The sequence below is a fragment of the Zingiber officinale genome, chromosome 11A (genome assembly GCF_018446385.1).
Source record: "Zingiber officinale cultivar Zhangliang chromosome 11A, Zo_v1.1, whole genome shotgun sequence".
In the NCBI taxonomy this organism is placed as follows: domain Eukaryota; kingdom Viridiplantae; phylum Streptophyta; class Magnoliopsida; order Zingiberales; family Zingiberaceae; genus Zingiber; species Zingiber officinale.
Genome location: NC_056006.1, coordinates 21,213,514 through 21,285,602, shown reverse-complemented (window position 1 = coordinate 21,285,602; position 72,089 = coordinate 21,213,514). Strand labels below are relative to the sequence as shown.

General features: G+C 39.9%; 2 protein-coding genes and 1 long non-coding RNA gene across 3 annotated transcripts; 1 reads left to right on the top strand and 2 right to left on the bottom strand.

Annotated features, from left to right (window-relative positions):
- Positions 1-41,669: 41,669 nt before the first annotated feature.
- LOC122032398 lies at positions 41,670-43,294 on the top strand. Its single transcript, XM_042591689.1, has one exon. The coding sequence runs from the start codon at positions 41,929-41,931 to the stop codon at positions 43,105-43,107; it is 1,179 nt and encodes a 392-aa protein (XP_042447623.1). The 5' UTR covers positions 41,670-41,928; the 3' UTR covers positions 43,108-43,294.
- Positions 43,295-44,217: 923 nt separating this feature from the next.
- Positions 44,218-48,115, bottom strand: LOC122032456 (growth hormone-regulated TBC protein 1-like). The gene is made up of 9 exons (XM_042591741.1): positions 47,788-48,115; positions 47,535-47,698; positions 46,898-47,453; positions 46,170-46,286; positions 45,907-46,085; positions 45,740-45,833; positions 45,327-45,404; positions 45,049-45,150; positions 44,218-44,590 (listed from the first exon to the last, which is right to left on the bottom strand). Exons 3-9 carry the CDS (start codon positions 47,414-47,416, stop codon positions 44,462-44,464), a joined length of 1,218 nt encoding a protein of 405 aa, XP_042447675.1. The 5' UTR covers positions 47,417-47,453; positions 47,535-47,698; positions 47,788-48,115; the 3' UTR covers positions 44,218-44,461.
- Positions 48,116-57,723: 9,608 nt separating this feature from the next.
- Positions 57,724-58,578, bottom strand: LOC122032437. Its single transcript, XR_006126081.1, has 4 exons — positions 58,541-58,578; positions 58,429-58,473; positions 58,167-58,340; positions 57,724-57,784 (listed from the first exon to the last, which is right to left on the bottom strand). It is a non-coding gene; the product is annotated as an uncharacterized LOC122032437 (long non-coding RNA).
- Positions 58,579-72,089: the final 13,511 nt, after the last annotated feature.

Genomic DNA, 72,089 nt, shown 5'->3' with positions numbered 1-72,089 from the left:
AAGAAGAACCAGATTCGGACGACGACGATGACGAGCTCACGACCGAACTCGTCAACCTAGTGAGGAAACTCTACAGAAAAAAGAGGGGCTTCAACAAGAAGGACGTCAAAAAGGTAATCCAGTCCAAGGACGCCCAACCAAAGGTGAAGTTCGAGGTGACGTGCTATGGGTGTAACCAAAAGGGGCACATCAAAGCCAACTGTCCAAACCAAAAAGATGCAAAAAAAGGCAAGAAGGAAGAAGGCCCTAAAGGCAACTTGGGACGAGTCGTCTTCAGAGGAGTCCGACGACGAAGAACTCGAGCAGACGAGTTTTCTCGCAATGACGACCCGGGACCAGATCAACGAATTCGGAAGCGAGGATAAATCGGAGGCTGAGTCCGAGAGAAGCCACGGATCCGCATCCGTTTCCGAAGGGTCAAACCCCTCTGTAAGTACAAATCGTTTATATAATTTAATAAATTACTTAATGCGCAAATTAGTTAAGTCTAATGTTCAGATCAAGTCGCTTCTAAAGGAGGTAACATTCCTTAAAGAAGTGACTAATACCGAATCCTTGCCTGACCCTATTCAGGCTGGAACCTCAACTCAAGTTCAAAAACTTGAGGAAGAGAATTCCAGCCTGAAAAATCAAGTCAAGGATTTGAAGACTACATTGGAACAGTTTACATTGGATTCCAAGAATTTTGACTTGATTCTTGGAAAATAGAAAGCCGTATACAATCGATCCGGACTAGGATATAAAGCTAAAAGGAAATATCGATCTTATTTATCGCTTATTAACAGACCGAATAGTAAGATAGTCCAAGCATGGGTACCTAAGTCCAACCTGATCAATCAAGTTGGACTTGGTCAATATTGGGTCCCCAAGGATCAAGTACATTACCTTGATAGATTATATCGAGGCTATGATCTAGGGGGAGCCAATAGAAAAACTATCTTAATAAATGAATAGAATTGTTTGATAATTGTTTATTAACTTTCCTGTTAATATGCATGGTTAGATTAAGATAAATTAAGGACCTAGGCATAATTTACACTTGTTCAGTTAAACCTAGGGATTTCAAAAAGAAAATTAAATATGACATTTCTTTGAGCGGTTCTGTCTAAGAAGTGGTGGATGATCTCATACCCAAGAAGGCCTAGTGGCTCGTCACGACCTGGGAACCAATCCTTGAAATACATATTTAATTGACTAATTGGAAAACCTAAGTTTAACTCAAATGTAAATTAAGTCTTAGAAATAATTTAAATCAAAGATAACCATCTCACAAAACTACTTAAGGTTTCCTGATTGATAACTTAGAATCAGGTGAGATGGATTTGGGTTGAACTTAGTTCAAATTAATAAATTAACTTAATTAATCAATTAACTTAAGTAATTAATTTCACATTTGAATCTAGGTTGAACTTACTTAATTAACTTCTTATTTAAAAAAAATCTTTTAAAAACTTATTTTAAAAAAATAATTTTTTTTGCTAATTTAATCCCACTAAAGGCGTCGAACGAAGGTGCCTCTGCTATGACATATACACGAGCAACCCCCACCACTAGCTGACGATCCTCCAGCTGACAATTCTTCTATCTGATTCTATCTTTTCTTACATTATATATTGGACCTGGACATCTTACTAGTACTGTGTTTGCTTAGACATTTGATTAGTAGTACTTACTCTTTCAAAATCCCTTTTGCTTAACCTTTTGTACTAAGTTGTTACTATGATTTTCAAGATTTTTTCAAAAACCTAGGAAAAATAACATTTTAAAAAATCCCAATTTCTTAGATTTTCAAATTTTGGACTTAGCCTCAGCTCTAACCCTAGAAATCATGTTCCCCTAGATTTCAGCCAGAGCATCTCAAAAGCACACTAGGTCTAACTTGCTTGTGTTTGAAAATACTTAGAACGGAGTGAGATGCATAGGGTATAGTGTAGACTTCAGTATGCTTATTTCTGTGTATCATACTAAGTCTGGACAATAAATACCAAAATAATAGTAATCAAGTTAAGTTATCCAGACTTAGTCAAATATAACTAGATCACTAACTTAACTTGACTAGCCAAGTGAAAGTTGTTGCCCTCTAGGTAATCAGCTAGTAACTAATGGTTAGACATGTGTACAAGGAATTTAAGTATTTACCTTTCAGTTACTCATGCTTGGACTTTAGGAATATTTTTTTTTCAAAGTGATACTGACCTGAGTTAAAATTTTATAAGTTTTTTTGGTATTTAAAAGCTTCTTAAAAAAATTAGCTAAGTTACTTTTCCAAAATACTTCACTTAGCTAAAAATACTTTTCCAAACTTAGTTTTTAAAGAAAAGTTATGTTTTTATAATTTCACTTAGCTATAAGTGTTGGTGCGGGAAGCATCCAACGATCGAACCAAAGTTGTGATAATGGCAAAGGGATTCAAAGTTAAGATTCCTTGTTATCTAATGTGCTTAAATGAGATTGCAGAAAAGTCCTAACTGCGGTTGGGCAGGTGAAAAACCCTAGGGGATGGTAACCCTAGGTCCTAGGGGGTGGTAACCCTAGGTGGTGAAAATCCTAAGGGGGGATAACCTTAGGTCCTAGGGGTGGTAACCCTAGGTGGAGAAAAACCCTAGGGGGCGGTAACCCTAGGTCCTAGGGGTGGTAACCCTAGGCAGAAAGTCCAGTCGGTCTGGAGGACGGGGCTGACATTAGGTAATCTCTCCTGAGGGGAGTAGGTGAGGACGCGTTCCCCGTAGAGGGAACAGTAGGTGTCGGGTCGACCTAGGATTTCCGATCGAAAATCTGAAGTCAGACCCGGACAGTCCAGAGACTGTCAATTACTGTTTCTATTATATTTTATGTGTGCTAACATTGTCTTGCAGGGTATGCTGTTGTTTTGGGACTAACGCATCTTGCAGGTACAAAAAACCAACCTTAATCCTCAGATGAACAGTGTTCGAGGCGCCTCCATGGAGCTTGGAGGCGCCTCGGGTGCAAAGCAGGAGCCGGCTGCGATTGAGGGCTGGAGGCGCCTCGGACGTAGCTGGAGGCGCCTTGGACTAGGGATTGGAGGCTCCTTGGACGACCATGGAGGCGCCTTCAAGCTGATAAGGTGCAACGATTTCAGCAGTGATCCACGCGTGCGACTCGGGTAGCCTAGAGGCGCCTAGGACGTGCTTGGAGGCGCCTCCAGCACTGTATAAAAGAGGAGTTCAAGCAGCACCTTCCATAATCAATTGCCAAGCGATCCATCTACAATGTGCTGCTAACAAGACATTCCGGTTGAGCTACGACAAGTCCCCGACAACCCGACACTCCAATTTCTGTAATTTTTGTTGTCGGTATTGTTTCAAATTTCTGTTGTACTTATTTCATACTTGTACCTTTTTACGCGATTATAGTGATTACCCAAAGTAAACGCTCAACGAGCGTGGGCCTTGGAGTAGGAGTCGCCCAAGGCTCCGAACCAAGTAAAAACACTTAGGTCTTTGTGTGTGTTGTTATTTTCCACTGCTTTAACTCGATAGTTTTATGAATCCGATACGAGTGAAAGCCACGAGCACTATTCACCCCTCCTCTAGCGCTTCTCGATCCAACAATTGGTATCAGAGCGGGGTCGCTTCGATTTGGTGCAACCACCAATCAAGCAATTTTTTCGTGGTATTTTCAATTTTTCGGAGTCAATCGGAATTAGTATAATTACTATATTCCGATCTATTTCTCGTTTGAATCAGTTTTGCTCGAGGCTGGTGCAACACCACTCGAGTTCGTTTTTTTATTTTTTTCCAGCACTACTAATCCAAGACCAAGTCTTGGAATAGATTTTATTGTTTTTGTCGTGCAAGATATCAATGGCCCAACAAGAGGGTTATAGCACTGTCCGTCCCCCGCTCTTCACCGGAGAGAACTTCGGTTATTGGAAAGGTAGAATGGAGAACTTCCTGAAGATCCAATTCGAGACATAGATGATCGTCAAGACTGGTTTGGAACTACCAACTGATAAAGACGACAAACCTACACCCTGCGAGGACTGGGAACCAGCATTAATCAAAAAGGTGGAGGCAAATACCAGAGCAACTTGTACCCTCTAGTGCGGACTAACAAAGGAGGAGCTAAACCGCGTCGGTCCATTCTCGAGTGCCAAGGAGCTATGGGAGAAGTTGATCGAGCTTCACGAAGGGACCTCCGATACCAAAGTAAGCAAGCGAGATTTGTTATTCAATAAATTATATAACTTAAAAATGCAGGAAGGTGAGATGGCTAGCCAGCTCCACGCCCGAATTCAAGAACTACTAAATGGACTCCATGCGATCGGATAGAAGGTAGATAACCAGGACATCATAAGGTACTCCTTAAACGCCTTTCCGAGGAACACCTTGTGGGCATCCATGGTAGATGCCTATAAGGTTTCTAAGGACCTCTCTACTATTAAATTAGATGAGTTGTTTTCTGAGTTTGAGCTTCATGAACAGACTAACTCACGTCCGGCCGAGAAAGGATTAGCTTTGATTGCAGGTACAGGAAGAGCACGCGAGTCAAAATCAAAGCGTAGAATCGAACAAGAATCAGAAGAGGAACAAGATTTGGAAGACGACGACGAGCTCACAAGCGAATTCGTCAACCTAATAAAAAAGTTCTATAAAAAGAAGGGCTTCAACAAAAAGGATGTCAAAAAGGTCATCCAGACCAAAGAAGCCCAATCAAGCTCAAAGGTTAAATTCGAGGTGACTTGCTACGGCTGCAATCAGAAGGGGCACGTCAAGGCGAACTGCCCAAACCAAAAGGATCCAAAGAAACCAAGAAGGAAGAAGGCTTTGAAGACAACTTGGGACGAATCTTCTTCCGAGGAATCCGACGACGAAGAAGTCGAGCAGGCAAGCTTCCTCGCATTGACAGCCCGGGGCTACACCAGAAGCGAGGATGAATTGGAAGACGAGTCCGAGAGAAGCCACGGATCCACATCCATTTCCGAAGGGTCAAACCCCTCTGTAAGTAAATGTCGTTTGTATAGTTTAATCAATTATTTAATGCATAAAGTAGCTAAGTCGAAAGTTCGAATCAAGTCACTTCTAAAGGAGGTAACGCTCCTTAAAGAAGTGACTAACTCCATAACCTTGCCTGACCCAGTTCAGACTAGAAATTCAACTCAATTCCAAAAGCTTGAGGAAGAAAATTCTAATATGAAAACTCAGGTCAAGGATTTGGAGAAGACCCTAGAACGGTTTTCTTTGGGGTCAAAGAACTTTGACCTAATTCTTGGGACTCAAAGAGCCGTTTATAATAGAACTGGACTAGGATTTAAATCTAAAAAGAAATATAGATCTTATCTATCCTTAGTTAACAGACCAAATAGTAAACTAATCCAAGCATGGGTACCCAAGTCCAACTTGGTCAATCAAGTTGGACTTGGTAAATATTGGGTCCCCAAGGATCAAGTACATTACCTTGAAAAACCTTATCGAGGCTATAATCCAGGGGGAGCAAAAAGAAAAACTATTTTAATAAATAAATAAAAAATAATCTTAACAAATAAATAATCATTAATGGAGGCTCCAGAATAGGTGGCACCTCCAAAAAGGAATCTACCCGAAAGGGTAACCGAACTCAACCAACCCGGCGGGGTAATTAGGACTAGAATAAAAAGGGCTAAGTTTAACTTGACCCACGGTACAGGTGAAGTATTGGATGATAGTATGTTAGGGAAGCTTAGTCTATCCATGTCTAGGAAGATATGGCTTCGACCTGGTGCATTTGGCTAAGTGGAACTGACCGAAGCTACCCTTTATGGATCCTAACTAGTTAGACCAAGGTTTTGTACTAAGTTCAGTGGATAGGACTATTTGGAAAACCTCGAAGGCATGGTTAATTTAATGATGTCCAAGTGACTCTCCATAGCCCAGAAGTTTATCCAAAAAATGCCTATTTGTTGAGCCCAAAGCTAAACCTGAATCTAACATAAAGTTAAACCAAACCCTATAATAAAACTAATTCATCTCACAAAATTATAGGGTCCCCTGATTGAAAAATCTAGATTGAGTGAGATGACTAAGGACAAAATTAAAATTAAAATTAAATCAAGTTCAAATTAAAATTAATTAACGTAAATTAAATTAAAATTTAAATAATTTTTCAAATTTAATTAACTTAATATTTTTCAAAATTTAATTAACTTTTCAAATTTTAATTAACTTAATATTTTTCAAAATTTAATTAACTTTTAACTTAATTTTTTTCAAATTTAATTAACTTAATATTTTTCAAAATTTAATTAACTTTTAAATTAATATTTTTAAAAATATTAATAATTTTTATAATTTAATTAACTTAATATTTTACAAAATTTAATTAACTTTTCAAATTTTAATTAACTTAATATTTTTCAAAATTTAATTAACTTTTAACTTAATATTTTTCAAAATTTAATTAACGTTTAAAATTTTAATTAACTTAATATTTTTAAAAATTTAATTAACCTAAAAATTTTCAAAATTTAATTAACCTTTAAATTTTTAATTAACTTTTTCAAATTTTAATTAACTTTTTAAATTTTAATTAACTTAATATTTTTCAAAATTTTAATTAACATAATATTTTTTTAAATTTAATTAAATTTTCAAATTTTAATTAAATTAATATTTTTCAAAATTTAATTAAAATTTTCAATTTTTAATTAACTTTTTAAATTTTAATAACTTAATATTTTTTAAATTTTAATTAACTTAATATTTTTCAAAATTTAATTAACTTTACAAATTTTAATTAACTTAATATTTTTCAAAATTTAATTAACTTTTTCAAATTTTAATTAACATAATATTTTTCGAAATTTTAATTAACTTAATATTTTTCAAAATTTAATTAACCTACAAATTTTTAATTAACTTAATATTTTTCAAAATTTAATTAACTTTTAACTTAATATTTTTCAAAATTTAATTAACTTAATATTTTTAAAAATTTAATTAACTTTTAACTTAATATTTTTCAAAATTTAAATAATTTTTCAAATTTAATTAACTTAACATTTTTCAAAATTTAATTAACTTTTCAAATTTTAATTAACTTAATAAACTTAATATTTTTCAAAATTTAATTAACTTTTCAAATTTTAATTAAATTAATATTTTTCAAAATTTAATTAACTTTTTCAAATTTTAATTAACTTAATATTTTTCAAAATTTTAATTAACTTAATATTTTTCAAAATTTAATTAACCTACAAATTTTAATTAACTTAATATTTTTCAAAATTTAATTAACCTAAAATTTTTCAAAATTTAATTAACTTTTCAAATTTTAATTAACTTAATATTTTTCAAAATTTAATTAAACTTAATTTTTTAATTAACTTAATACCTAATTATCCTACCAATAATTAAATGAGCCAATAACTTCACTATCTTTTCATCAAAGAGATTCTAATTCAATCACTTTATGTGTAGGAACATAAAGAATTGGATCAATGGATGTTGGATAGTGGATGATCTAGACATATGACTGGAGATAAACTGAAGTTCACAAAGCTCAAATTAAAGAATCTAGGATCTCTTGCATTCGGCAACGACGACAAACTTAAGGTAATCGGAAGAGGTAACATCGAACTCAATTCCGACTTTATCATTCGAAAAGTATTATTAGTTGAAAATTTTAACTTTAATTTACTCTGTATAAGTTAATTTTGTGACAGTGGTTATTCAGTCAACTCTACCAAATCTGAATGTATAGTTAAAAGTACTAATAATCCTGAAATCATACTTAAGGGCACTAGGAAAGATAATGTTTACACCATTAACCTACCAAAATCCTCAATAAAGTGTTTTCTAACACAACGAGAGGAAACTGAGTTATGGCACAGAAGACTGGGTCACATTCACACTAGACTCATTTTGAAAATGAGTTAAAATGGTCTAGTTAGAGGTTTGCCCAAATTAAAAATTATTAAAAACTCAACCTGTAATGCTTGTCAACAAGGTAAACAAACCAAGTCAAACCATAAGTTAACCAACCTAAATAGAACTACCTCAATACTTGAGCTACTTCACCTAGACTTGTTTGATTCGCATGGAGCCAAGTCACTAAGTAATTATCAATATTGTTTAGTAATAATCGATGATTACTCAAGATTTATTTGGGTAAAATTTATAAAAACTAAAGATGAAACCTATGAAGTATTTAAAATCTTCTGCAAACTAATAGAAAATGAAAAAAAACACTAAAATAAAAAGAATTAGAAGTGACCACAGGGGGGGATTTGAAAATCACAACTTTACTGAATTTTGTGAAATTAATGGGTATAAACATGAATACTCTTGCCCTAGCACCCCCCAACAAAATGGCCTAGTAGAGCATAAAAACCGAACCCTACAAGAAGCCGCTAGGACTATGTTAAACGAATACAAGCTATCCAACCAATTCTGGGCTGAAGCAATAAATATAGCATGTTATATACAAAATAGAATTTTAATTAACAAATCTCATAACAAAACACCCTATGAAATATATTATAATAAAATCCATAATTTAAATTATTTTAAAGTTTTTGGATGTAAAGTATATATTTTAAACACTAAAGACTATTTAGGAAAATTTTCATCAAAAACAACCACAGAAATATTTTAGGGTATTCAACAACTAGTAGGGCATATAGAGTGTATAATAAATATACCCTAAAAGTTGAAGAAACAATAAATGTAATATTTGATGAAGATAATAAAGTAAACACTATAACAAATGAAAATAATATAGAAAATATTAACCCACTAAATACAGAAGATGATGAAATTCAACCTGAACCCAATGAATCTGAAGAACCAATCACTAACCCAAATTTAAGACCAACAAGAACAAACATAAATCACCCATCTGACCAAATCTTGGGTGATCCACTCTAGGAGTTAGAACTAGGTCATCCTATAGAAAAAGTAGCCAAATAGCCTTGATATATGAAATTGAACCCAAAACTGTAGACGAAGCTCTACCCGATCCAGATTAGACACTAGCAATGTAGGAAGAATTAGCCCAATTTGAAAGAAACCAGGTCTGGTACTTAGTACCGAAACCCACTGATAAAACTATAATTGATACTAAATGGGTTTTCAGAAACAAATTAAATGATCAAGGTGAAATAGTTAGAAACAAAGCAAGATTAGTAGCTAAAGGGTTTAATCAAGTAGAAGGGTTAGACTATGATGAGACCTACGCTCCTGTAGCTAGACTTGAATCTATTAGGATGCTGCTAGCCTATGCAACACACAAAGGATTCAAGCTCTATCAAATGGATGTAAAATCCGTCTTCCTAAACGAATTTATTAAAGAAGAAGTGTATGTTAGCCAACCCCCTGGATTTGAAAACTTAGAGCATCCAAACCATGTCCTTAGACTAAAAAAGGCCCTATATGGACTAAAAAAAGCACCTAGGGCCTAGTATGAACAGTTGTCTAATTATCTCTTGGAAAAAGGATTCCACCAAGGACAAGTAGATCCAACCCTTTTTGTGAAAACCTTAGAAAAAGACATTTTCATAGCTCAAATTTATATAAATGATATAATATTTGGATCAACAAACTCAAAATTTTTAAAAGAATTTACAAACTTAATGGAAAGTGAGTTTGAAATGAGTTTAGTAGGGGAACTAAACTTTTTCTTAGGTCTACAAATTAAGCAAACAAAGGATGGAATTTACATATATCAAACCAAATATGCCAAGGAATTAATTAAAAAATTTGGCATGGAAAATTTAAAAATTATAAATACACCAATGGCAACTAATATCAACATTGATGCTGACCTAGAAGGAAAACCAGTAGATCCAAAACACTATAGAAGCGTAATAGGCAGCTTACTCTACCTAACTGCAAGTCGACGCGACATACTATTTGTAGTAGGTATGTGCGCAAGATACTAATCCTGTGCAAAAGAGTCACATCTAACATGTGCTAAAAGAATATTTAGATACATTAAGGGCACCTTAAATGTAAGACTCTGATACCCTAGAATCTGTACCTTTGACCTTTTTAGCTATTCTGATTCAGACTATGTCGGGTGCAAACTAGATAGAAAAAGCACAAGTGGTAGTTGTCAAATTCTAGGTCAGTGCCTAGTAAGTTGGTCAAGCAGAAAGTAACACTGTGTTGCTCTATCTACTACAGAAGCTGAATACATAGCTCTAGGAGAATGCGCTTCTCAACTTCTGTGGATGATGCATACACTAAAAGACTATCAACTAGAATATAAAAATACAAAAATTTTATTGATAATATGAGTTCAATTAATCTAACCAAAAATCTAATTCACCACTCTAGAACTAAACACATAAAGGTAAAACACCATTTTGTAAGGGATCATGTAGCTAGAGGTGAAATTGTACTTAACCATGTTGAGTCCAAATCTAACGTAGCTGACATTTTCACAAAACCCTTATCTGAACTCGAGTTCAGTACACTTAGAAGACAAGTAGGAATGTGTTGGGTAGAATAGATCTTGATTTTCAAATAAATTTCCTACATCTAATTTTAAAATTTTTTCCAAAAATTGCCTAATCTTAAAATTATCGTTTAAAATTCTAAGAAAAATAATGTTTTCAAAAATCCCAATCTTTTTAGTCTTTCAAAATTTGGACTTAGCCTAGAATCTTCCCCTTAGATATCATGCTCCCCTAGCTTCAGCCAGAGCATCTCACAAACACACTAGGCATAACTTGTTTGTGTTTGAAAGAAACTTAGATCGGCGTGAGATGCATAGGGTACAACCTAGACTTTAGAATGCTTATTTCTGTACATCATAGTGAGTTTGGGCGTTAAAAACTAACTCTACATTAATCAAGTTAAATGATCCAACCCTAGTCAAATCTAATTGGATTACTAACTTAACTTGACTAACCAAGTGAAAATTGGTGCCCTCTAGGTATTCAGCTAGTAGCTAAAGGTTAGACAGTTGGTTAAGGATATTAAAATTCCAACCTGACTCAGCTTGCACTTTAGGGCTCTGATACCTTGCTAAAGAAAATTGATTCACAATCCATTTAACTCAACGCATGCTTGGACATTAGGTTTTACGCTTATTGCTCCTCCGTTGCCTTTAAGGATTTTCAAATTATTAAAAATTTCTTTTTGACTTCTATAGTCGTCTTCAAAATTAACTTTTTGAATTTTATTTCAAAAATTAAGGTCTCAAGTTAACCTAACTTTTCAGAAGTTTTAAAACCAATTTGAAATTAATGATTCTTAAATGGCTTTAAAAATTTTTATGTTTTCAACAAAGCCTTTCAAAATTTCTCTTTTGCAAACTTAGCCTACTATTTTCGAAACTTGCCTTTCGAAAATCATTTTAAAATTTAACCTACCTTTGCACATACTTTGGATAAGTTCTTCAAAACTAAGGTAATTTTAAAGTAAAACCTACTAGAGGTATTGCTTCGTTGAAAACGTAATTTATTGGTTTTAAAAACTTAGGCCTTTCAACTTGTCTCCTTCTTTCTCCAAAAGTTTTTTTTGATATATGGCAAAGGGGGAGAGTAGGACAAATTCAAATTAAGTATACTAATTTGAATTAAGTGATAAGAAAAATACAGCTCTCATTAAGGGGGAGCCTTATACATGAGGTTTTTAGCTTAAATCATGCTTGCACTGGTTATAGTTTGCTTATCTTTATTTTGTGCATCTTGTTTTACTTAACTTTGAATCTTTATTGCCATAATCAAAAAGGAGGAGATTGTTGGTGCGGGAAGCATCAGATGATCGAACCAAAATTTTGATAATGGAAAAGAGATTCAAAGTTAAGATTCCTTGTTATCTAATGTACTTAAATGAGATTGAGGAAAGTCCTAACTGCGGTTAGGCAGGTGAAAACCCCTAGGGGTGGTAACCCTAGGTGGTGAAAATCCTAGGGGGGGGGGGGGGAGTAACCTTAGACCCTAGGGGTGGTAACCCTAGGTGGAGAAAAATCCTAAGGGGCGGTAACCCTAGGTCTTAGGGGGTGTACCCCTAGGCAGAAAGTCCAGTCGGTCTGGAGGACCGTGCTGACATCAGGTAATCTCTCCTGAGGGGAGTAGGTGAGAACACGTTTCACGTAGAGGGAACAGTAGGCGTCGGGTCGACCTAGGATTTCCGATCGGAAATCTGAAGTCAGACCCGGACAGTCCGGAGACTGTCAATTACTGTTTCTATTATATTTTATGTGTGCTAACATTTTCTTGCAGGGTATGATGTTGTTTTGGGACTAACACATCTTGCAGGTACAAAAAACCAACCTTAAGCCTCGGATGAACAGTGTCTGAGGCACCTCCATGGAGCTTGGAGGCGCCTCGGGTGCAAAGCAGGAACCGACTGCGATCGAGGGCTGGAGGCGCCTCGGACGTAGTTGGAGGCGCCTTGGACCAGGGATTGGAGGCACCTTCAAGCTGATAAGGTGCGACAAGTTCAGCAGTGATCCACGCATGCGACTCGGGCAGCCTGGAGGCGCCTCGGACGTGCTTGGAGGCGCCTCCAGCACTATATAAAAGAGGAGTTCGAGCAGCTCCTTCCATAATCAATTGCCAAGCGATCCATCTACAACGTGCTGCTAACAAGACATTCCGGTTGAGCTACGACAAGTCCCCGACAACCCGACACTCCGATTTCTGTAATTTTTATTGTCAGTATTATTTCAAATTTTTGTTGTACTTATTTCATACTTGTACCTTTTTTCGCGATTATAGTGATTACCCAAAGTAAACACTCAACGAGTGTGAGCCTTGGAGTAGGAGTCATCCAAGGCTCTGAACCAAGTAAAAATACTTGGGTCTTTGTGTGTGTTGTTATTTTCCGCTGCTTTAACTCGATAGTTTTACGAATCTGATACAAGTGAAAGCCACGAGCACTATTCATCCCCCCTCTAGCGCTTCTCGATCCAACAATAAGTTTTATAATGCAATTAATTCCAACAAGCTAAGTGTTTATTAAAGCATGTTTAATCCTCTATTTAAAAACCTTTATGGTTCTTAAATTTTTCTTTTTTTCTCTCTTTAAAAGCAAAGCGTTTATTTAACACCCTATTTTTTTTTACCAATTATTTTCCTTCTTTTTCTCCCTTAGTTATTTTGATACATGGCAAAGGGGGAGAGTATAAGAAAATTCAAAGAAGAGTATAAGAAAATTCAAAGAAAGCTTTAAAAAATTTTTAAAAAATTTCTAAAAGGGGGAGCTGTAATTAAGGGGGAGCTTATCGTTGGATGTGCTAAAATTGTGCTATCTTTATGCTTGTGCCTATGATTGGTGATGCTTTGTATCTTTTCATTATTATCCTTTTGCATAACTTTAAATTTCAGTTGTCATAATAAAAAAAGAGGAGATTGTTGGTGCGAAAAGCATCCGACGATCAAACCTTAGTTTTGATAATGGCAAAAGGGATTCAAAGTTAAGGTTAATTGTTATCTAACGATCTTATATGAGGTTTTCAAGAAAGTCCTAACTGCGGTTAGGCAAGTGTAAAATCCTAAGGGGCGGTACCCTTAGGTCCTAGGGGGTGGTAACCTCAGGTGGAGAAAAACCCTAAGGGGCAGCAACCTTAGGTCCTAGGGGGTGGTAACCCTAGGTGGAGGAAAATCCTAAGGGGGTAACCTTAGATTCTAGGGGGTGGTAACCCTAGGTGGAGAAAAACCCTAGGGAGTGGTAACCCTAGGTCCTAAGGGGTGATAACCCTAGGCAGAAAGTCTAGTCAGTCTGGAGGACCGGACTGGTAAACAGGTATGCTCTCCTGAGTAGAGTATGTGAGGACGCGTTCCCCGGAAGAGGGAACAATAGGTGTTGGTTTGACCTAGGGGTTCCGGTTGGAAATATGAAGTCAGAACTGGATAGCCCGGAGGTTGTCAAAACATTTCATCTATTATGATTATTATGTGCTAACGTTGTGTTGTAAGGTATTTTGGGACTAACATATCTTGCAGGTACTAAAACATAAAGTTTTTCCTCGGGTGCAAGGCAAGGCAAGTCATGGAGCTGGAGGCGCCTCAGACGGATCTGGAGGCTCCTCAGATAGGCTTGGAGGCGCCTTAAAGGGGGATGGAGGCGCCCTCAACCAGATAAGCTGCGACCAGTTCAGTGCTGATCTGTGCGGCTGACTCGACAAGATTGGAGGCGCCTCGGATAGGCATGGAGGCACCCTCAATGTCCGATAAAAGGACATCTCGACCAGCAGCTGAAAATATCGATTCACGAGCAACCTTTCTGCATCCAGCTACTAACGAGAAGTTCCGACAAAGCTACAGCAAGTTTCCAACGACTCGACACTCCGATTTTGTTAATTTTATGTCGTCGGTATAATTTCTTTTACATTTCTTGTAATCCATCTTGTAAATATTTTACATGATTATAGTGATTGCCCAGAGTAAACGCTCAACGAGCGTGGGCCTTGGAGTAGGAGTCGCCCAAGGCTCCGAACCAAGTAAAATCTTGGTGTGCTTTTTTGTCTTTATATTTTTCTGCTGCCTAATTCTCGAGTGTTTTACGAATCTGAAACACGTGAAAGCCACTAGCGCTATTCACCCCCCTCTAGCGCGATCTCAATCCAACAACCATTCCACCGGGCTCTGTTCCAAATGCCCTGGGAGATCACACAGGCAAATCAAGAGCGGGGGTCCTCTTCAGACGAAGCGCCCATTCGGGACGCACGAAAGGCAAGGCGCCTTGAGGCGACGCGTCTCCTGAACAGATCAACCGCCAGTTCTTCGAAACTATATTGCACGACCCATTGCCAAGGCACTATGCTCCATTGGCGATCGGAGAGTACAACGGATCAACATACCTAAATAACCATTTGGGAAAATTCGACAACGCAGCTACACTTCACCAATACACGGATGGGGTAAAGTGTCAGGTCTTCCTCACCACACTCTTCGGATTGGCACAACATTGGTTCAGGAGACTGCTGGATGGATCAATACAAAGCTTCAAGGATTTTCGAATGACCTTCCTACACCATTTCGCAAGCAGCCGACACTACCAGAAGACGAGCGTCGGTTTGTTTTCCTTGAAGCAAGGGCCAAGAGAAACTCTCCGAGTATACATCTAGTGCTTCAACCAGGTAGCTATGGATATCCCCTCGGTCTCATCCGAGACTATGATGAATGCCTTTACACAGGGGCTCGTCGAGGGGGATTTCTTTCGGTTGCTTATCAGAAAGCCGCCCCGCGACTACGACCACATGCTCAAAAAGGCTAATGAGTACAGAAATGTGGAGGAGGCCCAGGCAGCAAGAAGGAAGGAGGCACTAGCCGAACCCTCGGCGCCGACCGAACGTCGACCGCCAAGCAACCACCAGCCGCCGAGGGGGCCAAGAGTCGAAGGTCGACCACATCAGGAAGCAAGGGTGCATGTCATGCAGCATGTGGCTTCCGGCTGGCCAAAGACAGCGAAAGGTAAGGTATGGACGTCTATGTTTTGCTCCTTCCACCAGTCAACGTGACTGTCGTGGCCTACCGTCAATCACCAGGCCGACCCCAAAGAGCTACCGTCGTTGATCTCCCTCTCCCGACCGATGGCACGGGCATCATTCGATCGGGCGATGGGAGGATGCAAGAAGATCACCCGAGCGACGACACCATCACCAGCAGAGGGAAAGTGTTGATCATCCCCTAGCCTCTCGCGAGAAAAATAGGCCATCCACTTGGGTGGAGGGAACAGAAGCAATGCCGCTTGAGGAGAAATAAACATCATCGTCGGCGGACCGACCAGCTGTCACGCCCCGGGGGAGTCCCTATCCGAAGAAATTTCGGCAGCACCTCCCCTGTACGGGTGACAATCTGAAGCATTTCTACAGACATAATATACATCAGCCACAAGCGGCTGGAATATACACACAACCACACAGTTTATAATACAGCCTACTCGGCTGATACAATAAAAACACAATCACGGAGTTATATGTTAAGAAGCTCACTCGGCTGTATCATAACCAAAACACAACGAAAAATGACAGAAACTAAATACAAACCAAACACAAAACTGCTAGCCAGCTAGGCTTACACAACCAACAACCAATACAAAATACCACATAACAACATCAACACTCCAGAACAAAACCGGAGCATAAACTAAACACACTGACACATAAAACAAACAAAACATAAATGAAACCGATAGATCTTCTGAGGTGACGTGGGGACCGGCAGACAGGATACTCCAAGCGACATCATAACCAACCTGGTACCTGAAAAAGATAGTGTCAACAGGGGTGAGTTCAACAACTCAGCGAATACAAATGGGCATGCCTAGTAAGATATATCTAACAGCAATAAACATGGAATACAGCTTCCGAATCATATATAGGGAAAATACAAAACTGAAAGGTAACTGAGGAAGCTGTACTCACCAGGAACTCCTATCTAGAACAAAAGTTCGTCAAACTGAGAGTGTCATAAATCCTGTATGCATGTCAAACATATGCATCCAACCAAATGCAGCAAATAAATGCAACAAGCACAAGCAATAAATGCATCAATGCGTATGATGCCAATGACATGTCCTGGTCACCCCTACTCTCCAGTCAGCCGTCTCACACATGATGGTGAGACCGAGTGGGTAGGGCTATGACAACCGTGCACTCTGACGTCACTGCTCCTGATGAGTTATCGAGTCGACGAGATGTTGTCGGAGTACACCTATCCTCCTACCCCAAATCATAAATGGGGGAGCTCAATGCTCTCATCTCCCGGTACATGATGACGGGGAGGGATCCCTGTCCTGCTACAACGCTGCGTCACACTAATCCATGAGTGGACCAACGGAGCCCTTGACAGAGCACCTGCTGCAACACACCCTGCCTAAATATATGACTAACCCATGAGTGGTCGTGTGTGCAGATACATGTAACTGGTGATGTGCTCAACAATAATGGAGCCGACAATCGCATAGCATGCAATCATGCGAATGATACATGACACTAAGCATGGCAATATCCTGTACCAATCCATATATATAAAATGTGTACCCTAGAATAAATTGACCTAATCAATGGTCTAGGTACACCGGTCAGATAAGGAATCAAAAAGCCTAGATCCTAAACAAATCCACCTCCATAAAATATGTACCATCAATATACATGGATAAAAAAAAAATGGTTTAGGTACACAGATCTGATATGATATAAAAATATAAGTACACATGCCAGATAATAAAAATCCAGAATCTAGTCCTAAACTCAGTAAAGCATGGTATGTCACTTACTCTAGGAACTAAGGTGTTGGATCGAGAAGCGCTAGAGGGGGGGTGAATAGCGCTCGCGACTATTTCGTATGATTCGTAAAACACTCGAGTAATTAAAACGCAGCGGAATAAAAAGGCAAACACACAAACACAGAGGAATTTACTTCGTTCGGAGCCTAAGGCGACTCCTACTCGAAGACCCGCGATCCTTGATCGCTTCCGGTGAGCAACAACTATAAGTTCGTTAAAAGTACAATAAAAGACTTACAATTGTAAGCACCAAAGTAAACTATACCGACAATAACAGAATCGAAACTGATGCTCCAGGTCGTCGGTATGTCGCAACAGCACCTCGGAATGATCTTGTTAGTAGCACGTTGAAGAGAGGAAGACTGGAAGTTGTTTTTTTGAGATGCTGGTCGAAACCCCCTTATAAAGGGTGTTCAAGGCGCCTTGAAGGCTGTTCAAGGCGCCTCCATGCTGCCTAGTCTTCCGCGTGGATCAGATCTGAACTAGTCGAACTTCATGCCTTGGAGGCGCCTTATACCCTTCTCAAGGCGCCTTCCAAGGTGCCTTATACTCCCTCCAAGGCGCCTTCGATGAACTTTCGCAGCCAGCTCAGCTTTTGCACCCGAGGCGCCTCCAAGCTCCATGGAGGCGCCTCGGACACTGTTCATCCGAGGCTTTAGGTTGCTCCTTTGCACCTGCAAGATACGTTAGTCCTAAACAATATCCTGCAACACAAAGTTAGCACAATAAACATGATAAATGAAGTATAGACAGTCTCCGGACTGTCCGACTCTGACTTCGGGTTTCCGACCGGAAACCCTAGGTCGACCCGACGCCTACTGTTTCCTCTATGGGGAACGCGTCCTCACCTACTCCACTCAGGAGATTTTACCTGTTGCCAGTCGATCCTCCAGATCGACTGGACTTTTGCTCAGTACTCGATGCTTCCGGACTTTCACTGACATCCGCTTCGGCTAGTCCAGCTTTTCACCGTTCGTGACACTGTGACTTTCCACCTAGGGTTACTGCCCCCTAGGACTTTTGCCTGAAGACATCGACCTACCAAGACTTTCCGCATAGGGTTACCACCCCCTATGACCTAGGGTTACCACTCCCTAGGGTTTTACCTTTTGCCTAACCGCAACTAGGACTTTCCTGAAATTCTCAAGTAGACTTGTTAAACTACAGAGAATCTTAACTTTGAATCCCTTTGCCATTATCAAAACTTAGGTTCGATCGTCGGATGCTTCCTGCACCAACAATCTCCCCCTTTTTGATTATGGCAACAAAAATTCAAAGTTAAGAAAATAATGCCATTAAAAGATAAGCATGAAAATACAAGCATAATGATAGTTAAGTGCAGAGCTAAATTAAGTGCAGAGCTCCCCCTTAATATAAAGACTCCCCCTTAATATAAAGCTCACTTTTTTAAATTTGAATTTCTTTCAATTTTCTTTAATTCTTTGAATTTTCTTCTACTCTCCCCCTTTGCCATATATCAAAAATCAGTTGAAAGCAAGTTTTAAGATTTTAAGAAAACAATCTTTTTGAGAGAAGGAAGAAGAAGGCTTGTGAAACTTAGTTAATCAGAATATTTTTAACTTAGAAAAGTATTTTAGCATTTAGAGTTAAAATTTATAAGGGGGCTAAGTTTGAGAAAGTTTGAAGGTTGCTATATGAGTCACTTTAGCTAAGCCTTTTGCAAACAATGAATTTTGAGAATGTAGCTTAAGTGAAAAGGGACTTAGCTTAATTTTGAATAAAATAATACTTATTTTTGAAAAAGAACTTGTTAGTTTTTTGGTTGAAGCGAGAGAGTAGCTAAAATTTTAATTTAGATTATTTATTCAGTTGGTCTTTAAGTCCAAGCATGAGTCAAGTTAAATAGTAATCAAATTATTTAATTGGTGTTGATCAGGTATCAGAGCCCTAAAGTACAGGTAATCTTAATATTTCCATTTCCTTTAGTTTGAGAGATACTTTTAGCTAAGATAAGGTTATTTTTGTCTTTAATAAGTAACTCAGCAAATTTTTGTGATATCACAACACTTTAAATTCTTAGTTTTTAAAGAGGGAGTTTAGAAAAAATTTGATCAAGACTCAGTTTAACTAAGATTTTTACTTTTTAAAATACTTTTATCAAAGACTTAGCTAAACTTATGAAGATAGCAATTTTGTTAAGTAATTAACCTTAAAAAAACTTAGTTTTTTTTTTTAAAAAAAAATTATTTTGATGAAATTTTGAAAATGTTTTGGAAAATACTTAGCATATTCAGCGAAACTTAGCATTTGAAAACAATTGCTTTGAGAGACTCTTAGCTAAATTCCCTTTTTGTCTTTAAAAAACTTTAAAAAGCACTTAGCTAAATTTGAAAATACTTAGCTATATATTCAGCTTAAAAATGATTTTCTTGAGAAAACTTCTTACCAAATAGCTAAGTTTAGAGTATAATCTAACTAAGCTTAGTTAAAGAAGACTTGATTAAGTACTTAGCTTAAAGAGGTTTTACGTAAAGGCTTAGCTTTGAAAACATTCTAGAAGAGTTGTAATTTAAAAGCCAGGTCATAAATAATTTTAATTTTAAAGTTAAGTTAAAAATAACCTGAATTTTTGAAGATAAGTAAAAATAGTTTTTAATTTTGAGGTCAAGTTAAAAATTTTAAAGAAAAACTAATTTTAAAACCGACTCAAAATCACTCCCCCTTAATTAATGCCTTAATAAGTTTTTGAGTTCAGAAGTTCAAGCATGAGAGGTTAAAAAATTATTTTCCTAATTTTCCATCTCAATCAATCTAGATTAACAAGCATGTTTAACATTTGAGTGAACGTGAGATGGAGTTGTCTTTACAGTTGATATAAAACATAAGTTTTGAAAAGATTTTGAAAATAAGTTTTGAAAAGATTTTTTAAAATAAGTTTTGAAAAGATTTTAAAATGATTTTGAAAGATTTTTCAAATAATTTTGAAATAAAATTTTAAAATATTTTTAAAATGATTTTGAAATATTTTTAAAATAATTTTAAAATTGATTTTGAAAAGATTTTTAAAATGATTTTGAAAGATTTTTCAAAATTTTAAAATGAAATGTTAAAAGATTTTTAAAATGATTTTGAAATTAATTTTGAAAAGATTTTTAAATAATTTTGAAAAGATTTTTGAAAAGAATTTTAAATAATTTTGAAAATATTTTTAAATAATTTTGAAAAGATTTTAAAAAGATTTTTGAAAAGAATTTTAAATAATTTTGAAAAGATTTTTAAATAATTTTGAAAAGATTTTAAAATGATTTTGAAATTAAGTTTTGAAAAGATTTTAAAATGATTTTGAAATTAAGTTTAAAATGATTTTGAAATGATTTTTCAAAGATTTTGGAATTATGTTTTAAAATAATTTTTAAAAGATTTTGAAATGATTTTTGAAATTAAGTTTTGAAAAGATTTTAAAATGATTTTGAAATTAAGTTTTGAAAAGATTTTTAAATGATTTTTGAAAAGATTTTAAAATGATTTTGAAATTAAGTTTTGAAAAAGATTTTAAAATGATTTTTGAAAAGATTTTAAAATGATTTTGAAATTAAGTTTTGAAAAGATTTTAAAATGATTTTTTAAAAGATTTTAAAATGATTTTGAAATTAAGTTTTGAAAAGATTTTAAAATGATTTTAAAAATATTTTTCAAATAATTTTGAAATAAAATTTTAAAAGATTTTTAAAATGATTTTGAAATATTTTTCAAATAATTTTGAAATTGATTTTGAAAAGATTTTTAAAATGATTTTGAAATATTTTTCAAATAATTTTGAAATGAAATTTTAAAAGATTTTTAAAATGATTTTGAAATATTTTTCAAATAATTTTGAAATTGATTTTGAAAATACTTTTAAAATGATTTTGAAATATTTTTCAAATAATTTTGAAATGAAATTTTAAAAGTTTTTTTTTTAAATAATTTTGAAATGAATTTTGAAAGAATTTTAAATAATTTTGAAATTGAATTTTGAAAAGATTTTTAAAATAATTTTGAAATTAATTTTGATTGATTTAATTATCAGTTTGAGTTTAATTACTTAGTCATCTCACCCGATCTAAATTTTCAATCAGGGAATCCTATAATTTTAGTGAGATGAATTGAGGTTCAATTTAAGGGTTTGGTTTAACTTTGTGTTAGATTCAGGTTTAGCTTTGGGTTCAACAAGTAAGCATTCTTTGGATAAACTTCTGGGCTATGGTGAGTCACAAGGAACTCATTAAAGTAACCATGCCTTCGAGGTTTTCCAAATAGTCCTACCCATTGAACTTAATACTAAACCTTGGTCTAACTAGTTAGGATCCATTTAAGGGTAGCTTCGGTCAGTTCCACTTGGCCAAATGCACCAGGTCGAAGCCATATCTTCCTAGACATGCGATGCCCAAGCTTCCCTAACGTACTATCATCCAAAAACTTCACCAGTACTGTGGTTCAAGTTAAACTTATCCCGTTTTAATCTAACCTTAATTACCCTGCTGGGTAATCTATTCTTGTTTTACCCATTTCGGGTAAATTAGGTTCAGTTACCCTATCAGGTAGTTCAGTTGGAGGTGCCAGCTAGTTTGGATCCTCCATCTATTTTTCAATTTTTTAATTTAATTTCGAATTTAAAATATGTAATTTTTAATTTAATTTCGAATTTTAAATTTAATTTTGAATTTCAAATTTTGAATTTTGAATTTAATTTCAAATTTTAAATTTAGTTTTAAAATTTTTAAGATTGTTTTTCTTTTTGCTCCCCCTGGATCATAGCCTCGATATGGTCTATCGAGATAGTGTATTTGATCCTTCGGGACCCAATATTGACCAAGTCCAACTTGATTGACCAAGTTGGACTTAGGTACCCATGCTTGGACTACCTTTATATTATTTCTATTAACTAATGATAAATACGATTTGTATTTCGTTTTGGTCTTAAATCCAAGTCCGGCTTTGTTGTAAACGGCTCGCTGTTTTCCAAGAATCAGATCCAGATTCTTGGAACCCAAGGTGAACCGTTTCAATGTGTTCTTGAGTTCTTTAATTTAAGCTTTTAGATTGGAATTTTCTTCCTCAAGTTGTTGGACTTGAGTTGAACTTCCAATTTGAACTGACTCAGTTAAAGAACTCGAGTCAGTCGCTTCCTTAAGGGTTGTTACCTCCTTTTGGAGTGACTTAACCCGGACGTTGGATTTAGCCAACTTCTTAAGCAAGTATGGAATTAAATTTTGTGAGTCATCTAAGTTAAGACTAGACATTAAAGCTCTTACTGTGGGTTTTGGTCCTTCGGAAACGGATGCGGATCCGTGGCTTCGCTTGGACTCGGTGTCTGATTCGCTCTCGGTCTCTGAATCGGACTCGAACTCGGACTCGGTGTCGATAATGTTCGCTAGTACTGGTAGACCGAGAAGGCTTGGTTGCTCTTCAACGGATCCGGATTCATCTGATGACTCAGACCAGGTTGCTTTCAACATATGTTTCTCGGTCTTACTTGTACCTGAAACCATCGTAATACCTTCCTCGGCCGAAGTAGTATCATTCTGTTCATCCAAATCATTTAAATCATGCTTACTTGTGTTTGACATACCTTCGTGAAGTTCTATCAGATTCTCCCACAGCTCCTTAGCGCTTGAGAATGGGCCGGCACGATTCAGCTCCTTATTCGTTAAGCCGCACTGAAGTGTATACGTTGCTTTTGCGTTTGCGTCTACCTTTTTGATAAGGTTCACGTCCCAGTTCTCGTACGGTAGTGGCTTGCCGACACCGTCAGTTGGCAGGTGAAGCCTGGTTTTGACGATCATCCAGACTTCAAAGTGAGTCTGGAGATACGCTTCCATCCGACCCTTCCAGTCTCCAAAATCATCTCCGGAGAAGAGCGGTGGGCGAGCAGTGTTGTAGCCTTGATGGGCCATTTTAAAAACACAATCTTGCAAAATAAACACAATAAAGCTTGTTCCAAGACTTAGTCTTGGATTAGTAGTGCGGGAGAGAAATAAAAATAGTAATTCAGGAATTTTGAGAAAAAATAATAAAATATTATTAAAATAATATTTAAAAAATATTACTACAAATTTTTGAAAATGCAATATTTCGATAATTCCAACCAATGGTGAAAAGATGAAAATTAATTTTTCAAAAACAGTTTTGGAGGGAAAAAACGAAAGGCGTAAATGGTGGTTTTCAAAAACAGTTTTAACCTATATAAACGACAAAGCCACGAAAAATGCTTGAATGGTGGTTGCACCAATTCAAAGCGACCCCGCTCTGATACCAATTGTTGGATCGAGAAGCGCTAGAGGGGGGGTGAATAGCGCTCGCGGCTATTTCGTATGATTCGTAAAACACTCGAGTAATTAAAACGTAGCGGAATAAAAAGGCAAACACACAAACACAGAGGAATTTACTTCGTTCGGAGCCTAAGGCGACTCCTACTCGAAGGCCCGCGATCCTTGATCGCTTTCGGTGGGCAACAACTATAAGTTCGTTAAAAGTACAATAAAAGATTTACAATTGTAAGCACCAAAGTAAACTATACCGACAATAACAGAATCGAAACTGATGCTCAAGGTCGTCGGTATGTCGCAACAGCACCTCGGAATGATCTTGTTAGTAGCACGTTGAAGAGAGGAAGCCTGGAAGTTGTTTTTTTGAGATGCTGGTCGAAACCCCCTTATAAAGGGTGTTCAAGGCGCCTCCATGCTGCCTAGTCTTCCGCGTGGATCAGATCTGAACTGGTCGAACTTCATCCCTTGGAGGTGCCTTATACCCTTCTCAAGGCGCCTTCCAAGGCACCTTATACTCCCTCCAAGGCGCCTTCGATGAACTTTCACAGCCAGCTCAGCTTTTGCACCCGAGGCTCCTCCAAGCTCCATGGAGGCGCCTCGGACACTGTTCATCCGAGGCTTTAGGTTGCTCCTTTGCACCTGCAAGATACGTTAGTCCTAAACAATATCCTGCAACACAAAGTTAGCACAATAAACATGATAAATGAAGTATAGACAGTCTCCGGACTGTCCGAGTCTGACTTCGGGTTTCCGACCGGAAACCCTAGGTCGACCCGACGCCTACTGTTCCCTCTACGGGGAACGCGTCCTCACCTACTCCACTCAGGAGATTGTACCTGTTACCAGTCGATCCTCCAGATCGACTGGACTTTTGCTCAGCACTCGATGCTTCCGGACTTTCTGCTGGACATCCGCTTCCCCGGCTAGTCCAGTCTTTCACCTGGTTCGCGACACCAGGACTTTCCACCTAGGGTTACCGCCCCCTAGGACTTTTGCCTGAAGACATCGACCTACCAAGACTTTCCGCATAGGGTTACCACCCCTATGACCTAGGGTTACCACTCCCTAGGGTTTTACCTTTTGCCTAACCGCAGCTAGGACTTTCCTGAAATTCTCAAATAGACTTGTTAGACTACAGAGAATCTTAACTTTGAATCCCTTTGCCATTATCAAAACTTAGGTTCGATCGTCGGATGCTTCCTGCACCAACATAAGGTACTCATGGCAATAATCACGAGGTATAAACATGGATACATAACCAGCAACAAACATAACATGCTATGGGTATCAAATAGTGACATACCAAAGGCTAACATGATCATTGCTTGTAGCTATAAAATACTATGCATATCCAATTGACAATATCATAAAAGATAAGTCAAGAGGTACCCGCCTCCAAATCGAAAAGGTCCAATCCGATAATCGAGATACTCGTCTCGCATCAAACTCCTGTATTATCAAACAAAAGGTCTAGTTTATCTAATTCTATTATACAATAATTAGCCAAACTAAATTCTAATCCAATTAAGAAGTTCTAAATTAGATCCAACTAATCAACCCAACACAATTAACGAACCCTAATTAAATAAAATCAGTGGGTCCACTAGGGTTAGTTCCTTAACCCTAATCATCCTAGCATAAGGATTAACCTAACAAACGGAATATCACTCACCTGAGTTGAATGCCTCAGTCGAATCTCACAGCCACTAGTTTGTACTGATATCAAAGAGTTACTGGCTGGAATTTCTGTCGTTAAGGAATGTTAGCTGCTAGAAACAAAACAAACAAACCAAATCAACCATTTTCCTTCCAAACCATGTTCCAAAACATAACCATTACCTCTACGGTGGCAGTCCTTGTGTCTAACTGAGACACCCCTCACCAACTCGTAACCTAGAATAGCAGCAAGGAAAAGATCAAGTTCAAGAGTGGAGATTACTGCCAAATAATAACCTAATTCCAACCAAGTTACCTTCTTCCTCTCTACTGGTCAGAGGCGATCAAGAATCAGGCAACAGTACCAGTGCACGGGTGCTGGCAGTGAATCGGCAATGGCACGACAGCAACGCTAGGCACAAGGTCGGCGGCAGTGCTCGGGTGTCACCGAAAAGAAGGCGTTGATGGAAGATCTAGGACACGGGGCGGCTCGGGAAGGAGGTGAAGGTGAGGTCGGCATCGCGGGCAGAAGGCTGGCGCTAGGGCACAGGCGACGGCGGCCGACACTGGGGTTTGAAAGTGCGGCGTCGGCTGGGGAAAGAAAAGGATCGGCTCACGGCAAGGGGCGACGGCAGAGAAGGGCTTCGGCAGTGGCGAGAAGTGGCTGTCGAGGGAGGAAAGAAGAAGAAGTTGAGAAGAGGAGGAGAAGGCGTCGGTTAGGGCGGTTAGGGCAGGGATCGGGCGAAGCCTCGGGCACACGGCGTCGAAGGAGAAACGGGGGAGAAAAATGAGGAAATAGAAAATAAAGAAAAGAAAAGAAAAGAAAATAAAGAAAATCAACATTTCCTCGCTAAAACGGGGTAGCCTAAACAGGCTTTTCCCGGCCCCATTTTTATCCCCGTTAACTCGTCCGTACGAGCTCCGAAAAATTTCCGAAAAATTTCCAAAAATTTCGAAAAATTCCCCTATTATTATTCTCTATTTTCCGGTATTTTGCACCAGCGGTGACTCTAACCGAGCCAGGAAGTAATACGCTCGGCGGCTGGAGATTCACGACATAGGATGTATCCGAGAGAAAGCGAACGGGCCCGAAATCAGCTTCAGACCCCGGGACCTCGAGGGTGTAGAAGCCCCCTATGATGACGCTCTCATCATCTGAGCAGTAATCGTAAATTATACCATTCATCAAATTTTTGTTGGCACAGGGAGCTCGGTTAACATAATCTTCAAAAAGACTTTCTATTAGCTCCAGATCGACCAAGGCGAGCTGCTGCCAATGGCGACCCCGTTGTACGGATTCACAAGCAATGAGATTTTGCCGATCGGCCAAACCAAGTTGGCCATATCGCTCGGCGAGGAGTCGCTCAGGAGGACCAGGACCACAAACTTTATTGTGGTAGACGCTTCCTCGGCTTACAACATCATCCTGGGTCGATCGACCCTCAATGAATTCTAGGCAGTAATTTCAACCTACTGCCAGAAGATTAAATTCTCGGTAGATGACCGAGTCAGGGAAGTTAAGGGCACCAGCTAGCCGCTCGGTGTTGCTATGTCGAAATGGTCAAGACCGAAGCCAAGTTCGCTCGGAAGAACCCACGGCTAGAGGTTAGCGCTATTACTGAACAACCTCCTACCCTAGTCTATGAAGAAAAAGAGAAGGTTCAAATCCATCCTTACCGAGCGGAGGCAACAACTTTCATAGAGTCTGATCTGAAAGCCAAGAAGAAGGCAGAGCTGATCGCCTATCTACAGCAAAACAACGATGTATTTGCATGGTCAACGCATGAGCTTCCCGGGATTTCCCTAAGCGTCGCGCAACACAAACTTCATGTCCGACCGGATGCTCGACCAGTAAAGTAGAGAAAGAGAGACTTCAGCGCCGAACAAAACTTGATCATCTGGGCAGAGATAGAGAAACTGCTGGAGGCCGGCCACATACAGGAATTTCAATTCCCAAGCTGGCTCACAAATGTCGTGTTGGTCTCAAAGCCAGGCAACAAGTGGCGAGTCTGCATTGACTTCCGGGACCTCAACAAAGCATGCCCAAAGAACTTCTACCCGCTGCCTCAGATTGATCAGATGGTAGACTCCACTGTTGGTTACGAGCTGATATGCATGCTAGGTGTGTATCAAGGGTACCACCAAGTGTCGCTCGCCCAGGAAGATCAAGAAAAGATCAGCTTCATTACGACCGACAGGACGTACTGTTACAATGCCATGTCGTTTGGACTGAAGAACGCCGGAGCTACTTATTAGAAACTGATGAATAAAGTGTTCTGACGGCAAACCGATCGTAACATGAAGGTATACGTCGACGACATATTAATCAAATCCCTCTGAGTAGCTGACCTATGTACGGATATCAAGGAAACCTGCTAGACACTTAGGACATACAGAATCAAGCTAAATCCAAATAAGTGTCTATTCGGCGCAAAGAGCGGGTGATTCCTGGACTACATCATCACCGAGTGGAGCATCGACGCAAACCCCAGCAAAGTAAAAGCACTACAAGACATGTCACCGCCAAGAAATTTGAAGGAAGCCCAACGCCTCACCGGTCGGATAACAACATTGTCTCAGTTCATCTCCAAAGCCTCTGCCATTCTTCAAGATACTGTGTCGAGCCACCAAATTCCAGTGGGAGACCAGGCGTTCGAAGAACTTAAGGAGTACCTCAACTCATTGCCTGTACTAGCTAAGCCAGTTGTTGACGAGCCCCTCCGAATTTACCTATCTTCAACCGAGCATACAGTCGGCTCAGCTCTAGTGAGGCAGAACGGCGAGGAACAACCGATGTATTTCCTAAGTCATATATTGAAAGATGCTAAATCCCCTACACCGGTCTCGAGAAGTTGGCTTACGTGTTGGTACTCGCCGCTCAGAGGCTTCGCCCATACTTCCTCGCTCACTCCATCATTGTAATGACCAATAATCCTTGGGGTGAGTCCTCCTCAATCCAGAAGCGTCTGGATGGTTAATCAAATGGGCGATGAAGCTCAGTGAGTTCGACATCCAGTATCAGTCCCGAACGGCCATCAAAGCATAGTCCTTGGCAGATTTTGTTATTGAGGTACAAAATCCTGAGCTAGAAGCCGTTTGGAGAATATATGTGGATGGTTTGTCTACTCAGCAGGGGAGCGGGGTCGATATATTGCTCATCTCCCCCCGAGAGGAGCTAATGCAGCTGTCCATTTGGCTGGACTACAAGGCAATAAATAATGAAGCTGAATACGAGGTGCTCATAGCCAGCCTTCAAGCCGCCCTACATGTCGGAGCCATCAAGGTTCTCATCCCTTCGGACTCTTAATTGCCCGCTTAACAGCTGACCGGGGCGTTCGAGATAAGTAACGCGCGACTCAAGCTTTACACCGAAGCCTTCAAAAAACTAAAGGCCAACTTTTAGGAGGTTGTCATACAGAAGATCCCCTGGTCGGAGAACCAGGCTGCAGATGAGCTGACCAAATTAGCTAGCTCGTTATTGTCTATCATCATAGCATAGCCGATCGAGCAGGTATCCCTAGTGGCTTATATTGATCGAATGGAGGGGCTTACCTTCCCAAATGATTGGAGGTTGGCATTGATAGAGTTTTTACGGTCAAGAGCTACACCGTCTGATTAGGAAGAGGCTCACTTGTTAAGGAGAAGGACTGGTCGGTTCACCCTGATCAGGGATCAACTCTACAAGAAGGCCTACTCTAGGCCTCTACTTAAATGGGTCGGATCATAGGACACCGACTACATACTACGGGAGGTACATCAAGGATCCTGTGGAGGACACCTGGGTGGTCGCTCATTGGCAAAAAAGATTCTACTGGCCGGATACTTTTGGTTGACCCTCCAAGAGAATGCCGCCCGGATGGTGGCTACCTGTCTATCTTGCCAGAAATATCATAGCCTCTCGCATCGACCTACCGAGGAGATGAAGGCGTCAACAGTCTCTTGCCCGTTCGACCAGTGGGCCATGAACATCGTTGGGTCATTCCCCATGGCCACAAGTCAACGAAAGTTCCTGCTCGTCGTGGCGGATTATTTCTCTAAATGGGTCGAAGTCGAGCCACTGGCAAGAATAACCAGGTAGATGGTCATGAAGTTCATCTGGCAGCACATCATCTACCGATTTGGCATCCCACGCTGGCTCCTCTCAGATAATGAAAGGCAATTCGTTGGTCAGAAACTCAGAGAATGGTGCGGAGGGTATGATATTCAGCAAGCATTCACTTCAGTGGCCTACTTTCAGAGCAACGGGCAGGTGGAGGTTGCCAACTGTGAAAATTTTCAAATTCTGCGCACTCGACTCAACCATGTTGGGGGGAGTTGGGTAGATGAACTACCCAGCGTGCTATGGGTGATCCACACGACTCCCAAAGAAGGGACCGGGGTGACTCCTTTCCACTTGGTATATGGCGATGAAGCAGTCGCCCCCATTGAAGTCAGAGTCAAATCCGATCGGATACAACACTATAGCGAGGACAACGCCGATCGGAGGCTTCTGGAGCTAGACTTAGTGGATGAAGCTCGCGCAAAAGCCGTCGGCCAACTGATGGCATACCGACAGAGGATGAAGCAAAACTACAATCGGAGGGTGATCCCAAGGTCATTCCGGGTCGGCGACCTGGTATGGAAGAAAGTGAAGCCAGTCAGCGACGTCACCAAGCTGGAGGCCCCGTGGGCAGGACCCTTCAAGGTCATGGAGAAGCTCCGGTCAAGCGCCTACTACTTGGAGGATGAGGATAGATGACGACTAGAGTGGTCGTGGAGCGCGAACCATCTCTAACCTTACCGAGCCGGGTGAGAGGTGTGTCTTGTAATAGTTAATGTCTTTGCATCCCTGTACTTTTTGCATACATGGCAGAAGTAAAAAAATAAAGGGTTTCAAAGCTCTGTGCCGAGCAGCATGGAAGATCGTCGAGCGGCGACATTAAACGTGTGTCTCCATCGACAGTCGAGAGGCGATCTTAAACCCATGACTTCGTCGAATCGTCGAGCGGTGACGTTAAACAAGTGTTTCCATCGACGATCGAGCGGCGACCTTAAACCCATGACTTTGTCAAATCGTTGAGTGGCAGGAGAAGGTATAAACCTTCCTCAAATTCCTTCAATGGCACTTGTATTGCCAAGTGGCTAGCCACGGAAACACCGCTCAGGCGACCACCCTCGAAGGTGCTATCTATTCGGGGTGATATGCACAAACACCATAGAAGGTTAAGGGTAGTCGTACAAGGAGAATTGTAAAAAAGAAAGTTCTGCCGAACGGGCGAACATTCATTGAAAAAAGTTGGTGCACCGTCAAACGGGCATGCTTACATTCAAAAAGAAAATCTTTTACAGGACGAATGCTCAACCTCGCTCTAGGTAATCAAAAATGTCATCAGGCAGCGAGTTGTTCAGCTTGCTACGATTGATGACGCTGTCCGTCAGCACAGTGGGAAGATGGGCATCCGCCTTGAGCTACTGGAGTGTCCTATCAATAGCCAACTCAAAGATCTGGACGACCCGTTGGATGACCTTATCAGTGAATTTGTCCTAGCGAAGGTAAGCCTGCTTTAGTGTTTCAAGCCTACCCCGTTCACCTTCTTGATACGTCACCAGTGCCAAGCGGGAGGCTTCCAAAGCATCCTCAGCAACTTTCAGCTCCCCTCGTAAAGAAGCCTCTTCAACCGAGCGGCAGCTCCGCTTGGTGACCAGAAAGTCTTCAGCTTCCTTGAGCTTCTGGGCGAGATTCCGAGCCTCCAAGTTTTTTAGCTCCAGATCAGCGATGGCTCGGTTCTTCCTCGTCGTGGCCGACTCGATTTTCTTATCAAAAGTGCTAACTTGTGTGTTGAGCCGGCCCAGCATAACTTCCTGGCCAGCAGTCACATAGCATGAAGAAGAAATATTCCTTCCAATGTTTGTTGGAAGTGGGCATTTTATCAAAAAAATACTAAGCTAACCCGAGACTAAAAGAGGAAGGTTCCCAGTTCAGACTGCTTGGGATAGTAAAAGTAATGAAAAGTTGAGGGGTCAAAGGAATGTCGTGTAGCCGAAACAACACGACGCCGCCACATAGCAAGCGAAAAGAATTCGATACAAGCTGCGGAAAGGGAACACGGAAGTAATTGCAGACTTCAATGATGAAGGGGTGGATAGGGAAGCGAAGACCGACCAAAAACTGATCTCGGAACAGACATATAGTGCCGGTCAGAGGGTCATTTGGCCGATCGGACGGAGAAGCTAGAATGAGCTCGTGATCAGAAGGAATATCGAAGATGTTCCTAAGTCTCTCAGCGTCACCCGCGTCGAACTTGGTCTCCATGGTAGTATACCAGAGTCCAAGAGTGGGGTATGACAGCTGTGAAGAGCTTGCCATTGCTGAAAAATGAGAAAACAAGGGGTTCGGTGGGAAGAAATGGGGATGAAAAACTCAAAGCGAACACTGGAAAGCTGTAGAGAGCTAAAGGAACTACAAAAGGTTGAAGGCGAGAAGGTTCAAGAGAGCTTACGAAAGGAGGGGAAAGGTTGCCGCAGAAGCTAGAGAATTGCTCGCACAGGAAGTCGCCAGTGGCACTCAAACAAAACGCAAAGGTGGAAATGACGGTGGTTGTGCGAGGTTATAAACCTTTAGCTCGGCCGAGCGGAGCTGTCGGATCTAGGGCGTGAAACCCGTGGCATAGATCCAGTCATAGGATTCAAATCACCAGATGTCACATCAGTGCTTGTCACTTCGGGTATGCGGTGACTGCGACGACAACACGTGGCATTTCTCTATTGGTCCGCATTTAATGAGTGTCATTAACAGGCGTGGCACGTGCTCGGCCTTAATGGGGGGCAATTTGCATGAATTCCCAAGAGATTCGAGTGACATCAGCGTTGACCAGGCGCATTCAAAGACACTGAAGGAGAAAGCCCAAGTACAAACACGCGAAGCGCTGATCGGCTCCAAGCATCGGTCCTATGGCCGACTGATACTCTTCGACAGACCGGCCGAAGTCCACCTAGCAGCACGACCAGTCGACTAATTGATCTCAAGACTTCTTCTATCTAGTCAGTCGGACTTGCAGCCTCCTTCGACTAGACTTGAGGGGGAGGTACGTGATGCGGTGATGAGAGGCCCTTCCAGTGGAGGGTCATTGCCACGGTGGTCATCAAAGGTCAAAGTCAGGGCGGTCAACCCCCCTGTACCATCGACCGGCCGAGTGACCCACTCACTCGACCGGAATAGAGAAGGTCTGATCCAACATCATCATAGCTTGGCCACATACCGAGCTTCTGACGCTAAGAGAAGTATGTCAGTGAGACACACGCCGAGCGGCCACAGCCCCACTCGGACTTACAGCAAACCTCGGGACCAGCTAAGCGGAGCTACGACCGAGCAGATTACATTCAAAGTGGAGCTCGGGCGGTGAGAGGTTGGTCGAGCAGCCACCCCGCTCGACCCAAGAACGATAACACCTGGACGACTGATGGTGGGCCGAACGGTTCACCCGCTTAGCCCAGTAGCGGACAAAAGGAGGATCTGCGATATCCTTTTGGGAGCTCGTGCCACCGACAGACGGTATGGTTGGCGGCATGGTCAAGCAGCGGATCGTACGATAGAAGCTTCCACTATCACATCAGAGATATGCTCGGGTCATTAAGGTATAGTGTCAGGGACACTTTCCTAACATGTCTTTTCAGGAAAAACTTTGAGAAGCGTGCATACCTCGAGGAGTGTGCACGCACTCCCCCGGAGCCTTATATAAAGGGTCCCAAGTTTCAACGGAGGTATGCTAATTTTTACTGTAGTCACACTGTTACTCTATTTTTGTTACTCTACTCCCTTGCTCCCACATCGTCAGTGCCTGACTTGAGCGTCGGAGGGTCATCGCTGGGGAACCCTTCCCTGGCTCGGCACTGACATTGCTGTGGTTGCAGGTCCCTCTAGCTTGAAGTCCACACACGGTCAACAGGAGCACCACGTCCCCTAGCATCCATCGCCTCGACTCTCGGACAGGATTAGGGACAATGTTAGTTGAGTCGCCTAACCATTGTCTTGTAACCATCTTGCTACGATTGCTCCACCTGAGGTACAGTAACCTCTAGTGATGAGCAATGCACACAAGGGTAGAGGAGTACTATTGCTAGATAGCTTGTCGAAATAATAATCAATTGATGCTCTGGTCCTCAAAGATTATCATCTAATATTTCCATTCAGTTATGGTTAGATCTCACAGGTGTTACTCAAGTAACATCACTTTCTCCGCATCATTCTGGGTTATATATCACTATGTACATCAAGGATATCTAACTATATCCGATCGGTCCATGAGTCAAGATCTCCCATGGAATAACGTTAGGCGAGTTGACTAATCATCGACCTGATCTCAGAAATCGCCTTCTGCATCTTCCTTCTCGTGGTGCCTGGTCACGTAAAGAATAAGCGGCTAACCTCATCCTTTTCACATCAGTACAAGTCATATATATGAATGTACTCTCCAATTTATACACCCTATAACAGTTGTACCTTGTAAGTGTTAAGCAACTAGCTCTACACTTTTCCACATCAGTGGTAGTCATCATCTGAATGTACCTTCTAGGTTATCTAACCAGGTACATACAATCCATGGTCAAAGTCCCCATGGAATAGGATATATAGATCCTCTATAGACTAGTTGAGCCGACAATGGTATATGGCTAATTCAGTCCTTTCTACATTTGTATAAGTCATGTACTCAAATGTGACTTCTTAGTTTTCTAACCAAGCACAAGTAACCTAAGGGTCAGAATCTCTATGAAATAGAGTAAGTCAGTCCTCTACCGATCAAACCAACAAAAATAAATCAGTTATCTACTAACTGATCCAATAAGAGTAAATTAATCCTCCACTGACGAAACCAACTAAGGTAAATCGATCCTCAACTGCCCAAGTTAACAAGGGTAAATCAGTCCTCTACTGACCGAACCAACTAGAGTAAATCAATCCTCTAATGACCAAGTCAACAAGAGTAAGTCAGTCCTCTACTGACCAAACTAATAAGAGTAAATCAATCCTATACTGACCAAGTCAACAGGAGTAAACCGATACTCTACTAACAACACAGGTATGTGACTCTAACTCTCTCCCAATTGGTAGTAGTAGAAGTTAAAACTACTAGTGGTATGGTATGAGGAATCCCCTGAAACTGTAATCTATGATCTCCAGTAAAGTTGACCGTGATCAGTGGTTGACCCAACACATGTAATATATGCTGCAAACAACCAGACAAGTATCAACAAAAGAGTACTAACACATGTTATAACTATTATAGATAACTATACATATACCAATAGAAATATATACTAATAGTGATACAAACTTACCTCCTATAACTTGGAGATGTCCTGCTGCTGCCTGGTCTTAAAACTCGAAAAGTTACATCAAAAAAATAAAACATGAAATCCAAAACATAGGAAATAAGTCTCGTAAATATGTGGTTCTGATACTAATAAATTATCACACCATAGAGGAGTCTCTGCCCGATAAATGGACAACATCTCCCATGTAACGGTAACAAATAAATCATATATACAATGTCACAAGGCTACTCACAAGCTATAATCAATAGTCCACACGACTGAAACATACACAACCACGTAGTTATATATACAACCCACTCGGCTGAAACAAAATCATAGCAAAAAATGAAAGGAAAGTCCATAAACAAAAAATGACAGACTGCTAGTCAGCTAGGCTTTACACAACCACAATAAGGCAAATACATGACACCACATAGCAAAACTCCAAAACAGAGTCGAATTATACAATGCCAAGTTTCCAAATTCATAAGCAAGTAAAGTAAGAACAAAACCCAAAACCATCCTTGGATGTGACATGGGATCGGCAGACAGAATACTCCAAGTGACTCCACAATCATTTACCTACTATATGAGGAAAAGACAATACACAAATACGGTGATGAGTACATGTCACTCAACGGGTAATTAACAAAATAGTATATGGTCTAAATAGAACATGGAGATCAAAGTATATAGTCTCAGTAGGGAAATAAGAACATGATCATACTGACATAATTAATGCACCTAAACATAACTGGCATAATGACCATACATAATTATAACTGACATAAGAAATACACACACCCAATTTGGAATCGACACATACGGTATAATGATCAGTAAACTCACTAGGAAATCAGCAACGGATCTACTTATAACACTTGAGCAATATAACCGACAACATATACATGTATAATAAATGACATATATGAAGCATGACAACTATATGTAACAATCATAACTCAAACAAGTGCAACATATCACAATCACATGTAGCTAGTATCTACTAAACATGTATGTAAATATATCTCCATAGATGCACTGCGCATCATATGCAAATGTGTATGCATGACACATGGTCACCCCCGCCACCTCTCAAGACACCACGATCCCTGTATGGCCGAGAGGTTTCGGTCCGTGATAACTGTACTACCCTCCAGATACCACTATAGAGCGGCTAAGGCGGACAGTTCGCTAAGTAGTTATCTAAGTACATAGCACCAGGATCCCTGACTACTCACATCTCTAGCCCCCTGACTACTATACCCTCCAGACCACTACTCACGAGTGGCCGAGACGGACAGAGTATAACATTGAGCGACCAAGTGAGCACTACAGGACAAGCGGTAACTACTCTAGCTACCACTACTCATGAGTGGTCGAGTGTGTGGAGCTAGAAATGACTGACAACCCGCTCAACCATAAGGGAGACATTTGATTATCAGTATGTAGTGTAATGATGGGCATGATGTAATAATCATGATAAAAACACAGTCATCACCAATCCAACAACACCATCAACATAAATACCTCCAGTACATGATCCATCAAGCACCTATATCTATAGGTATGGGTAGATCCAACAAGTATCCACTAAATATCAAATACAGTAAGTAGCAACACCAGACACGTACACATCATACACGTATGCACACTACAATATAGGTATAATCAACAAAAATCCTCCAATATCACACCAGACACATATGATCATCAACATAGGTGTTATTGACATGATTCCTCCAATAATACACATCGAACATGTGTGCACACACAACATAGGTATAATCAACATGAATCCTCTAATAGTAAACACCAGAAATGTGTGTACACACAACATGCAAATGGATAGTCAACTTGGTAACCTTCTACAACACATACCAATCATGTGAACACTCAGCATCAAATGCATAATCAGCATGTTAACTCAGTCAACAAGATATCCCCTACAATACATACTCTACATGTATATACATAACAGAGTATAGATATCTAAAAGCCAAGATTGTATATGAAATAACTAGATCATCTCTAAAGTCAAGAAGATAAGTCTCAAGCAGGATATCAAACAAAAAAATTTAAGGTAAAATAACTTAATCCATCAATTAAAACAACCATGCACTAAGTTCAAAGAATTAAAGAGGCCAAGGAAGAAATACCCGCCTTTATCTGTCAATCGTGATAAATAATCCGACGTCGAGACGTTCGTTTCAAATCAACATCCTGCAAATCACATGATATACAGTTTAACTAATCACATATACAACTAACTAAACCCAAAACCCAAAACCCAATCCTAATTTGATTAAGTAACCATATTTAATTCCACCTAATGATCCAAATCTAATTAGATAACTAGTCCATCCTTAATCCACCGATCAATTCCTTAATTCTCACAAATAAATCACTAATCAAATCTCATCATAAATCCTTTAATCTTTCCAAACATAATCTATAACTCATTAATCAATCCAATACAACTTAAATTAATTTCTATAATCCATCACTACTAATCCAAACCAATGTAGAAATGAAATCACCTTTAAATCTCCATACATATCTTACCTTAATCTGATTGCTCCCCTGTTACCTCATGGTCGAAGGTCTTGCTATTGGAAATGGTGGCCCAAGATGTGGATCACCCATGCATAATGATGACCAGAGCAAGGTGAAGGTGCTGCCCTCCAAATCAAATAACTCTAAATCAACACTGATCATAGATTAATCACTCAAACATCTACTAGGGTTAGATGATTATCTCTAAGATGACAACAAGGTAGCTGCTGCAGGAGGTAATGGCTAGGGCTAGGGCACAGTGACGTTGGATTTGTCCGGCGATGAAAAGAAGAAGGGAGGATGGCTAATCCCCCATGGTAGCCATGATGCAACTGCTATTAGTGGCTCGACTGCGGAACTGCCCAGTGAAGAAACTATAGCATCAATGATTGAGAGGTGACGAGCTAGTGAGATCGAGAAGGAGTCAAGTAGCGCAGATGTGTGAGATCGACAGAAGATGGAATCGAGGAAGAAGGGAGAGGTGCTCGCCGGCAAGCTACACTCCCTGCTCTCCCATGGTCGACAACTAGATCGCAAGAGGATGGTTAGCATCTACAATCAGGAGGTGGTGGTGGCATCAAGTGCAGGGTGACACAATGAGATTGGGAAAAAGGGGCGTTGACAAGGTGGGGGAAGAGGAGATTCGGCGATGCTGAAATGGATCGAGAGAAGAGGCGGTGTGGGGTGATTGACGTCGAGCCATAGTGGCAAGAGGAGGTGAAGAGATCGGCAGAGATTGGATCAGGAAGAATAGGTTGAGAGAAGGGCACCGATTAAATTTTAAGCTAGACTTTTTCTAAGCTCAATCACACTACTCCTTAAAACGTGTCATACGATCTTCATTTAAATCTTGAAAAAATTTTAAAAATTCTTAAAAAAACTAATAAGGTTAATTCTCCAATAACACTTATTATTAAATTTACCATATCTTACAGTTTTAATGTCCGACAAATATATTTAATGGAGCTTAATCAAGGGAAGACCTAGTCGCGACTAGGCAAGGGTAAGAAGTCTACCGAGTGACTAATCCTAATTGTGGTTAGGCAAGGGATATTCTAGTTGCGGCTAGGCAAGGAAAATCTCGACATATTGTGGAAGCTAGGTAGAAGGATTTAGTAGGTCTGGTGGACCCGATATAGAATCCTTGGTGGGTTGATCGAATGCCAAGTCCTGGTGAGTGAAGCTAGGTGGAGAAAACCCTAACAGGAGGTAACTCTAGGTTCTGGTGAGTGAAGCTAGATGAAGAAAATCCTAGGAGGAAGTAACCTTAGGTAATGAGAAGTCTTTGAGGAGTGAACTCCAAGCAAGATTGATTGGATGATTTCTGATCGACCGCACGCAGTCGACTAGACCAGCGGATCTTAGTAAATCTAAGTTTAATTTTATCATAGTGTTCTACATTACTATTATTATTGCTGGCTAATATAGTATTGCAGGAAAAGTCATAGTGGACGAGGTGATCAGACACTAAGCAGAGAAAATCCAAACGAGTCTGGAGGACTAATGTTTGGTAGGTAGGTTGAGGTAAATAACTAGAGAGGAATGATGGTGAGGTCGTGTTTTGGAAAAGAACAACCTTAGATCACTTATCCAACTGAAGAAACTGGGAAGGTTTCCAAGTTGAGATCAAGACAATTTTACTGCTAATTACTACACATGCATATTACTCCTGCATCATATATTACTATGCTAATTTTGTTTTACAGGAACCGATCTGATTGATTGACCGAACCCATGGATCAATCAACTGAACATGGATGATGTGGCAGAGATGAGATCACTCAAAAGTAAACATGGAAGCCAGGTTGATCGGTCGACCGAACAATTAATACACTTAATGGATAATTAATGGTGAATTTTGGCGAACATGGAAATTGTATAGATCAATTAATCGATTAAGGGGATCAATCGACTGAACAATAAATGCTATTAAAGAGGTCATGATCAGATCTGGACGAAGAAGGAAAGCTGATAGATTAGTCAACTAATAGGGAGATCGGTCGACCGAAAGGATCAGTCAACAGAACATCTTTTAAGTCGATCGAATGAAACTTATAAAAAGACATCGAGATCCAAGCCGAAGACTATACTTCTGTACAATCCTCTGCTCGTGCCTTTGTTATTCTATGCCTCAAGCTACACGTGCAAGCTGTTATGCCAAGAAGTACTAACGAGCTTCATCTTTTACTCTTTGTCGGTATACTTTTATTAGCTTGCATTATTCACAAGAAGATAGTAGTGTGTTACTATCTTCCATTTTTATTTGTATGAATTGCTTCTTTCCGAAGATTTTAGGAAGAAGAATTATAGTGAATTGCTTAATAGTGCGATCAAGGATCGCGGGTCTTAAAGTGGGAGTCGACATAGGTTCCGAACCAAGTAATCACCTGAGTCACCTGTCTTTCTTTTTCTATCTTATTTTTTGTTGTCTTACTTTGATATTTATTTTATGAATCGATACTAAAAGATAATTTTTTTAACAAACGATATTCACCCCCTTCTATCACTTCATTTTGATCCATCAGTATTAGAATCACCGTATATTTCATCTAATACTTGTAGTCCTACCTTCTCTTTGAATATATTTTATTTTCCATCCTTTAACTTTCACCACTTAATTTTAGAAGTCATATATATTTTCTTTCTATTGATATTATTCTTGAGGCATATATCCAATACTACTAACCTCTGTTGGGTAGTTAAGCTTTCTTTAGGGATGACCTTGCAATCTTTATAAATTTTTCTATCATTCTTCATAACCACAAGAAAGTCAATTTGGGTTTTATTATTCCCGCATTTGAACGTAACTAAATGTTGTTCTCTTTTAAAAAAAAAAACATATTAACTAATATAAGATCATATGCTATTCAAAATCTAATATAGTTTTTTCCTTACTCATTTTTCGTTCCAAACTCATAACCCCGAAGTACCTTTTCATATTCCTCATTTTTCACTCCGACATATTCATTTAGATCATCTCCTATTAAAATCATTTCATTTAGTGGAATATTTTGTAATATTTCATCCAAATCGTCCCAAAATCTTGATTTGACAGCTTCATCTAATCCTACTTACTGTGCATATACGCTAATTATATTCATAGTTTCTTTCATCACTATTATCTTATGAGCTATAATTCTATCCCCTTATTTAAATACTCTTATAACTTTATTCTTTAACGAACTATCTACAATAATATCCGCTCCATTTCTTGCTTTATTTTTTCCTATGTATCATAACTTAAAACCTGATTTCTCTATCAGTTTTACCCTCTTGCCTACCCATTTTGTCTCTTGTACATATAAAATACTAATTCTTCTCATAATCATCGTATCTACTACTTCCATTGATATACCAATGAGGGTTCCTATGTTTCATATTCCAAATCTTAGATTATTAGTTTTCTTATTATATTTGTTCTTATCCAATCTATGGTGTGAGAATTCTTGCATATTTAACATTATACTGAAGTTCTCATGGAGATGTAGCGATCTTTGTCGATACGTTATAGTCGAACCCTGCAAGGTGAACTCTTGCATATTTAGCACTACACCCGAGTTTTGGAGATGTAGTGGTCCTTACCGAGACGTTACAGTCAGACCGTGCAATGCGTTTCTTCCGGGGGAACAATCTGACATTAGCACAATAGTTTAATGAATCCATTCATTGAATATTTGCCATAGTTTTAACGTTGACTGGCAACCTAATACAACCCTCCTCCTTTATTCGGGCTTGGGACCGACCATGACTAGGTCACCACGAGCGGAATTCCCATGGGCCTATAAAAAAAAAATTTAAAAATTAGATATAAAAAATTAATTTAGTTAAGAATTAGATGGGGCAAGTCCATAATTTATTAGCCCATAAATATGATGATATATTGATGTTAAGTATCTTCATATCCAAAGTTCAATTAGAGGTATAGATGTCTTTCAGAGCGTTTGCTTTTGTTCTTTATTTGATTTGAATATAGAAATTGACGTATTCTTAGGTTCCAATTCGAATTAAATTCTCATCTTCGAAGTTCTTGAACTTTTTTATTTTAATTTTAAGTTTTGAGGAATTTTTTTTGTCCTCAACTTGTGGGCCAACCCGTGTGGGTCGTAGACCAACCGCGAGGCAGAGATCCAAGTGGGTCAGCCCACTTGGATTTTAAATGGATTAATAAAACTTTAATCCAATTTACTTAAATTAATTTAAGTAACGGACTCTCGTTCATAAAAAAAATTTAATTAATTTTTTATATCATGTCTTAAACTAATAAGAGCATATACTATACTTGATTTTAATCAAAAGGTCGAGAAATGTATGCTTTCTAATATCGCCGACCTAAGGTATATATAAATTTGCGGTATTGTCAATCCTAAAATATGAGATTAAAAAAATCCATAGACATTTTTTTATATAAAAAAAAATTAGAAAAATATACTAATAAATTTAAAATTATTTTCAGTATAAAAAAGGTATTAACATAATTATATTTTAGGCTTTACCAAAATTAATTATTAAATGATCCAGATTTTTAATTAAATAATAAAAAATAACTGGCAAAAATTATTAATAAATTTTAAAATTATTTTTAAGTAAAAAAAATATTAATTTTATTAAAAATTCTTAATTAAATACTAGACAATAATATATTTTGTTGCAAGCAATAATATTATTAATTTAAAAATATAGTTGCTCATTACTACAAACCATTTTTTATCAAAAAAAAGTAACAACAACAACTCCATGTTTGAGTACTATCCAGGTCTTCCTCTCTCTCCTTCAAAATCGTCTCCTTTTCTAGTTTCTTTCGTCTTCTGCCTCAAAATTCCTCTCTTCTTCCCACAAATCCTCTAGTGTTTCTGATTTCACCTGATCTCAGTTCGCTCTATCGATTTCGAAGTTCATTTGAAGCTAGGGATTTCAGGTAGGATTTTGTTCCCGGTAGCTTTGATGATTTCTGCAGGAAGCGGTGACGGAGAGAGGACATGAACAATTCGATGGTGGGCGGAGGCTTGCTCCCTGCCTCGGTCGCTGGGATCTTTGATCTCGACCCCGCCGTCAATCACCACCCCCACCTCCATCCCGGGCTCGGCTCCGGCAGCCAGATGACCTCCCTCTTTGCGCCTTCCTCGGCCGGCGCGGCCACCAGCGACGACGAGGACCATTTCCACGCCAGCGACGAGAACGGCCACGATCCTCGCTATCCGCCTGATTCCGGAACTGGCGGAGGCAAAAAGGTCTCGCCTTGGCACCGTATGAAGTGGACTGACGAGGTCGTGCGGCTGCTCATCTCGGTGGTGGCGTACGTCGGCGATCACGATGATGGCGCCGCGGACGCGTTCGAGGGGTCCGCTGCCGCCAGGAAGAAGCACGGCGCCTCCGTCCAGAAAAAGGGCAAGTGGAAGACGGTTTCGAAGTTGATGCTGGAGAAGGGCTGCTACGTCTCCCCTCAACAGTGCGAGGACAAGTTCAATGACCTCAACAAGAGATACAAGCGGCTGAACGAGATCCTCGGCAGGGGAACTTCCTGTCAGGTCGTCGAGAACCCACACCTTCTGGATTCGATGCCTCACATATCTCCCAAAGCCAAGGACGATGTGAGGAAGATCTTAAGCTCGAAGCACCTCTTCTACCAGGAGATGTGCGCATATCACAACGGCCAGAGGATACCCAATTGCCATGATGTTGATTTGCAAGCTAGCCAAGTAGCCAAGGTTCCTCCTACAAGGGATAGTAGAGCTCACCTTGACGTCGAGGATGAAGATGAGGAGGACAAGGATGAAGACAGTGATGAAAGAAGTGAGGAAATTGGCAACTGGGGGTTGGAGAGGTTCATGCTTGAAATCGATGCCGTGCTTCATGACACAACTAGATCACCATGGGAGTTGAGGGAGTGGTTCAAGAAACATGCTTTGATGCTCGAGGAGGAGAGGATAGAGATCGAGGCCGAAGCACTGGAACTGGAGAAGAAACATTTCAAGTGGCAGAGATTTCGTAGCAAGAAGGACAGGGAGCTCGAAAGGCTGAGGCTGGAGAATGAGAGATTGAAATTGGAGAATGAGCATATGATATTGCAGGTGAGGAGGAAGGAGTTGGAGCTTGGCACGGGGAACTTCGCCAAGCCATTGAGCTCTTCTCATCCTATTGTGAATCCAGTGAACTAGCAATGCCACAATAAAGAAGAAAGATACTCCTCTTCACTACTACTACTACCTTGCTAGAGTGTTTTTCCCCTTGTTGGGTCTTCTGGTTAGGAAGATACTGTTAAGGAAAGTTGTTTCCATCTTTGTTATAGTATTAGTGCAGCTTGTTCTCGTCTCATTTTAATGAATTTTGTTCTTCATTTCTTCATACGCATCGAGATCTCATACAAGAAAGAATCAGTTCCATGTCTAGTGAAATCTGTTAAGAGTGCCATTTTGAATTGCCTGAGTTTTTGGTTTTATTAGCCTGTAGATTGTTTGATTATCAGCTATTGTTTCTTTTAGTTGAAATTGACATAGTATAATGCCTCACAAAGATTTCAAATATGTGGTTGCTCCAATTCTTGTGTCTTTCTACTATGCTTGGAACCATAAGGGAGTTGGTTAGAGAAGATAGTATCAGAAATAGTTAAGCCAAGTTAAATGGAGAGTCAGGGTTAGTTTGGTGCGTCGGATTTAGTTCGGTTGAACTGACGGTGGTTCGACCAAAGTAGGTTGGTTTTAGATGAAAGGTGAACAGATTGACTGATATGAATAGGTGTAGGGTGAACTACTTAAAGTTAGGTTGCAAGGTTTGGTAGAGTGTTTTGAGTTAAGTGGGTGTTAAGGTTTGGTAGAGTGTTTTAAGGCGGGGAGTTCGATTATGGACAAGACTAGAGGAGCTCTAATTCTTCTAAGGAAATTCGGTCGAGTTATAGGTCGAGAGCGGTTTCTTTTAAATTGAATTCAAGTCTTATAAGTTTGTAGAAAAAATTACCTTATCAGACCTACTTCACTTCTAACACCGCCCCGATTATTCTTTAGCTTAGGCTAATTCAGGTGAAAAAGTTACTCCTGTGATCTCAAACTCTTAGCTCAAACTACATCAAAACCACAAGACTTGCTTGATAGTTTAGGTTTTCCTTCATAGGTCCTAGAACGAGCACACTCAATAGAGTGTTACTATATGCTAAAACTTTATCTATGAACATTAGTGTATCTCAACGATAAGTTTAACCGCTAAGGTCACATATTAAGCTCTGCTTAGTTTATGCATGATAATATTGAATAATCCTTGAGATAGTTTACACATGACAAATACGCAATAATTCTTGAGATCAATAAGTATCTGTACAAGTCCTACAAGGACCTACTAAGAAACACCAATTTCAGTTCCAATTGAACTTCATTTGAGAAATGAGCAAAATATTCTTTTAGATTACTTGAATGGGGCAAAAATCAAGCTGGTTACAATCCTAAAGCAAGCAGAAATGAGATCTTGGTGTTCTATGATTGTAAGGAAGCCTTCTTGACCATCTGGCTCCATTATATGCATTCAACCATCTCGCAAAGTATTGAGTCGTTTCAGTCTCTCGTCGAGAACAGCCATGACTGCTGGTTCTTGTTTTTTCCTTTCCTTTGTGATTGTGTTGGTAGTCATAGAACCAATCTTTTCAAAAGCTACCTGAAAAATGAACATAGTTAATAAGATATGATAATGTTCTCATATGGATAATCAAGTCGTAGACTAAAGATTAGCGCAAGCAATGCCTGGAATTGTTGTGCAGCTAGTAGATCTAATCTCTCTAACTTTGGTCATAGTACAGCGAGACACGAGTGGATCACAAGCATTAGAGTTGGAAGCCATTTTGGGTCATGACAATCATATTGTCATTAATGTGGTAAAAATAGAACCCTACTTTAAGTTTTCAACGCTAATCCGATCGCTAAAAACAAAAGCAAAATTATTCAGAAGGAAAACAAATGTCGAAAATGAGCCCACAATATATATATTTCTTGAAATTATCAATTCATTCCTCCTATAAATGCATATTCAAGTTATTCATAAATATACATTAAGTTCTCTACTTCATATCAAGGAATTTTGACAAAGATGGAAGGCTAGCAAGAAAAATTAATTACCATCAACAATTCATCAGGATTGTATTGATGATGTGTGGCTGTTTGTAGCATATCTATTACTTCCCCGATTTGACGAGCACGTAATAGTTCTTCCTCCTCCATCTGGAACCAGATCAAATGGGTTAACACAAGATTAAAAAAAGAGAGGATATTTCTTGATATTTTCTGTGCTCTACCACTAGGAAACAAAATTCAATTACTTTCTTTCTAAATCAGGGTTTGTAGAATTTGGAGTGAGTTTCACCCATGATTCACCAGCTTATAAGTACATGAAGTACCTTAAAAATGGCGAGAGCAACATGAAAAAGAACCTTCGCTCCCTCATTAAAAAGGACATCCCAGACCCTCAGAGTTGTCTGAAAAAAACCAAGATAATTCCTGAGTATTTGACAAAAAACTAAGACAATAATGCACTATGCGTATTGCAAACGTCCAGAACCAGCAAAGTAGTAGAGTGAACTCAATGCCTACTAGTTATAAGCATTTGATAACAGATTACTAACTGTAAAAAAGAAGATTTTTTATGAAGAAATTTGGTTAAAGATAAAAATGCAAAATTATATATTGAATTTCTCATACATTGATGAGAAAGTAGGAGAACATGATCCGATGATGATCAATCACGCCAGTCATTTTCTGAATATAATTTGTTCCACATCTACTTAGAAATTAGCTTCAATTATATAGTTACCTCAGAAGGTAAGCTTTTAGCAAAGAGGCATAGGAACCATTCTGTGGCTACAAGAGAGACATCAAATTTCATAGCTTCCAAATGAGCAGCAATCCTGAATTTATAGAAAAAACAAATTATCAAAGCCTGTAAATTCAAGTAACCTGGACTAGAGGTCGGATAAAAACCTCGGGCACTTTTTTGCAAGAAGATCTTTAAACACTCTCTGCTCAACATGACATCCAGAAAGGTTATCGGTATAACAGTCACTAACTAACACATTTTCCAATAGGACAGCAAGCATCCAAAAAGCATCTTCCTCAGTTTTCATTACTAGCAGAAGTAGGGCAGCTACATAATTTAGTCCCTGAGAAATCAGCTAAGTTTTCAGAAGCGACAGGGGAATTGTGAAACATTTTAAAGTTTTGGGACAAAAGTAAGCTCGATGTACCTGGCAATAACCAACATCGGAATCCCGAAATGAATACCCGACAAGGACTCGCCTAAGAGATGCCTGACCTTCAGGGCTGTCCAACCATGGATGAGAGGGGAAAGTTCGTGGAAGATCCTGCATATAGTCCATTATTTATCAACTTATTAGTGCAAATGAACACATCCACCAAAACATCCTTAATCTGGATGTTGTTCTTTCAAATGAAGGACTGGTTAAAATTTCAATATTATGCTTTGGCAGTGTGAAAATGATGAGTTCCAGCTGAAATACTAACTCAATGATCCTGCTTTGGCAGTGAGCTCATTGAGATGCCGTGTCAAAAGGCCTTTTGTTCCATGTATCAGTTAGAAAACTTTATTGACAGAAACAAGCAGGACACTGATCACATAGAAGGATAATGATTGGTAGATCGAAGGAGGAAGGAAGGGGTTTCAAAGAAACTGGTGCTAGAAATTTCATTGTATCATAAGTGGTGTCCATGATGGAAGAAACACAGATATGATAGATTAATAGAAGTGACAGCATATGCATATTGCAAATAAAATCTGAACACAATATAACTGGAAGTTTCTTATATTACTGTCGGCTAAACTTTTGTGTTTCTTTAACATCATTCTAAATGGCAAAGGGGATAGTCCAGGAACTGGCAAATAGATATAATATCCACACAAGACAATATGCAAGAATCTGAACTACTGTGCTCAAAGATAAGTTCACTCACTCACATGATCAATTTGCTTCGTAGCAGGTGTGACTTTTCCTTCTGTAGCCTTGGTGAGATCATCGTAGTAACTCTCGGGCACTGTGGATCTCTTCTTCTCAGCCCCAGAGACTGCAAGCCACACTTTTGGCCTCAGCGTTGGTGGAATCCCCTTCCTGACAAGATTCTTCAATGTGATTGTGTTGGTAAGCTTTGACAACTTCAGCGAGACGACACTCATCCGCCCATCATTTGTTTGCAGGTACCAGTCTGCACCTTTGCTTGCCTCAAGATCCATCCAAACCCGGCTCTGATCCCTTACCCTCTCCCTCACCTCATTGAGGACATTGACATCGTCGATGTTCCCCTCGACTGTGAACCCGTACATGTCTTCAAATTTGACAGAGAAAGTTGCTTTCTTCTTGGGGAGTGAGGTGGTGATGTCACTCGGCCTCGGATTAGAAATGGCCCAGGTTATCCAATAAGCTCTTCTTCGCGGGACAACCCCATTGGGTTCTTCTCTTTGCGCTAGGGTTCCGAACATTCTGTCTCCAGTGATTTCCAAAGAATGGCAGCGATTCCTTTAAAATACCATATGCCTCGAATCAGAGTATAACAAATGACAAAAAAACTTTTTTTATTCTGTTTGAAAGCCACGTTACCTGTGCCTAAGAAGGACTTGTTCATCTACGAGACGAATCTTCGCTTTTGGGGACAGAAAATGATGAAAAGTTGGGATTTTCTGCTGTAACGTTCATCGATAAAATGGTTTCATAACAATCGAGGATCACCGTTCTTCTCAAGCATCAAATCGCCTTTTAGGATACTGGTTTAGTTGAGCAAGTAGGTCAAACTGTTCCTAAACATCAAAAGAAGAAGACATCGACGGAGCGAAGAAGAACGGATGTGGGCTACCTGAAGCAGGTCGGCCATTTTCGAAAAGACAAGAAGAAAAACAAAGATCAAGAGTTGAGAAATCCTCCGATCTCAAGCTTCCGCAAACCTCCTCTTCTAAAGACCAGATTGAAACTCTCCTCCTTTTCGTCTTTACCTCTCTAAAGCGAGAGAAGAAGCCCCTCGAAGAGTCCCTGAGACGTTACCGTAGTATTGTCCTCTGCTAGGGCAGCAAAGAAGGAGCTTCCTCCTCGAGTGATGGATCTTCAAATGGAGGAGGGGAAGAAGAACATCGAAGGCTGATTCAAACGCGGTGACAATGAAGATGATGTTTGATCGTTCGTATGAAGTCGGGAAGAAAAGGCAATGATAACGTGGAGCGGCGATTCAAGCTTGGACTTTGGATTCCAAAGGCGAAAGTACGAAAATACCCTTTATTATTTTATTGTATAATGTAGTACGGAAAAAGGAATTGGTTCCAAATTCGAAAAACAAAGTGGTGGCCACGTAGAAAGTGGGTAATTTCGTAAAATTGAAAGGGAAGGGCAACGATAAATTACCGGCTTGACCAGATCGAAAAACAACAGACCTGAACGACACTAAGTCAACGCAATAAAATTTTTAAAAAATATATTTCACCATCCAAAATTTATTAACTTGCAGCCAAGATCCTCTGGATCGTAATTTTACGATCCAAGGATGAATCATATAAATTAATTGATTGATGGGAATGAATTCCATCTATTTAATAGGTGAGATCTATTCCCATCAACCAATAAATTGTGGTCCAGAAAATATGTGCTCATTAACTTGGGTTGTATCCATTTACAATTGCTTAGTTTTGGCACTTGAGGAGTGCGAACAAATCGAATTTGTTCGTGAGTTTTTTCAACTGATTTAATAATTATTTAATTTGTATTTAAAATTATGGAATTTGAATTGAATTTGTTAGTGAAATCTTTTTTGATCAAGGTTGATCAGGTTGATTTGAACTTGAGTTTCGATATTTGGACAATATGTGTGAATGGAAAATTAAGTAGGTCAAGGTTACTAAAAACTTGACTAGTGAAATCCTAACTAGAGCTTAGGTAAATGGAAGTCCTAGTGGAACTAAACAAACCTAGTTAGGAAATAGGTTAAGTCTAAGGTGGATTAGCTGGGAGCTAAACATTTGGCACAAGGAAAGTCCTAGTGGGACTAGACAAACCTAGTTGAAAACTAGGTTAAGTCCAAGGTAGATTAATTGGGAGCTAAACACTTGATATGAGAGAAGTCCTAATTGGAACTAGGCAACAGAAAATCCAAGTTGATCAAGGGTTAATCATACACTTAGTAAAGAAATTCTGGCAGATCAAGGTTGATTGTGGCAATGAAAAGTTCCAACAAGTCATGGAAAACTTCAAGTTAAGGAAAGGAACCCTAAAACTAGGTTTAGGGGATTAGGGATGGGCAAACGATTAGTCCAAAGCCTATCGATCAGGTGATCAATGTTAGGATACTTTGTGAGCTAGAGGAGGTGATTAACTTCAATCGCTTCATTGATGATGATTTACAGCGGAAAACTCGAAATAATACTAACACTCTTGATTTTACTTGACATCCATCTTCTTAAAGTGTCTAATTCAAGGGTCCACTTTCCTCACTCATAGTACACTATAAAAACCTCCTTCTAGGAGGTGAAGAAGCCTCGTACAAGAAATATAACAAGAAATGCAAGAAGAATAAGGTAATAAATACAACAATGAACAACATTTGCTCTTGATCTCTTGTTGTTGTGGATTGCCTCTTGATATTTGGAAAGTGCAACAATACTTGTCTCCAAGAAGCTTCAAGAACTAGCGATGAAGAAAGAAGAAGCAAATATGTTGATGTGAATCTTCAAACGCCTTTGTATCTCGTGGATTAGGGTTTTCAATCGATTAACTTTTCTCCCCAATTGATTGCCACGTCAGATCCAAACAAATATAGTTGTCCAAACAATGCAACAACTCTTTTCTTCTTTACTTAATCGATTAACTGGCTTTGTAAAGGTTCAATCGATCACCTGATCAATTACGAAGCCCACTGTGCATTCGTGATTTCCTCCTCTTAATCGATCAGCTGATTGATCAAGAACCCATTATTTGTCACAAACTTCTTTTCCCAATCGATTACCTAATCGATTGGAATTGACCTAATCAATTACCCAATAGATCCGAGCTCTTTCTGTTTGACTGAACCAATGCAATTAAATCAAACCAAGATGGTTTAGGTTTTCTTATCATTTGGGCTTTGGATTTGGGCTTTTGAAATTGGGCTCTTCCTTCAACTTAATTTCCCTCAAACATATAGAAATTGAACCAAATCATGATTGGATCAAACCGGTCTTCCTCCTCTCAATTGTTGGCTTCCTCAATTCCTGTAAAATAAAATATAATAAAATAATATCTAAAATACTCCTAAAATGTACAAGAATTAAAATGAAAACTAACAAATATCCAAATTCATGAAACACACTAAAAACATTTTTTTTTATACATAAGAGGATAAAAATACCGAGTTATAATAATAAAATCAAGTATCCAAATGTCAATTATCAGTGTTCTAGGTACTCAATAGGGATAACTTCCTTCGATACCTTTTGACGACCTTCTTAGGCTTCTTAGAAGCCTTAGTCACACTAGTCTCATCTAGGTCAACTCTAGGGATACCTTCCCTTGTGACATTCTTAATGATTTTCTTAGGCTTCTTAGAAGCCTTAGCTATGTTGATCTTCTCAAAGTTAACTCTAGGGATAACTTCCCTTATAACCTTGGCTTGATTTCTAAACTTAGGGTTAGTTTCATAGCTATATGAAACTCTATAGTATGAGGGCATATTCTCCTTAGCTTTTAGTTTGTATCCTAAACCTCTCTTGTCATTGAATAACTCTTGTTCTTCTAAACCTAGGTTTTGCTTCTTAGGCCCTTGGACACTAATTGCCATTTTCTTAAGCATCTTCTCTAATTTATCAACTTTGATCTCAAGACTTGATTTTCTATCCTTAAATTCTCAAATTTAGATTTTCTATTATTTCCTCGGGCACTTTTCCTTTTAGACACATATTTAGCTTGGTTCGATTTCTTACCTAAACCATTATCTACCTTCCTAACTTTAGGTACAGTAGTTCTAATATGAAATGACTTGTAATTATCCTTATGTGTTTTATGTTTTCTATTTTTATGATAAATAGTATTAAAATGATTGAAACTATTTCTAATATGCTTTTTATTATTATTTAAAGAAATACCATTAACTAATTGTACCTTAATTTTTTTCTTGGAAGCTCTCCCTTGATTTGAGCTTCCTCTTTTGATAGGTCTTCCCTTTGGATATTGATTCCGATAACGCCCCTTTTGGTTACACATGAAGCACACAATTTGCTCATTGCCTTTGCGTATGTCAGGTAAGGCCTCCTTTGGCTTCTCATTGGCCTTGCATCTCTTTATTTTCTCCTCATTCCATTTCTTCTTCTTAAGGAGCTTTCCTTTTGAATCTACTTAGAGTTTGAAATCCTTCCATCAGAGAAAACCATTGCTCTATATTCATTATAAAAAAAATTCAACCCTTGATTCCAAATGTCGAAGCTTCTAATTTTGAATGGTGGAGGTACTCGGATATCATATTTGAATCTATCTTGACACTCCATTTTTGAGCTTAAGCTCTTAAATGATAATTTCTTGACTTGTTAAAATTAGGGATTCAAGCTTTAAACTTCTTATTCCTCTAGATCATTGCTATCTTAGCGATTAGTCCAATGAAATTGATCTTGCTCTGATACCACTTATTAGGACACTTTGGGAGCTAAAGGGGGTGATTAGATCCAATCTCTTCGTTGATGATGATTTGTAGCAGAAAACTCAAGCAATGCTAATACTCTTGATTTTACTTGGCATTCACCTCCTTGAGATGACTAATCTAAAGGTCAACTCTCCTCACTCATAGTATGAAAATCTTCTTTTAGGAGGCAGACAAGCCTCGTACAAGCAAATATGAGAAATATAACAAGAAATGCAACAAGAACAAGGAAATAAATATAATAATAAATGATCTTTGTTCTTGATCTCTTGTTATTGTGGATTGACTCTTGATACTTGAAAAGTGCAACAACATTTGTCTCCAAGAAGTTTCAAGAACTGACGATGAAGAGAGGAGCAACAGATATGTTGATTTGAATTTTCGAACGCCTTTGTATGCTATAGATTACGGTTCCCAATTGATTGACCTTACCTCTAATAGATTGTCATGTTAGATCTAAACAAATCCAGCCTTCCAAACCTCACAATAGCTCTTTTTTCCTTCTCTTAATTGATTAGTCAATTGATTCACTGGCTTCAATCGATCACTTGATTGATTACAAATGTCCACTGTACATTCGCGACTTCCTCATCTTAATCGATCAGTTGATCAATCAAGAACCCACTGTTTGTCACGAACTTCTTCTCCCTAATCGATTGGGATTTGCCTGATCGATTTCCCAATCGACCTAAGCCCTTTCTATTTCGTGAATAAAAGTTTCCAATCGATCATGATTGGTGCAACTCTTAATCGATTACCTAATTGAAACAGAACCTTTTTGTTTCACGAACAAATGCTCCCAATCAATCAACTGATCAATTGGTATTGGCCCAATCGATTACCCAATCGATTGCCTAACCCTAACTTGCTTAACCCAAGTTTAAGGTTTCCTTTCCCAACATCTGCTCAACCATGACCTGTTGAGACTTCTTCACCAAGTGTTCGATCAACCTTTTGACCTACTTGGACTTTCCATCTCATGTCAACTTCCTGTTGGACTTCCGATCACCAAGTGTAGTCTTCTTTGACTCACTTGGATTTTTTTTCCTTGCCTAACTGTAGTTAGGACTTTTTTCTTGTAAACATGTAGTCCTCATTGACCCATTTGGAACTCCCTTTACGAACGTGTGATCCTCCTTAACTCACTTGGGCTTTCCTTTACCTAACCACAGTTAGGACTTCCTTTGCCAACAAGCGGTCCTCTTTGACCCATTTGGATTTTCCTTTGCCTAACTGCAGTTAGGACTTTTTTTTGCCAATGTGCGGTCCTCATTGACTCACTTAAACTTTCCATTATCTAATCGCAGTTAGGACTTACCTTGCCTAACCTCCAGTTAGGACTTTACATTTTCCTAACCTCCAGTTAGGACTTTACATTTGCCTAATCTCCAGTTAAGAATTTGCCTTTGCCTAACTTCTAGTTCGGACTTTACCTTTGCCTAATTCTCAAGTTAGGACTTTGTCGGTCAAATATTCAATCCTCCAAGTCATACTTGACTTTTCTCTCACATAATATCATCAAGTATCCGGTCAACCTTGATCTACTTGGCCTCTTTTAGATATTTTTCAAACACATTGTCCAAACATCAAAACTCAAGTTTGAATCCACTCAAACTTAGTCAAACTAGTCAATCTTGATCTAGAGGCGATTATACCAATAATCTCCCAAAAATTGCTTGGGAGATGTTCTTTGCGAAATAGAAGGGCTTTGGATCTATTAAATAATCAATCTAGCCTGAAGCCAATCGATTGGAAAATTGTTAGTACAGTTGACAGTAATAATTAAACTTTGGTTTTGATGAATAACAAATGGTTAAAGTTATATTCTTTGTTATCTGATACTTTTACCGAGTGTGTAAGTGTGTAAGAATTGACGGGTCTAGAGGATCTAATACCAATCCGAAACCCAAATAGGTATGAGAACCTGATAACTAGCACGAAGTCCATATAGGTCAAGTTGTGACTCGATATCTGACAGGAAGTCCATTTAGGTATGCGAGACCTGACAGTTGGCTGAAGTCCAGTTGGGTCCGTGAACCTGACAATTAGCAGGAAGACCTGGTGGGGTCAAGAGACAAGTCAAGTGACTGCAAGTGGTAAGTGAATGTAAGTCACTAGAGAAAAGTGATCTAGTGAGAATGAGTCGCAGAGGGACTATAGGCATTGGTCCAACTTATAGTCATTTTGGAAGTCTAAACTAAGACCATGACTAGCCATTTTGGAAGTCTAAACTAAGACCATGACTAGCCATTTTGGAAGTCTAAACTGAGACTATGACTAGATCCTAGTCTTGATAAGATAAGATCTAATTAATAATTATTTTATTTTATATTGTGCTAACTCTATTTTATACATTATACTTGGTTGTATTAACCTTATGATGCAGGAAATCAGAAGACTAGAAAAAGGGTTTCCAAGCGCCGAGATCTCCGAGAGCCCAGACCAAGTCTAGGTGCCTAGATTGGCTCTAACCCAGGCACCCGACCAGATAAGTTGGCGCATTTTAATTGGCCATCACACGTCATAGTCCAAGCCCCCGGAGATGGATGAATCTTTATAGATAGAACTTCGACGAGGGGTAGACATGTCAGTGGTTCGGGCACCTGGACTGGGTCCTAGCGCTCGAACATAGATAAGTTAGCAAAGTCCCGGGATCGGATAAACCTTGTTGGAAGTGCCCGGGGGTGGTTCTGTTGGTGCAACATCCCTCAGGTCAAGGTTGACCTGGGTGACCAAGCTGAGTCTTGGTTTGAGTTTAGATGTTTGACAATAAGAGATTCTGATCAGGGATTGATCAGTGTGATTGAAGGAGAGTCAAGTAGGTCAAGAGTGACCGGATACCTGACTAGGAAGTCCTAACTGGTATGTTAGGCAGCAGAAGTGAAAGTCCTGGTGAGTGAAGCCAGGCAGAAGGAAAGCCCTAGTGAGTGAAGCTAGGTAGGTGAAAGTCCTGGTGAGTGAAGCCAGGTGAAAGTCCTAGTGAGTGAAGCTAGGCAGATTGGAAAGCCCTAGTGAGTGAAGCTAGGCAGGTGAAAGTCCTGGTGAGTGAAGCCAGGTGAAAGTCCTAGTGAGTGAAGCTAGGCAGATTGGAAATCCTGGTGAGTGAAGCCAGGTGAAAGTCCTAGTGAGTGAAGCTAGGCAGAAGGAAATCCTGGTGAGTGAAGCCAGGTGAAAGTCCTGGTGAGTGAAGCCAGGCAAGGGAAAATCCAGATGGATCAAGGATGATCAGACATCTGGTGGAAGTCCAAGTAGGACAAGAGAGTGACCGGATACTTGGCACGATGAGTAAAGTCCAAGTGGGTCAAAGGGATTGACCAGACACTTGGTGGGAAGTCCTAGCAGGTCAAAGGAGTGACCAGATGCTAGGCATGATGTATCAACAGGTCAAGGTTGACCGGATGTTGGTTTGAGAGGCTTGGAACTTGGTTTTGGGCAAAAACCAAGTGTTGGATCGATCAGTGGATCGATCCATGAGCTGGATCGATCGGTGGATCGATCCAGACTTTCTCCACAGAGAGCCTCCGGATCGATCCGTGGATCGATCCGGATGTTCCAAATCGATCGGTGGATCGATTGGGATGCGGCTGCGCGATAAGCGCTGGATCGATCCGTGGATCGATCCGGTGCGTCCCCGCGGCGCCCTGGATCGATCCGTGGATTGATCCAAAGCCTCCCGATCGATTGGGAATATTCGAATCGATCGGGATCCGATTGGCGTCGATAAAGGCGCAGCGTTCATTTCCTTGGTATCTCTTCTCGATTCACTCCAATTTCGCTGACTCCTCCACAGCACTCACAAAGTTCAGATCGCCAGTTCTTGAAGGATCTTGGAAGTTTTCCAAGTCAAGAGGCGGATCAAAGCCAAGAAGAGAAGCTAGGGTTAGGGTTTATACTCATTGTAAGCTTGTAAGCTTGTATTTCTTGTATCCTTTCCCTCTCTTCTTGTATTGAGTCTTGTAGGGCTTCTCCGCCCTTGGTAGTTACCATAAAGGAGAGTTTTATTTAGTGGAGGGTGTGTATGTTGGTGTGGATCCTTGGATTAGTCACCTCTTGTGAGGTGGATACCAAGTAAACCAACCGTGTTAGCGTTGTGTGATTGCTTCTTTGTATTTCCGCTGCATAGTCTTGAAGAAACAAGCAACGCCAAGCAACGCCGAGCACCGAGCGAACGCGACGAGCTATTCACCCCCCTCCCCCCCTCTAGCTACTTTTGGTCCTAACAAGTGATATCAAAGCGAGGCCGCTCTTCACCGGAATCATCGCCGGAAGGGTCAAGCATAACAAGAAAAGCTAGAGGGTGAAGAAGTTGAAGCAAAAATTGTCAAAGTCAAAGATATCAAAAAGCTCAACTTCAAGATGCAATTCCAAGATGGACTTGGATTTTACACAAGGGTGGCTCCACCATACACTTCCACGAGTTTTGATTCTTGGAAATCAAGAATTGAAAATTTTCTTATGATGGAGATAGAGCAATGGTTTGCTCTAATGGAAGGCTTCGAGTGTCACGCCCCCAGGTAGTCCCTGTCCGAAGAAATTTCGACAGCATCTCCCCTGTACGACGGACAATATGAAGCTCAGTATACATATATCTCCATACCTCGGCCACACACGGCCGGAATAATACAATACAAAAGAACAAGCCACGCAGTTTATATCAACATTCCACATAATTCAACATATAATCAATCCACGCAGTTTAATAAGGAAAAACGATATAAAATCTCGAAAATATATGTACACATCCTACTCCACTACATCGAAGAAAACCAAATCCACGAAGTAATGAAAATATCTGCAGCGGAAAACAATAGTAGTAAACCCGAATGTTCAATGTCCACAATACAACCCACAATACAAGTATTTAAGATGCAAAAGCAGAATAAATCCGACAAAGAAAATCCTCGCGACAAAGGGGCTAGCGACTGGAATCTCTCCTGACGGCCTCAACCTGAAAAATAGTAACAACGGGGTGAAGCTGGTAAACCAATAGACATGTACAGCAATATATATCCACCAGTAAAAACCTAAGGTACAGTCTCCTAAACCATATGATCAATAGTACAGTTCTCTAACCATACAATCTATATAGTACAGTCTCCTAAGTATAACAGGTATGCAAGACTAAATAAACTGCAGTAACCAACAATAAGCATGCAATACAATATACTGCAAGAATATAAAAAGTGCATAACTGAAATAAACTGTACTCACCTGCGAGGCTCGGGCGAATGACTGTGAGCATACACAGATAAAAATAGTCAGAGCAAAAGCATATAACCTGTATGCATGTCAATCATATGCAATCACCAAAATGCATCAATCATAAATAATGCAATCTGTGCATATGATGCAAATGACATGTCCTGGTCACCCCTATTGTCAGCCATCTCTCACACAATGGTGAGACCGAGTGGGTAGGCTGTGACAACCGTGCACTCGCCGTCACTACCCCCGATGAGTGACCGAGTGGACGGGATGCTGTCGGAATACCTATCCTCCTGCCTCAAACATAGTGAGGGAGCGTAACTCATCTCAACGCAATGACGGGGAGGGACCCGGTGTGCTACCACGCTGCCTATCCCCATGAGCGTCCTAGCGGAGCACTACCGGCAATCTACCCTACACACCCCGAGTGCTGTGCCACTACCCATGCGTGAACACGTTGTGTGCGAGTCCATGTAGCCGGGCTCAACAATAATGGAGTCGTCAATCGCCCAGATGCAATCATGCAATATGGTGCATGCGGCTATAATATGTCATACCTGAACATAGCCTCCTCCATATATGTGGGTGCCCAAAAGGAACGCATATATATAACCATGATATAAACAAGCATAAATCCAAAGACATCACATATAACAATGATGTAAGTATCATGAATCCAAGAGCATGTATCACACATGTAAAGCAACTAATCCAGTAGAGTAGAGCACTATAGATAGGCATCTCTATGAACATATTTACACATGGCAAGAGATAAAATATCCAATCCTGAAGTAAGGCAACTAGCAGATGAAGCATGTGATAGGTATCAACTAGCTAAGACCAAGGGGGAGAATAATCTACTATCTACCACTAGTAAATATATATAAGCTACACATATCATAATACATTATCAAAAGATAAGTCAGAGGGTACCCGCCTCAAATAAAAGGTACAACCAAGCGATCCAAGGTCGAGACGCCCGTCTCGAATCAGAGTCCTGTGTCAACAAACAATATATATATATTTTATTTAGCTAAATCCAAATGAATAGCTAAATAGAATCCCTAAACCTAAATTAGGGCAAAGCTCTAATCACAACCTCAATCTACATAATTAAATCTAATGGTTAATTAGGATTAGTTACCTAATCTCTAATTACCAATTAGATTAAAAATCCAATGATTGACTAGGGTTAATTACCTTAACCCTAATCATTCCATTAGATCAATATAAACAAATAAATCTAAACCTAATCACTAACCATCTAGTAATCATGCAATCCAAATCATATCTAAATCTACACATAAACCTAATTCAATTCTACACACGATCAAGTAATACAACCATAATCCACATGTATCAAAATCCCTACACCTTACCTCGATCGAGCTTTTGGAATGGGGTTGCTGCCGAAACAGGAACACACCACAGAACAGAACAACCTACTGGAATCAACTCCTCTGTTCGGATCAAACTTGCTGCTGGCAACAAGGAAATTTGCTGAACCATAGAATCACCACAGAGCAAGCATATCTCTGCTAGATTCCAGTATACTATTCGGTTCAAGGTGAGATCACGGATCAGATCAAGGAATAAACATCACCAGTTAAACAATAACCTAATTCCGGAACCAAATCTTACCTCCAATCTGAGACTTCAATCGGCAACCACGAAGAAGTCCATGATCTGATTAAAGGAAAACCGATTACAAGATCCTCCTTGATCCCCCTCAAATTTCCAAATGAAGTCTTACCTCAAGTCTCCAGAAGATGTCGCACAACCCGATCGAATACGTGAAGCAACGTACCAAAGATTCCTCCGATCCTCAAATCAACAATCAACAAGGGAATCCAAGACCTGACCTAGGATCGCCAACAATCAGGGAGGCAATCAGCAAGAATCGGGAAAGAAGACTCGATCTAGGGCACAAACCATAGAACAGGAAGATTCCGTTAGGGCTAGCTTACCCACGCCGGCAAATCGAGTGGCACAAATCCAAACTAGGGCATCACTCCAAGCTTCGGTGGAATGAGACGCGAGATTTGGTCCTTCACCGTGCCCTAGCCGCAGCATCTTCGGCCATCTACCGCAAGATCCGCCGAACCGCAACTCCTCGGCCGATTACAGTCTGGAAAGGAGAAGCATCGATCGGATCTGACCTTAGGGTGTCGACGCCGGTTGAGGAAGGTCACCGGAGCTAGAGCCTCGCTCCTGTCGGCGCCGCTCGTCTGCGAGGGAGATCGGAGAGGGAAGGGAGATCGGGGAAAGAGGAGAAGTTGGGGAAGAAGGGATCGAAATCGGCGTTTGGGGAGAAAAGATATAAGAAAAAGGGAATTTATTTAATTAAACATTTCTTCTCTTAAATAGGTCTCCCAAATAGGCTTTATCCGAACCCGTCAAATCGTCCCCTCAAAACCCGTCGTACGAGCTCAGAAAAATTCCCAGAAAATTTCTAAAAATTCCGGAAAAATTCTATAAGGCTATTTCTCAAATAACCCTATTAATTAAATTTTCCGAGATCTCACATCGAGGCTCCAAGAAATTCAAAGGGCAAAGTTCTCAAGAGGAGCAAGTGGAGCCAAGAGCAAGTCCAAAGGTGCGAGGCAAATGATAAAGTGACCAAGCTTTTGGTAAATTTATTGCCAAGCACCATCCTTTGCAAAATTGGAGAATTTGAAGATGCAAAGGAATTATGGAGCAAATTGGCCAAGCTTCATGAAGAGATCCCCTCCACTGTACAAGAGCAAGAAGTATCCAGAGAGGGTGACTCTTTGGAGCAAGACCAAGAGGAGGGCTCCGAGGTTGAGAGATGCTCAACCTCCGAAGAAGAGGAAATCCAAGAAGCTTCATCCTCAAGGGAATGCAACGAAGGGAACAAGGAGGGAGCATACTCCTTGTTTCATATTCAAGATGATGAAGCCTCCACCTCTAGGATTGAGGGGGAGCAATCCTTGGTGACGCCGGATCAAGAAGAAGGAGAAGCTTCTACATCCGGGTCAAGAGATGAAGAGATTGAAGAATCTTCTACCTCCACGAGTCAAGAAAAATCAAATGGAGGAGAATCAAGATCGGATCAAGAGGAAGCTTCTACCTCCGGATCCAAAGGAAAAGATGCCACCCCTACAAGCAAAGGTATAAATATTTCAATTAAAAATAAAAATCATATTATATGCTTTGAGTGTAGGGAACATGGGCACTACAAGAGCAAGTGCCCTAAATTGGCCAAGAAGAAGGGCCAAGTGGCACAAAAGGGCAAGGCAAAGCCCAAGGAGATCATCCCCAACACAAAGAAGAGCAAGGAGCATATTATATGCTTCTCTTGCAATCAAAAGGGGCATTACCGAAGTCAATTCCCCAAGGGGAAGAAGGTGGTCAAGGCTCAAGTAGGCACTAGTCAAGGGGGAGCCTCCAAGGTAAAGAAGAAGGTATCTTTTATTGAGCCTACCCCCTTACATTATGGTGAAAAGCATGATAGTTCTAACTTTTATCATTTTAATGCAATTTACCATAAGAATAGAAAGTATGAGGGCTTTAAGGAAAAACATGTGGCCCTACATGCCAAAACTACCCAACCTAAGGTTAGGAAGGTAGATAGACACTTGGGCGGGAACACTAAGGAAAATAGACACATGCCCAAGATCAAAAATGCTCATGGACCAAAACCTAAGGATTTAATGATAGAAAATCAAGTCTTGAGGTCAAGACTTGACAAACTAGAAAAGACCCTAAAAAGGATGGAGAATATCCTTAAAGGGCAAAATGAGCAATACCTAGGGCTAGGAGCACAAAGGTCATCCAATGGCTATAGAGGTTTGGGATACAAACCCAAGGCTAAAAAGGATGTGCCTAGTTATCATAGGGTTCCATATAGCTATGGAACAAACCCTAAGTCTAGAGGTCAAGTCAAAGATACAAGGAAGATATCCTAGAAGTATCTTTGCAACCAAAGTGACTAAGACTTCTAAGAAGTCTAAGAAAGTCACTAACAAGGTCACAAGGGAGGCTATCCCTAGAGTTGACCTAGAAAATGTGACCAAGGCTTCTAAGAAGCCCAACAAGGTCACTAGGAAGGTATCTAGGGAAGTTATCCCTAGTGAGTACCTAGAGCATCCAAGGAGCACCAATAGGTGTTGGGTTCCTAGGAGCATCTTCTCTACCCCATAGATGGGTTAGAGAGTGTCAACTTCGATTAGAAGGGTAGTTAACCCAATTTTGAGGAAATTGACACTCAAGGAGCATTTTCAAGGTTTTAGTTAACCTTTGAAAATGAAATGGACCTATTGATTACTCCTTGAAAGAGTAAAATGTGTCTAATGGTGAAAAATTGATTTTATCTTAAAATGGCACAAATTGGGAAACCTTGAGAAATACCAAGTTGGGATTTTGGTATTCTCTTGGAAATTTAAGGCAATCCGGGCCTTGATTTATGTAATCACTCTTGAGGAAAAATGGAATATGCCAACATTTGAGGACATGTTTATTTTTAAGTGGCATAAACAAATCAAGAGAAATAAGAAATGTCAATTTAGGTTTTGGCATTTCTTTGAAGTAGTTAGGGCAATATAGGTTTAATGTTTTAAATTAAAACAAGTGGTATCGTTTTAAGTTAAAACAAGTGGTATATTTTGAGTTTAGCTAAGTGATTAAGGATATTTAGATAGGTAATCTAGGTATATTTTATTTATGCTAAATCTTGCCATGATTGTTTGCCCATCATATGCCATGACATCATGTCTAGTTTTGCATTCATGTTTTATTATGAAAAATCCAAAAATACCATGTCATGACATTCATACATCATGTAGTTATAGAATATTTTTCTTTTGAAAATTATTTTACTTTGATGTATGCCATAACATAATCATGCATTAAATTTAATTCCTTGTAATTAAGGACAAATGGCATTTAACGACACTTATTGACAAGTGACATCCTAGGTGGATGTCTAATATTTCTAAAATGCCTAGATAGATATGCATGATCCCTAGATTAGGGCAAAAACCAAAATCTACATCTCACAAAGACTATAAGGTGACTTGTATGTGATTAGTGCACATTAGATACAAGTGAGATGTTAGGATGATGAACAAAGCTCAAGATGTTGATTTAGTGCATTCTTTTGAGTTTTTAGGTTCATCAAAACACATAGTTATGTGTTTTCCCATCATTGGGAAAGCTAATGTACAAGTCATGTGCATTATGCCCAAGGAACATGATGGGATATTGGTTTTGAAAATTTTTTTAAAATGTTTTTGGAAAACCTTGGTGAAGGCTATCTTTTGATAGTAATCACCATTGAATAGTTAGACACAAACTTGAAGAAAAACACTAAAGTTTTTGCAAGTTTTCAAGTTTGTGTCAATCTTTGAAAATATGATGTATTTTCATAGAAAGCTATTTTTCCATGATTAAGTATGCCCTAAATAATGTCTACACGAAATTTCATGATTTTTGGATTTTGTAGAATTTTCTAGGGGTTTCTGAAGTTGACTGAAATGGAATTTCAGCAACTATCAGAGCTCCGATCGATCCATGGATCGATTGGAGTGCCCGAATCGATCCGTGGATCGATTCAGAAGGCAAGTCTCCCGCGAGCAGAAGCTCGCTGGATCGATCAGCCGATCGATCCAGGTAGTCTGAATCGATCAGTGGATCGATTCAGAAAGGTTCAATCGATTGGAACCCAACTCCAATCGATCCAAGTTGCTGATTTTGGCTGGGAAGGCTTGATTTCAGCATCTTTGAACCTCTTTGAGTCTAGGTAACCATTCCAAACCCCTAAAATACATTTGTATACATACAAAGGGTGTTTTCATGTGAAAACAAGGATGGATTGGATAAGGAAGGCTTCATTGAAGTTTAGGTTGAGGTTTGTTTCAAATTTTGAGTATTTGAACCTCAAAACTTCTAAATTTGGGTTTCCTAAAGGTTTAGGGATTCCAAGTCATTGTTGGTGCAATGACAGAAGTCACCACCATGTCTTTAGGGGGAAGAACTCTTTAAAGACATGAAAAATTACTTTTCATGAACCTTGGAAGGTGGTTAACCTTCTTTAAAGAAAATGCTCATGTATGAGCTTTTGAACTTGAAATGGGGAGTGGATATCCTCATTATTTCAAGTGGAAACTCAAATGGATAATGCTCAAGGGTGGGCATTTGCCTACATTGGGGGAGAATGTAGGGTTAAGGTTAATGAAGGGTATGGGACCTTCATTATCGTGTTGACCACAACGAGTGAAGTTGTGAACAACAATGAGCAACTCTTCAGGGGGAGAGTTTTAAACATTGGGGCATTTGTTGATGTGTATCCAAAATTGGGGCATGGGTTGATGTGTGCCCAAAGATGGGTTGATGTGTGCCAATAGGGGGAGAATGAAAGGACCTATGAATGGGTGTAAGTTAGGCTTTCATTACCTAGAGGGAGTGTGCCCTCGTAGGGGGAGAATGAAGAGCTTAATTTATATGTTCATTACCTAGTGGCATGAAGATTGAGGCTATAGGATTAGCCTAACTTACATGTGGTATTGTAAGTGTTACAGTGGTATTGTCAAACATCAAAAAGGGGGAGATTGTTGGTGCAACATCCCTCAGGTCAAGGTTGACCTGGGTGACCAAGCTGAGTCTTGGTTTGAGTTTAGATGTTTGACAATAAGAGATTCTGATCAGGGATTGATCAGTGTGATTGAAGGAGAGTCAAGTAGGTCAAGAGTGACCGGATACCTGACTAGGAAGTCCTAACTGGTATGTTAGGCAGCAGAAGTGAAAGTCCTGGTGAGTGAAGCCAGGCAGAAGGAAAGCCCTAGTGAGTGAAGCTAGGCAGGTGAAAGTCCTGGTGAGTGAAGCCAGGTGAAAGTCCTAGTGAGTGAAGCTAGGCAGATTGGAAAGCCCTAGTGAGTGAAGCTAGGCAGGTGAAAGTCCTGGTGAGTGAAGCCAGGTGAAAGTCCTAGTGAGTGAAGCTAGGCAGATTGGAAATCCTGGTGAGTGAAGCCAGGTGAAAGTCCTAGTGAGTGAAGCTAGGCAGAAGGAAATCCTGGTGAGTGAAGCCAGGTGAAAGTCCTGGTGAGTGAAGCCAGGCAAGGGAAAATCCAGATGGATCAAGGATGATCAGACATCTGGTGGAAGTCCAAGTAGGACAAGAGAGTGACCGGATACTTGGCACGACGAGTAAAGTCCAAGTGGGTCAAAGGGATTGACCAGACACTTGGTGGGAAGTCCTAGCAGGTCAAAGGAGTGACCAGATGCTAGGCATGATGTATCAACAGGTCAAGGTTGACCGGATGTTGGTTTGAGAGGCTTGGAACTTGGTTTTGGGCAAAAACCAAGTGTTGGATCGATCAGTGGATCGATCCATGAGCTGGATCGATCAGTGGATCGATCCAGGCTTCTCCTAAGCGAACAGAGAGCCTCTGGATCGATCCGTGGATCGATCCAGATGTTCCAAATCGATCAGTGGATCGATTGGGACGAGGCTGCTTTGCGCGATAAGCGCTGGATCGATCCGTGGATCGATCCAGGCGTTTTTCCAGAGCACAGAGGCGCTCTGGATCGATCCGTGGATCGATCCAAAGCCTCCCCGATCGATTGGGAATATTTGAATCGATCGGGATCCGACCGTTGGCGGCGATAAAGGCCGCAGGCGTTCATTTCCTTCGGTGTCTCTTCTCCGATTCACTCCAGATTTCTCGCTAGCTCCTCCACAGCACTCACAAAGCTCAGATCGCCAGTTCTTGAAGGATCTTGGAAGTTTTCCAAGTCAAGAGGCGGATCAAAGCCAAGAAGAGAAGCTAGGGTTAGGGTTTATACTCATTGTAAGCTTGTAAGCTTGTATTTCTTGTATCCTTTCCCTCTCTTCTTGTATTGAGTCTTGTAGGGCTTCTCCGCCCTTGGTAGTTACCATAAAGGAGAGTTTTATTTAGTGGAGGGTGTGTGTGTTGGTGTGGATCCTTGGATTAGTCACCTCTTGTGAGGTGGATACCAAGTAAACCAACCGTGTTAGCGTTGTGTGATTGTTTCTTTGTATTTCCGCTGCATAGTCTTGAAGAAACAAGCAACGCCAAGCAACGCCAAGCAACGCCAAGCAACGCTGAGCACCGAGCGAACGCGACGAGCTATTCACCCCCCCCCCCCCTCTAGCTACTTTTGGTCCTAACAGTTCGAGCGCTTGGAAAAGGCCTATAAAAAGGACTTTGACCAGAATCTTTAAAAGATCATTCGCTCCAACTTTTGTACTCATGCGATGCTCCTAGAAAACTCCTACGATATTGAAAAGCTGCTCCGACAACTAACATGCTCAAGCAATTATTTTTCCTTTTGTGGGTATTATTAGTTAATTGTTCTTATACTTAAATTTTGTAAACTTATTAGAGATTAAAGTGATTGTATAACAAAAGAACTCAACGAGTGCGAGTTTTGGAGTAGGAGTTGTCAAAGACTCCGAATAAAGTAAAACAAACTTATGTTAGCGTTTGATTCTTTCTTTTTTTCCACTTTGCATTCTCGTGGTTTTTTAAAATGTAAAAAGGTGACTCACGCTACTCACGCCTCCCCCCCTTTAATGCTTTACGATTCAATAGAAACTTCTTCTTCGCGAACAAAAGCACTCTTGATTGATCAGCTGATCGATTAAGAAGTTGCTCTGAATCCATTAGTCAATTGATTAGAAACTACTGAATCAATTGGTATGACTCATTAATTGATTCGAGATTTGAAAAAGAGTCATTCTGTAGGTGTTTGAACGGTCAACTAACATGACAATCAATTGGCAAAAAGATGAATTGATCGGCGATGTCCAACAAACCCTAGAAAAGGATTTTAGTGAAGGTTTGAAGGCACAGCTTGAAATCACTATGCATGCTAGTTCTTGAGAGTTTGGAAAAGAAGTGTTACTGTACTTTCCAAGCATCAACAGACTATTCCAAGTAAGAAAAGAACAAGCAAATCAAGGTTTATTGTTGTAATCATTTTTGATTTCTTGTATAACCTAGGTTACATTTCTTATATTTGAGCTTGTATGAGGCTTCTTTGCCTTTGGGAAGGAGGTTTTATAGTGCATCTGTGAGTGAGGAGAGTGGTGTTAAGACACCTTGGGAACTGAGGGGAGGGGGCGATTAGTTCCAATCGCTTCGTTGATGATGATTTACAGCAAAAAACTTGAAGTAATGCTAATACTCTTGATTTTACTTTGTATCCACCTCCTTAAGATGATTAATCCAATGATCTACTCTCCTTATTCATAGTACACTATGAAAATCTCCTTCTAAGAAGCAGAGAAACCTTGTACAAGAAAATACAAAAATAAATATGAGAAATATAACAATAAATGCAATAAAAACAAAGAAATGAATACATAATGAATAACCTTTGCTCTTGATCTCTTGTTGCTGTGGATTGCCTCTTGATACTTAGAAAGTACAATAACACTTGTCTTTAAGAAGCTTTAAGAATTGGTAGAGGGGTGGAGAAGAAGATAACCTTGATTTAAATCTTCAAACGACTATATACCCCATGGATCAGGGTTTCTAATCGATTGGTTTTACCCCCAATCGATTGTCATGTTAGATCCAAGCAAATCCAACCGTCCAAACCTCGCAATGCCTATTTTCTTCTTCTCTCAATTGATTACCTAATCGATTAACTTACCTCATTCGATCACCTAATCGATTATGAAATCCGCTGTGCATTCACAAATTCCTCCCAAGCAATTACCCAATTGATTCACATGCTTTAATTTATCACCTGATCGATTACACAACTAACTGTTTGTCATGAAGAAACCCCTTTAATCAATTGTTCAATCAATTGAGGATGCTCTAGATTGATTGCCCAGTCGATTCAGAGACCTACTGTTTTGCGAACATTGATTGGTTAATCGATTGGAGAGTGTTGAATTGATTAGCCAATCGATTCAACACCTCTCTGTTTCCCACAGAAAGACTCTCAATTGATCACCTGATAGATTAATTTTGGCCCAATTAATTACCCAATCGATTTTCCAACCCTAACTTATTTAACTTAAGTCTAGGGTTCTCTTGCCCAACTTTTGGTCAACTGTGACTTGTTGAGACTTCTCCACCAAGTGTCCGGTCAACTTTTAACCTACTTGGACTTTGACAACTTTCTATTGGACTTCTGATTACTAAGTGTGGTTCTCTTTGATCCACTTAGATTTTTCTCTTCCCTAAATGATGTCAGGACTTTTCTCTTGCTAACGTATATTCCTCATTGACTCACTTGGACTTTGCTTTGTCTGACCATAGTTAGGACTTCCCTTTACCAATATGCGGTCCTCCTTAGACTTTCATTTGCCTAACCCTCGAGTTAGGACTTGCTTTGTCAACGTGCAGTCCTCCTTAACCCACTTAGACTTTTCTTTGTCTAACCAAAGCTAGGACTATATCTTACCTAATCTCTAAGTTAAGACTTTATTTTTGCCTAACCTCCAGTTAAGACTTTATCCTTACCTAACTCTCGAGTTAGAATTTTGCTAGTCAAGTATCTGATTCACCTTGACCTATTCAACTTCTTTTAGTTATTTTCCAAACATATTATCCAAACATTGAAACTCAAACTTGAATCCACTCAAACTTATTCAAATTGCTCAACCTTGAGTCAAGGATGATTGTACCAACAATATCCTCCTTTTTAATGTTTGATAATATATTTAAGTTAGGTTAATTTATATTAGCCCAATTTCCATGTCAAATACATGAATGTGAGTTTCAAACTTAAACCCCATACTTTCTCTCCATTTGACACACATAAAAAATTCTTCACCTTAAGAGTCAATTTTATGAAAGGAACTCAATGAAGGTCATATACCTTTTATTATATCCTATGCTCAACCTTGAGCATAACTCCATCACAATGAAGATTTTTAATCTTCTATTGTTTCTAATGCTCATCCTCGAGTATTTATAACAATGAAGGTTCCCCACATTCTATTGTTTCTTTATCCTTATATATATATCATGCTTTTATGGAGAAACTTCCCCTCAAAATATGCTCTAAATTTCTATCATTACACCAACAATAATCTGGAGTTCCTAAACATTTAAGAAAATCCAAAATTAAAGTTTTATAGTATTGAATGTAAATCTCCTCCTAAACTCCAAATTAGTTCCCTTTAAGCATTCATTTCTTATTTTCATCCAAAAAATTACCCTTAAATACTTATAAATGCATTTCTTAGGGTTAGGGATGCTTAACTTAACTAAACGTGGCTTAATGGACTGAAATCATACCATTTTAACTAAAATCAAGCATTTTCCTCTTGCCGTGGGTTGCCTCTCGTACAAGAAAATATATAAGAAAATATAAGACATACAATAAGAAAAGCAACAATAACAAAGAAATGAATATAACAATGAATAACCTTTGCTCTTGATCTTTTATTGTTGTGGGTTGCCTCTTGATACATGGAAAGTGCAACAGCATGTCTCTAAGAAGCTTCAAGAGCTGGTGGAGACGGGTGGAGAAGAAGATAACCTTGATTTGAATCTTCAAACGACTTTGTATCCCACGGATTAGGGTTCTCAATCGATGGGTCTTATCCCTAATCAATTACCACACTAGGTCCAAGCAAATCTAGCTGTCCAAACCTTGCAACGGTTCTTTTCTTCTTCTTTCAATCGATTACCTAATCAATTAACTAGCTTCAAATGATCCCTGATCGATTACAAATCCCACTGTGCATTCACGAATTTTTGCCAATCGATTACCCAATCAATTCATAAGCTTTAATCGATCGATTATGTAACTAATTGTTCATCGTAAAGAAACCCTATCAATCTATTGCTCAATCGATTGAGGATGCTTTGGATTGATTACCCAATCGATCTAAAGACCTATTCTTGTGAACTTCTTCTCCCAATCGATTAGAGAGCGCTGAATCGATTGGTCAATCAATTCAATGCCTCTCTGTTTCACGTAGAAAGACTCCCAATTGATCACCTAATCAATTGACTTTGTCCCAATCAATTACCCAATTGATTTCCCAACCCTAACTTGCTTAACTCAAGTCTAGGGCTCTCTTGCCTAACTTTTGGTCAACCGTGACCTGTTAGGACTCCCCCACCAAATGTCTAATCAACATTTGACCACATGGATTTTGCCAACTTTCTGTTAGACTTCTGATCACCAAGTGTAGTTCTTCTTGACCTACTTGGAGTTTCCTCCAGCCTAACCACAGTCAAGACTTTCCTCTTGCCAATGTGTAATCGTCCTTGACCCACTCAGGCTTTCCTTTACCTAATCCTAGAGTTAGGACTTTCCTTGCCAATGTGCAGTCCTCCTTGACCCACTTTGACTTTCCTTTACCTAATCCTAGAGTTAGGACTTTGCCTTGCCTAACCTCTGAGGTAAGACCTTGCCTTTGTCTAACCTCGAGTTAGGACTTTACCCTTGCCTAATCCTCGAGTTAGGACTTTGCCAGTCAAGTATCCAGACCACCTTGACCTACTTGACCTCTTTCAAATATTTTCTAAACATATTATCTAAACATCAAAACTCAAGCTCAAATCCACTCGAACTTAGTCAAACTAGTCAAATATTACCCAGAGACAATTGCACCAATAATCTTCCAACGAGTGGACCTTTAGATTAGTCACCTCAAGGAGGTGGAAACTAAGTAAAATTCAACGAGTTAGCATTGCTTCAAGTTTCTACCACAACAAATCATCAATGAAGCAAAAGAAGTTATTGACCTCCTCTAGCTCTCAAGTGTCCTAACAAGTTATATCAGAGCAATATTGCTCTTCTTTGGACTAATCACCGAAAGACTAAAGAGATAGAGGAAGAAGAAGTTAAATCTTGAAGTCCTAATTTAAACAAGTCAAAGACTTATCATTCAAGGAGCTCAAGTTCAAAATTGGATTTTCAAGATGGTTTCGGGTATAACATCCGAACACCTCCACCATTCGAAATTGGAAGTTTATGTTGATACAGTCTGACCTGGCTGTTGTTTTGATGTTGACACTGATTTAAGTTTATATCAGATATTAATTAAACTCAGACTGATTGATGATCAAGGTTGATCATGAGGAGAGGAAAAGTCCAAGTACGGATATTTGGCACGCAAAGTCGGAGAGGGCTCGGCAGCTCATTCTCCGGACTAGGTCAGAGAAGGCTCGGTAGCTCGTTCTCTGGACCGGACGAAGTCGGAGAGGGCTCGGCAGCTCGTTCTCCGGACTAGGTCAGAGAGGGCTCGGTAGCTCGTTCTCTGGACTGGACGAAGTCGGAGAGGGCTCGGCAGCTCGTTCTCTGGACTAGGTCAGAGAGGGCTTGGTAGCTCATTCTCTGGACCAGGAAGACGTTAGGGTTTAGGGCTGGGAGGCTCTAAAACTAACACAAGACATTAGATCGGTCTGTTGACCGATCCAGTGAAACTCTGGTTGTCTGGATCGGTCGGCAGACCGATCCAGTGATACATGAGTCACCTGATCGGTCTCGTGACCGATCAGTGACCACACAGAAAGTCTCTGTGGGTTATCTGATCGGTCTGGGGACCGATCAGTAACCACACAGAAACATTCTGTGGGTTATCTGATCGGTCTACAGACCGATCAGATAGAAGCAATGAGATCGCTGTGACTCAAAGCGATAGAGGGGGATCGGTCTGTGGACCGATCCACCCATAGGCTGATCGGTCCACAGACTGATCAGACTCTTCTCGGACCGATCAGGATGAGTCCTGATCGGTCCAGAAAGCTATGGATCAGTCTGTTGACCGATCCACAACTTGTCGTTTGTTTCTGATGCTTCTCTGATTTTTCTGATTCACTTCTGATTCACCTGATCAAATCATCTACTGTGAGATTTTTAAGTTACAGGTTGCAGGTATCGTGCCATTGGTTAATTTCAAATGAAGCTCCATCAGAAGAATAAGAACAAGTGCCCTTTATGCTGTATTTCACTGCAAGTGATGCAATTCGGGCTTCAACGTTCACTGGCCGCGATCAGTTGGACTCTTGCTCATTGGTTCGAGCTCAGAGACACCAGTGAAGACCATGGATGGTATTGGTGTGAGTTCAGAGAACCAAATGAGAAGCAAGAGTGATTGGCGACGCCTGAGTTGGTTGCAGCGATTCGACACAGGTGACAGCGATTCGGGACAGTGAGAAAGCAGAATAAGAAGAAGGAAGAAGAGAGGTTCACTAAGGTTCTGGAAAAACTCTCTGTCGATCAAGAGGCTGTGTGTGTTGTTGAGCTCTTGGCTGATTCCTTCTGTCTTTGCATTTTTGTTTCGTGGCTGTAAGTTCATCTGTTCAATCCTTTAGCCACTAAACTCTGTAAGTAATTGTGCTTCACTTTCAAATCTATTTTGTGATCTTTGTGGAGAGGTTACTCCACCGAGAAGGAGAAACATTTAGCCAGAATTTGTCCGGGGTGTGATCTACCGAACGATCAAGGGATCGTCCACCTTACGGACACGCCGAGGAGTAGGGGTAAGTTACCCCCGAACCTCGTACATACTTGTGCAAGCTGTGGGTTGTGCTTCTTTCCTTGCATCATTTTTATTTTTGTTTATTTCCGCTGTGCTAACAAGCTTTTGTGAGGAATTGATTGAGTTTTTAGTGGAGGCTATTCACACCCCCCCCTCTCTAGCCATCCGAAGATCCTAACAAGTGGTATCATAGCAAGGCACTCTTCATCCGGATTAACACCCTAAAGAGCAAGAAGATGGCTATGAAGGAAGGTTTTAGTACCAATCGCCCACCCTACTTCGATGGAGCGGACTTCCAATATTGGAAGAGCCGTATGGAGTATTATCTTAAGATCGACATCTCCATGTGGTTCTCGGTCAAGGAAGGTTTCACACCACCGAAGGATGAAGAAGGTAAGGAACTATAGTCGTCGAGGTGGTCCGCCGAGCAAACTCGCAAAGGACAAGCTGATGCCAAGTCGGTGGTCACACTACAATGTGGAATAGCCAAAGATCAGCTTGTCAAGGTAGGTCCATTCGTGAGTGCAAAGGATTTGTGGAACAAGCTCATCGAGCTCCAAGAAGGAACTCGAGACTCTCGGATCGCCAAGAGAGACTTGTTCCTAAACCAACTACAAAATCTCACTATGAAGGAGAACGAAACGGTAAGTGAACTACACGGAAGGTTCAAGAAGATCATCAATGGTCTTCATTCCGTGGATGAACGCGTAGAAAATCACGATCTCGTAAGGTACGCTCTCAAAGCTTTTCCAAGGAATGCCTTGTGGTCATCTATGGTAGATGCCTACAAGGTTTCCAAGGACCTTTCAATTGTTAAGTTAGATAATTCTTTTGTGAAATGGAACTTCATGAATTTGCTAAC

Coding starts and splice junctions, on each gene's coding strand:
- LOC122032398 (XM_042591689.1), top strand. CDS start 41,929: ATGAACAATTCGATGGTGGGCGGAGGCTTGCTCCCTGCCTCGGTCGCT.
- LOC122032456 (XM_042591741.1), bottom strand. CDS start 47,416: ATGTTCGGAACCCTAGCGCAAAGAGAAGAACCCAATGGGGTTGTCCCG. Junction 45,405..45,739: donor CTAAAAGCTTACCTTCTGAG/GTAACTATATAA, acceptor GGTTTTTTTCAG/ACAACTCTGAGGGTCTGGGA. Junction 44,591..45,048: donor ATCCTGATGAATTGTTGATG/GTAATTAATTTT, acceptor TTCATTTTTCAG/GTAGCTTTTGAAAAGATTGG.